General features: G+C 51.2%; 4 protein-coding genes and 2 long non-coding RNA genes across 11 annotated transcripts in view; 2 read left to right on the top strand and 4 right to left on the bottom strand.

Moving 5' to 3' along the window:
• LOC120664944 (beta-arabinofuranosyltransferase RAY1-like) overlaps positions 1–462 on the bottom strand; it is a 3,218-nt gene extending 2,756 nt beyond the window's left edge. Inside the window, exon 1 of the mRNA XM_039944334.1 lies at positions 1–462. This exon is cut by the window's left edge and continues 79 nt beyond it. Coding sequence (XP_039800268.1) covers positions 1–418 — 418 coding nt within the window. The 5' untranslated portion in view covers positions 419–462.
• Positions 463–680: 218 nt separating this feature from the next.
• LOC120664943 lies at positions 681–3,400 on the bottom strand. Of its 2 annotated transcripts, XR_005671061.1 has the most exons (6): positions 3,225–3,400; positions 3,024–3,136; positions 2,506–2,553; positions 2,349–2,388; positions 2,187–2,229; positions 681–996 (listed from the first exon to the last, which is right to left on the bottom strand). It is a non-coding gene; the product is annotated as an uncharacterized LOC120664943 (long non-coding RNA). The 2 variants fall into 2 exon arrangements; XR_005671060.1 differs by having other exon boundaries at positions 2,349–2,553.
• Positions 3,401–8,694: 5,294 nt separating this feature from the next.
• LOC120664942 (rac-like GTP-binding protein 2) lies at positions 8,695–11,470 on the top strand. Its single transcript, XM_039944333.1, has 8 exons — positions 8,695–9,226; positions 9,591–9,678; positions 9,763–9,872; positions 10,236–10,299; positions 10,416–10,480; positions 10,578–10,643; positions 10,748–10,860; positions 11,118–11,470. Exons 1-8 carry the CDS (start codon positions 9,128–9,130, stop codon positions 11,149–11,151), a joined length of 639 nt encoding a protein of 212 aa, XP_039800267.1. The 5' UTR covers positions 8,695–9,127; the 3' UTR covers positions 11,152–11,470.
• Positions 11,471–11,795: 325 nt separating this feature from the next.
• Positions 11,796–15,667, bottom strand: LOC120664941 (proline iminopeptidase-like). Its single transcript, XM_039944332.1, has 11 exons — positions 15,516–15,667; positions 15,165–15,382; positions 14,914–15,012; positions 14,707–14,817; positions 14,565–14,627; positions 14,358–14,451; positions 13,993–14,090; positions 13,741–13,842; positions 13,223–13,336; positions 12,839–12,913; positions 11,796–12,134 (listed from the first exon to the last, which is right to left on the bottom strand). Exons 1-11 carry the CDS (start codon positions 15,601–15,603, stop codon positions 12,039–12,041), a joined length of 1,158 nt encoding a protein of 385 aa, XP_039800266.1. The 5' UTR covers positions 15,604–15,667; the 3' UTR covers positions 11,796–12,038.
• Positions 15,668–28,763: 13,096 nt separating this feature from the next.
• On the bottom strand, positions 28,764–30,461 carry LOC120664940. The gene is made up of 2 exons (XR_005671059.1): positions 29,379–30,461; positions 28,764–29,296 (listed from the first exon to the last, which is right to left on the bottom strand). It is a non-coding gene; the product is annotated as an uncharacterized LOC120664940 (long non-coding RNA).
• A 19,660-nt stretch (positions 30,462–50,121) lies between these two features.
• Positions 50,122–55,284, top strand: LOC120664939 (CBL-interacting protein kinase 19-like). 5 transcript variants are annotated; one of them, XR_005671058.1, is made up of 5 exons: positions 50,122–51,547; positions 51,936–52,261; positions 53,589–53,637; positions 54,154–54,189; positions 54,271–55,283. XR_005671058.1 is itself a non-coding variant. In XM_039944329.1 (3 exons), the coding sequence occupies exons 1-2, from the start codon at positions 50,363–50,365 to the stop codon at positions 52,251–52,253; spliced, it is 1,503 nt and encodes a 500-aa protein (XP_039800263.1). In that variant the 5' UTR covers positions 50,122–50,362; the 3' UTR covers positions 52,254–52,261; positions 54,154–55,284. The 5 variants fall into 5 exon arrangements, 3 of the variants coding, with proteins under 3 accessions (XP_039800263.1, XP_039800265.1, XP_039800262.1); XR_005671057.1 differs by having other exon boundaries at positions 54,154–55,284; XM_039944329.1 differs by lacking the exon at positions 53,589–53,637 and having other exon boundaries at positions 54,154–55,284.
• The last annotated feature ends 14,123 nt before the right edge of the window (positions 55,285–69,407 follow it).

The raw sequence follows: 69,407 nt of genomic DNA, 5'->3' as shown, positions 1-69,407 counted from the left end.
GGAGCACGACGCTGACGTTCCCCGGGAGCGCCAGCCATGAGCGCACCGCCAGCTCCTGCCGCGCCTGCGAGCCCTCCGGCGCCGGGCGCGTCGCTGAGAAGATCGTGACCCTCGGCGTCGCCCCGCTGCCGCTGGGCAGGGTCTCGCGGCTGCCGCCTCCCTCGTGTTGGCGACGGGAGCGCGCGCGGGAGGACGAGGAGGAGAGGCGGAGCACGGCCGCGACGAGGGCGAGGAGGAGGAGGCACCCTACGAGACGCGGGGCGAGCTCCGCGATGCCGCCCCGGGACCTGCGCCCCCCGCGGCGCGGGGGAGCGCGGCGGTGGTGCGAAGGGAGCAGCATCTGGGCGCGCGCCGCGGCGGCCGGGCGGAGGGAGCGTAGAGTAGTTTGTTCGGCTGCTTGGTGGGGCCGACCTGTCATTGAGCGGAGGTCAAAGGACCGAGACACAAACGTTAAGGGCTAGTTTGGAAAAGGAGGGGAGTAGCCCCCGGGAAATCCCTCCCCTGCGGGGGAACCCCGTGCACGATCGTACCCGGGCGTGCTCACCCCACGGGTGGTGTCATCCCGGCAGCATTGCGGTGCTCTCCCACAAGCTAGCAGACCAGGGCGGAGCAGATTGCATTACAGTCAAAAGTTTGTCTCAAATAAGAGATTAGCACTTCAAAAAATCAAAACCTGCAAATACAAAATAATATTCAATTCATTCTCAACCGTTGCATTGCAAGCAAGAGTTTCCATTCATCAAATCCCAACATGTCCCATCCATCCATCACACAGCAGGATAAAATGCTTGAAAAATTCATGAAAAATTCTACTGATTAAAGTACTCAACCATTTGAGCCATGACAAGGATAATAAACCATAACAATATAGGACATAACAAATTTGTCTCTACGATCGATCTCAAGTCTTCAATTAGCAGTTATCAGAGGAACTCAAGGTCGAGGCTGCACTTGCAGGACCCGTAGCAGCAGAAGCAGAAGCACGCAGGGAACAAGCTGCCAAAGGATGAAAAAAAAACAACACTAGGCATAATCAGGAGTAAGAATATGATCAGCATGAATTAAAATTTAACTGTTCACGCAGCACACATGACATACAATGAACTGATGAAGATCATGAAGTTGCATCAGATAGAGCAACATTTTACCATTGACTAGATCAACTACAAATTTCAAGAAAAAAAACTATTGAGATTAAAAGCACTGCTCATAGATATACTTCCTGTTTGCCGGATTGAGTTCTACTACCCATTAACTTGTGTGACAAAGAGTTCTTAGCACGCTACTACAGGCACATCCAACGAGTTTCTAGTGTAGATATAATATTATTTATTAGAAAAATAGTGCTAGCTAGCTTTACTTTAGACCCAATATATTAATTTGGATGAATTAGGAGCTGCCTAATCAATCATATATTGTGCAGAAATTGGTAACTAATTATAAGTAGCAGCAGATCATATATTTTCACAAGGCAATAAGGAGCACCTAGCCAGGTATAGAATAAAACTAGATCATATGGAAATAGCAGCATATAGAATATAGTTGACAGCATATTGGAATAGTAGGTACTAGTTTTTGCTTTTCATCAAACATAACCGCAAATGACAGCCATGGATGCAATTAATACAGCAAAAAATGAATGTTTCAGATGAGATCCTCAATTAAATTTCTTATTTGGAAAAAATAGCATTTCAGGATGAACGATGGTTTCTTAATGAAGCTTACCTGGGCCAACAAAGTTGTACAAAGAGAACAGCAAGTATTAATTAATGAGTACTACTCATGTTAAGCCTTTTCCACGAGCATTACTAAAACTCAAACAATCCAGAGCTATCCCAACAGTCCAACACTATGTAACTACCAGCCAGTAATGTCATGGAAACACAAACAAATAAGTAATATCTGGATTGTCAGTAGCTACTGATCTGTTTGCCTAGTGCTATGAATAGCCTGCAACTACAATTATGCAGTGCAAGGATGACAACCTGCTACTGTGCAAACACTTATGAACTGGATGTGCACAGTACCTGCTAATATGCTTATTCATCCTAGTACTAGAAAATAAAGACTAACAAGCCAATCTCTCCTAGAACATTTAGATTTAGTCCATGCCTGCTCACTGCTCATTCAGTTCTACTCTAAAAAAGCATATTAGCAGTCTAATTTCAAGTGCAAGCCAAACATACCTGATTTTTCTTTAGTTTTTATATCGCACATCCGCTGAGCACTCTGGAAATAATAGCATGTGTAGACGATCAGTAAAGGGTTCATAGCCTACAAGCAGTACTTAAAACTAGTAGCTCATCGATGCAAATATAGTTTATATGGGAACTATAATTATGACTTACTTTCAGAAAAATTGTACCGGGAACTTATAAGAGCCAAAGTCTGCATATGACAGGCAGCAAAAAATTATGATCTTGGTGGCTTCCTTGAGCAGGAGGGTCGTCTGTTATTCCTATTCGGCCTGACTTAGCTTGCTGAATAAGTGTGTAGTGTACTCACATGGATGGATTGGATGGAGACAGACTGCTAACTATCAGACTCTGCTAACTGAAACAAAAAGACTGACATTGAGTACTAAACACAGGGACTACATCCAACAAATACGAATTGTGAACCATCAAAAGCTAAATCAAGCTTTCAGTACCCAAAGCTACTCAATGCATTCTGAACAGTAGTACACAATACATGAGAATTCAATTACTGCAACATAAAAGTTATTAGTACTACTTGCGTAGTATTTCCCCTGGTCACCGAACATGTGCTTTACTATTTGTAAGCTTTTCTTTTTCTCAAAAGCCAATCAAATTCTGCAACAATTGAATGATGGTAACCGAATGAACTAGTATTGGAACCAGCACTCAACCTACCGGTTTCACAAAAAAATTCAGAGACGACTGGCAGCAACGATAGCCTACCGCTGCGGGCAACCACACATCTCACGTCTCAACTAAGGGCTAGTTTGGGAGTACAGACATGGATTCGGAGCCACGGTACATCAGAGTTTGATTGAGATTTACCTGGAACACGAGGTCGACCTAGGAAGGGCCAGGGAAGAGGAAGAGGAGTGCCTGTGTCAGATCTCCCGCTCACTTGTGATCTGCTCCTAATCGCAAGACTTCTTCAGTAGGATCTATAAGAAAAAGATGAGAGGAGAGGAGAGAAGAAACCCTAGCAGGGGCAGAGAGATGAATGGGGATGGGGAGGGGGGAGGGAATCACCTGATACGAAGGATGAAGTGGCTGCAGGGACACCGGCGGAGGAGAACGGCCGTCGCGAGATCGTCGGAGGAGATCGGCAGGCGGTGGCGGCGCTCTGCTGCTCGACCTCGCGACTCCGCGAAGCGAGACGAGGGACGGGGACTTCTCCCCGGTGTGTGTAGGTCGGGCGCGATTCCACGGGGTTATTGGGCTCACCCGGGCCGGAAACCCCCACAGAGCGGGCTTCCAAAGGCGCATGTTGGACTCCGCGGGAAAGAATTCCGCATGGGCTGCCGGCCCGGGGAAACGACGGGGAACCCTGCATGGAACTGGGCTTCCAAACTGGGCCTAACTGAAAGCAAAGCGCTGTAAAGAAAACACAGTAGAGCCTGGAAGCCTTCGGGGGAATACCCGCATAGTCACTTACAGGTGGGGCCATGTGTATATGGGACCACATGTCAGTCGAGTTGTATTTGTCGTCTCAAACGTTTTGAGCAGCTGGAGATTGAGTTCTTCGGCCAAAATCAAGCTTTTTTTTTTGAAGGAAAAATCAAGCTAACTTGCCGCTGCAGAAAAGATGATCGTTAACATGCGGGAACAAATGGGCTGAGTTCGTGGTGCCAGGCCTTCCGACCGGGTGGGCACGGCCCAATCAAGACGGGCTCGTCCCAGTTGGGCCTAATGCGCAGCGATTCATGCATGTACCGGGCAGGAATTTCGAATCACCTTCCAGAAAAAAAAGGAATTTCGAATCACAAGTTTGGACTCGTCCAACGGCCTTCTGCCCCCAAAAGGCCTACGCATTCAATCCCGATCCCCCAGGCCCCTGCAGCCAGCAAGTCAGCAACCCACTGCTCCTCGCCGCGCACCCCACCAGCTGCGTGTGGGTCCAGCGCCCCGCATGCCCGGCCTGTCAGTGACTGGTGGGACGTCAGCTTGCAGTAGATCGGCCATTTAATTCCCACCCGTAGCAGGGCATAGAGCAGGAGCAGGTGGTGGAGGGGAGGGGAGTCCGCGGAGAGGACAGCCCGGCCGACTCCCGCGCGCCTCGGAAACCGTTGTCAAACGGCGTGGCTGGCTTGCTCGGTGCTCGCTGCCGCTGGGCATCAAAAGCTCGTTGAAAAGAAAAGGACTCGATTTTTTTTTTCAAAAAAGAAAAGGACTCGAGCAGGCATGGAGACAGAGGAGCGGAAGGTCGAGGAGCGGAACTGGCACGTGGTCCCCGCACCAATGCGGTCCCACGGGTCAGCCAGCTGCGCGGTGCTGTTACCGGTCGAATAAACCCTGCTTCGTTTTTTTTTTGAACTCAACCCTGCTTCGGTAGCGAAACCTCTTGCTTTGAAGCGAGCGATCGTGGAGACAGGATCCCCGACCCGCTCGGCGTGCCGGGGGTAGCCTCCTCGTGGGCCGGGCCCGTGCGGGGCCCACCGCCCGCCCCTCTCCAGTCTTCTCCCCCGCTCCCCCCTGCCGCTGGCGATCGGTTGAATATGCAAACAGGGCAAGGAAAAGCAGCGTCGGACTCTGTCGTGGTGTGAAAAATCACAGTCGGGTGGTGAAATGCACATGTCTAATCTTAAGTGTAGGATGTGCTTGAGACAGTTAAGGAATGCTCGATCTAGAGGCGTAAGAACACGGAAGCACACAAGGATTTAGAGTGGTTCGGACCGCCGGAGCGTAATACCCTACGTCCACTGTGTGTTGATAGCTTGTGCTCTTAAGAGGTTGAGAACGGGATTGTTCGGAGTGAATCCGAACTTGTGTTGTGTCTGGCTTCACTTGGCTTTGGCTTGGCTTTACGTACTCTTCTCTTTTATATCTCAAGGGGGGAGTGTACATAATCGTTGGGTCCCCGACAGATGGGCCCAGCGATGTAGTATAAAATAACATACTGTACAGACATTATGACGTTGCAGGCGACGGAGACTTTATTCCTGTATTTCCTTGCTTTGCCCGTGAGAATCTTCCGTCCAACATAGTCATGCCCTGTCTTGCCGAAACGGTACCAGGGCGTAGCTTGCGGCGTAGCTTGCCGTGGTCTGCCGCGTAGCTGAACGCCCGTGTAGCTTGCAGCATAAGCGGTATGATGAAAGGGTGTCGTGCCGTCGTATCCATTTAATATGGCAGACGGGCTCTGCGCCGATGTGGTGCATGCGGCTGCACTTTGTACCTCGGTAATATGCGGTCTACAGTGAGGCCTGACAAAAGCTGTCCTGCGTGCCGCGGCGGCAGAGCACGCCTCAACCACCCGCATTTAATGCGGTGGATGGACGAGTCTTCCAGCGGAACACTCGCGCCGCGCCCGCGCCTGTGGGACACGTGGCGGCTCCGGACCCCTCCCGAGCAGCTAGCTGAGTCGAGAGCTCACGGGGTCCGGATAGACACGTGGAGGTCCCGGACCCATCTGCGGGAGTCCGGATGGCACGTGGAGGTCCCGGACCTACCTGCGGGGGTCTGGGTCCGCGGCCCCATGTGCTGAGCATTTCCACCTCTGGGACACGTGGTGACACCGGACCCATCCCCGAGCGGGATGCGGGTCCGGGACCGTTGGTCCGGTGAGATGGAGTCGGACCCCAGGGGTCCGGCTGCTCAGCTCCTTAGGGCGTAGTTACGGATAACTACGCGAGTCTTGGCACAGTAGGAGTGGCTACCCCAGTTTCAGGGTACCGAAAGAGGCCCCCGGGCCCGTCTCGGGAGAGGCAACGAACCCGCAGGTGGGGCCACTACTGTGAGCAACTTGGCTGCTTCTGGCGCCCAGCGGTGCGCGCCACAAGGGTCTTGTCTTGCGCCGTCCATCCTTTGGGTCACCTACTGCATCATCACGTTTGGACCTGCACATGACTCAAAGTAGATGCTTAGTAGCGTGCCCACGGGTCCCAAATCCTGTTGGCTGTGATCCTTTGAGATAGACAGTTAAGCTCAGTGAACGGAGCTCAAGGGGCCGGCCTTTAGATTAAGAGAAAGTCTGGACCTCCAGGTTCCCAGTCCTAGATACTACGTCACTCATTCACAGGAGGTGGTGCGTGCAGGCTTAGGGTACGAAACCAGGCTAAGCGGCTACACGGCTCCGGGCCTCCCCAGAGAATGAGTGCGCTTCTCTGAACCTGCAGGTTCCCAGGGGTCCAAACCCCTCTCTTCCATGAGGGGTCCCGAGCTAAGTCACTAACTAGCCAACTCAATTCGGACCACAATCACCGCGCAAGAGTAAGAAACCACGTGGGGGTTAGCGCAAACAGAATGCGTAGATTGAAATTGGAATGTAACATCCTTAGAGGCGAACTGAGAATAAACTTTTCCTTTATAACTAGATGTACATGAGATGTGCGATGTAAGCCAGAACACGGGTTTATGAGGCCGGAGCTGTCCGGACCTCCAGGCCCCCAGTCTTAGGTACTACGGTACTCGCCATAGGGAGGTAGAGCATGCAGGCTTAGGGTACGGAACCAGACTAAGCGGCTACACGGCTCCGAACCTCCCCGGAGGGTGAGTACGCTTTCCTGAACCTGATTCGCAGAGGTCCGGACCCCTCCACAAGTGAGGCTCACCGGACTGGGCCTCTAAGGGTAGGACTACCTAGTTACAAAGAAAAAAGGTTTTATTCCCTACTGAGCCTCTAAGGGTAGGACTTACAGAGATCTAGAGTCGGGGGTGCGACAGGAGTCGGCTTTACGTCGGAGAGAGCCACCAGAGTCGGCTTAGTGCGACCGGAGTGGGCTTTCCGCCGGAGTCGGCTTTCCGCCAGAGCGGGCTTGGTGCGACCGGAGTCGGCTTTCCGCCAGAGTGGGCTTCCTCACATGAGTGAGGTATGCTGCGAGCTGGGATTTGTTGAATCTGTGCTCCCCCAGACCTGCTTGATGACGAGCTGGGAGAGCATGACCCGCTGTCGCCATCCTGCTGACGCGGGCGCTTGCCGTGCGAGTTCTGGCCCCCGGGCGCTCGCCACCTGAAACATGGTGATGCCGAGCCGATGATCAAGCGAAAGCCAAACAGCCCCTACCTGGCGCGCCAAATATCGTGGTGTGGAAAATCACAGCCAGGTGGCGGAATGCACCCGCCTAATCCTAACTGTAGGATGTGCTTGGGGGCAGTCAAGGAATACTCGATCTAGAGGCGTAAGAACACGGAAGCACACAAAGATTTAGAGTGGTTCGGGCCGCCGGAGCGTAATACCCTACGTCCATTGTGTGTTGTATTGCTTGTGCTCTCAAGAGGTTGAGAACGAGATTGTTCGGAGTGAATCCGAGCTTGTGTTGTGTCTGCCTTCACTTGACTTTGGCTTGGCTTTACATACTCCTCCCTTTTATATCTCAAGGGAGGAGTGTACATAGCCGTTAGGTCCCCGACAGATGGGCACAGCGATGTAGTATAAAATAATATCCTATACAGATATTATGGCGTTGCAGGCGACGAAGACCTTATTCCAGGATTTCCTTGTTTTGCCCGTGGGAATCTTCCGTCCGGCATAGCCATGCCCTGTCTTGTCGAAATGGCGCCAGAGCTTAGCTTGCGGTAGCCTACCGCGTAGCTGAACGTCTGTGTAGCTTGCGGCGTAGACGGTATGATGAAAGGGTGCCGTGCCGTCGTATCCATTTTATGCGGCAGACGGGCTCTGCGCGGATGCGGCGCATGCGGCTGCACTGTGTACCTCGGTAATATACGGTCTACAGTGAGGCCTGACAAAAGCTGTCCCGCGTGCCGCGGCGGCAGAGCACGCCTCAACCACCCGCATTGAATTCGGTGGGTGGGCGAATCTTCCAGCAGAAGACTCGCGCCTGCGCCTGCGGGACACGTGGCAGCTCCGGATCCCTTCCGAGCAGCTAGCTGAGCCGAGAGCTCACTGGGGTCCGGATAGGCACACGGAGGTCCCGGACCTATCTGCGGGAGTCCGGGTGGCACGTGGAGGTCTCGGACCTACATGCGGGGGTCCGGGTCCGCGGCCACAGGTGCTGAGCATTTCCACCTCTGGGACACGTGGTGACACCGGACCTGTCCCCGAGCGAGAAGCGGTTCCGGGCCCGTTGGTCCGGTGAGATGGAGTCGGACCCAAAAAGTCCGGCTGCTCAGCTCCTTTGGACGTAGTTACGAATAACTAGGCGAGTCTTAGTACAGTAGGAGTGGGCACCCAGTTTGCAGGTACCGACAGACTCCTTTTTGACTCTTTCTTTCGGGGAGGAATGAAAACGCTCCCCCAGATTTGAACGTTGAGCTGGAGCTTAACAAATTCGAACGTTTTCCGTGCACACGAGTCCTACCCTTTTCATTTCACAAGACAGTACTAAGGAGACACCTGATTTGTTTTTTTATAACTAGTAGGCTCAAAGCTCGCACGGAGGGTCGGGGGGGGGGGGGGGGGGGGGGGGGCGTACCGTGTCCTCCGATCCGTGATCACGTTACCGCAGCACGGAACATGACGTGTGCGATTTAAGATTCCGTAACACGAGCACGAGGGCAATCTTTGTGAGGAACAGTTGCGGCAGCAGGCCGTCAGAGCGAGAGCTGTCAGCGCAGCTGGCCTCAGGAGAAGGGCGCTTGCGGCAAGGCGAGCAACCTTGACCGGCCGCGGCCTGCCCTCCCCTTGCGCGTCGCATTTACACCGCGCCTCCCGAGGAGGCCAGCGGCAGCGGTAGCAGCGCCCAGCGCGCACCACAGCCAGCGGCGAGCGGCGAGCGGCGAGCGGCGAGTTCTTTAAGGAAGCGGCAGGCCGCCTTTGCCCGGCTTGGCTTGGAGTGGGAGTCGAGTGGCTTGCCTTCTCGGAGAAGACAAGCGAGCATTCTTGTCTTCCTCGCTCTCTCCTGCTTTCCTTCCTGTCCTGTTTCTACTTTCTACTAGTAGTAGCAGCAGCCAGCAGCCAGCAGCCAGCCGCCGCCTCTGCCTGTGCGGGAGGAGGAAGAGGGAGGAGGAAGCAGGGTTGGGAGAGGGAGGGAGAGATGAGCGTGACCAAGTTCATCAAGTGCGTGACGGTGGGCGACGGCGCGGTGGGCAAGACCTGCATGCTCATCTGCTACACCAGCAACAAGTTCCCCACGGTACGCGCGGGCGCCTGCTTCCCTTCCCTCCTCCATTCGCGGCGCCGCCCATCTCCTCCCCCGTGAGATTCACTCTGCTCGATTTGGCGCTCATCTTTTGGGTCGTTTCTTCTCACCTCCCCGTACAGACCTGGCAGTTCAGTGGTAGGAGCGGTACATTTTTCAGTTTGTTTCTGAATCCAAGCTGGTTCGTTTGATGTTTTCCGGAATTAGTAGTGGGCACTTTAAACTCACTCATCATCACCATGTGTATTCTGCTTCATCTGCTCCTGTCCCTTTCCTCTTCGGGAATCATCAGTTTGCGATGCGCATTCAGTTCCCTGGTTGCTGAAACTGACGGCGCTCTGCTCGCGATTTCTGGCAGGACTACACCCCCACGGTGTTCGACAACTTCAGCGCCAACGTCTCCGTGGATGGCAACATCGTCAACTTGGGGCTCTGGGACACTGCTGGTACTGCCTCCTCCCATTTCGCAGCTCAGCCTTTACCACGGTGGCTCAATGTCTGAAATTGCTCTGTCTGTTCTATTCGTTCAGGGCAAGAGGACTACAGCAGGCTGAGGCCACTGAGCTACAGGGGGGCAGACGTGTTCGTGCTGGCCTTCTCCCTGATCAGCAGGGCAAGCTATGAGAATGTTCTTAAGAAGGTATGCAAATATGATCGGCAAGTGCTTTGTTTGGTGGGTATCTGTTTGTAGGGAGACTGGAAGAGAACCCGAGAATTAGAAAGCCTGGTGTTGTAGTGCAGATAAGATCAGCAGTTGCCTATGTAGGGGAGGGGGGGATGATCCAGGAAAACCTGATTTTCCAGTGTAGATTTCAGATATCTCAATCTCTGACACATGATAATGATACTGAACAAAGTAGCTGCAGAAGAGCATTATTTTTTCTTGTGACTGACCACCTTGGGTAGTATTCCTAGAAGTATATTTGCAGTTTCTGATTTTCAGATTATGTGCTTATCATTGCTGGAGCATTATGAACTGATCATTCTATTTCTGACCAAACAGTGGGTGCCAGAGTTGCGCAGATTTGCACCCAATGTTCCAGTTGTTCTTGTTGGGACCAAGTTAGGTGAGGAAAATCTGAATGTGGCCTTGATTCAATGAAGTTTAATGCCCCATATTCGTTGTCATGATTGTTCTTCCAAGTTCCAATAGCTAATCAAGGAATTTGGTTGGATTGTCCAGATCTCCGTGACCACAGAGCCTACCTTGCTGACCATCCCGGAGCTTCAACAATCACAACAGCACAGGTTAGCTCTTTCATCGTCTACTTACTTTTAAGTGCTGAATGCTGTATCATACCAGCTGAATGCTGTTATTCTTATCCCTCTTACTCTTGTTATGCAGGGTGAAGAACTGAGGAAGCAGATTGGTGCTGCAGCTTACATCGAGTGCAGTTCCAAAACGCAACAGGTAGTCATGTCCTACTTTGAATATAGATTATTGTTTGGTTAATTTGAGTTTTGACTTTTGACATATATATACTGACCTTTGTAATGATGTGTTGGCCATACTAGAATGTCAAGGCTGTCTTTGATACTGCCATCAAAGTGGTCCTTCAGCCCCCTCGGAGAAGGGAGGCAATGCCTGCTAGGAGGAAAAGTAGGCGCGGCTCCGGATGCTCCATTATGTAAGCTTCATCTTTCTATCGTTTACTAGTTGGATCATGATGATACTAGACTGTTATAGTGATTTCAAACCAGTGAAATCTTAACATCCATTTTTGAAGACTTGAGATAAATTGAGAATGTACAAGTCTGCAAAAACTGGCATATACTTCTATTACATCGAGAAGCCGCCTGGCTTACTACAGTTCAAACTTCAAAACAAAATTTTGGAGCGAATGATGAAACTGATTTTCTTGTAATGACTCTGCTTGTCCCGCAGGAACCTGATGTGTGGCAGCACGTGTGCTGCTTAGGAGGTCGAGGCCTCGAGGGAGTTGAAAACGTGAATGTGTGTATCTGTTGTGTACTTGTGGGCTTGTGGCAAGTGAATTTGCTATAGACTGGGACAGCATGGATACCTGCTGCTCTTGCTTTTCCTTGGCTCTTCAATATGCTTGGGTTTTTAGGCTTAGTGCGTCAGGACTGACTGACCAGACTTCAGTGTCATGTAAGAAGTTTGTTAGACGAGGATTGCTGTAATGTTTTGCAAGAGGGATGTGGTATAAGTACTTAGTACTAAGATAAAGACCAGTCCTAATGAAAGTTTCCTGGTATTAAATTCTATGCCACGTTATTAATTTTGCTAACATGGTAAGGAGAGAGAAAGAGGAAGTTTTATGGGATGAAAGCCCATAAAACTCAGCCGGCATAGTTACTGGTTCTTATTCTTGGTAACTGCAATGGGATTGGATCAAGTAAGCCAGAGCGTGTTCAAGGATACTTGGCATTACTTTGTTACAAATTCTCTAACTTTACCGGTAAATGTAGCCAGAAAAGGCGTAAGCTAGGCTGCGTTAGATATAGCCCAATTTTGAAATTTCAATTGCTTGAACCAACAATTCTCTAACTTTACCGGCAAATGTAGCCAGAAAAGGTGTAAGCTAGGCTGCGTTAGATATAGCCCAATCTTGAAATTTCAATTGCTTGAACCAACAAACAATTGGCAAAGGGATTTAGCGGTTCTAAAAGATATCATGGAGTCAAGAAGAATGCTCTGATTGGCAAAGGGATATTTGATGGTGACATTTATAAAAAAAACACATTCCAATCAAGCTCTGCTAACCACTACAGCCATGGCTTTATTCCGCGCCTATAAATTTCATCATCAGACGGGTAATGCACATGTATGCCTTTGGCCTGTTCATTTTCGCAACATGTCTCTCAGCTTTTCTGTGGCTGACCTCAGTTCAGCAGCAATACCTACTTCATTGGCCGAGTGGCCTGCATCTGGGACCACCTGCATCCAGTAGAGGAATTATAAGTGTAAGTGGTCAAATTTACCAGGGATTAAGAGCATAAGGTACAAATTGGAAAATTCTAGTCAATATGCCAAGGGTTCTGAATATTGGTTATGCAGATGCCAGGTGTGTCCAACAGTGGTATGCAATACCATATTAGCTCTTGTTAAATCACGCAGAGAATTATTGCTTAGCAAACATGTTGGAAATGATTAGTCATATGGCACATCACAAGTCAAATAAAGATGTCTATAAATATTTAGTATGGCGCTCGTCAAAAGTACAAACACAGCATGTCTTCCAGCTTCAGTTAGTGGCCATATACTATCAAAAAAGTTTAAGACTTAAAAAAAACACAATCAATTGACAGTGCCCTATGTTGATTGAAAAAAAGCAAGACGACACCAACTTTCGCCACTGGTTCATCGTCAAAAGTACAAACACAGCATGTCTTCCAGCTTCAGTTTAGTGGCCATATACTATCAAAAAAGTTTAAGACTTCAAAAAACCACAATCAATTGACAGTGACCTATGTTGATTGAAAAAAAGCAAGACGACACCAACTTTCGCCACTGGTTCATTCAAGACCCAAACTCTTTGGAGAAACTATTTTGTGCTCCAATATTAACATTCCAATTAAAACCAGCTCCATCCATGAATATAGCATATGGTATTTAGAAGAATGTTTGAAGCGTCGTTGTACCTTGAATTCTGCTTCAGGCCAAGCTTTATGAAGATCCCAAGCACACATCATGGGGCAACAAACATCATAACGCCCCTGCAACAAAATAAGTAATCAGGTACGAGCACACTGGCACTTTTTAGCGGTTTCATTTCCATCATGGTTTTGAGGTTCCAACTTATTCAGGCAACAACGCAAGACAACAAAAACTTAAATGATTGTACAGAAGTGTAATGATAATTGAAGGTAAACGAGGATGAAGAGCTACAGGCAATGTGCAGCCTTGATGCGTGAAACATAACATGTACCATTTACCCATGCATTACTGATATGCACAGATATACCCAGCTAGCAGCAGATGCACATGGATATTGTGTAAACAACAAAGTTTAATGACAAGCATACCTGTACAATAAAAGCTTTAATATGTCGAATCTTGTCAACATTGTCTAATAGATATGAGTCCGAGGGTAAAAATCCCTTATTCACAAAATAGTGATTTTCAATCCTTGCAAATGCCTGCAAAAATGAATCGTGTGACAACAAATAAAAGGGAGTATGTCATTCGACCACATAACTCATAGAAACATCAAACCTGCCTTAGAAAGAAATATGTTGCAAATGAATTTTAAATACAAAGTCACTGCAGATTTCTACAGCCATCGGTTGCAACGGTTTATTAGCATTATGGCATATGTTTCAAATTGTAATTATACAATGATTGCTTATTGACTAATATTGAGCGTATAAACAATTTAATTTTGTACAGGTCCCTTGAAGGACATATTATTCTCAATCTCTATACAAAGCTAAAGATCAGAATGAAAGCTGGAAAAAATGAACACATTAAGTTGGTGAAACAAAAGGAATTGGAATAATAATGGTAATGATACTAAAAAAAAGATGCTTGTTAGAAGACTTGCCAGTGAAAACTTGTCATCTTCCCCTCGTTTAATGTTATCATTATTTTGGATAAGATGCGCAGTCATCATCTCCCACATTGTCCATCGCTTCGCAGCTTCAATCTAATTGGGAAAAGGTATGTGTCTCTTTATCAAAAGAATCATGAAAGGCTACCGGTATCTTCTGAGTAATAACATGGAAAAAGAAATTAAGAAACTACAGGAAGGCATACAAGTATGTTAGACATATTTACTTGTTCGGGACCATCATACCTGAACGGTAGGATCAGATGAAGTTAGCCTTTTGCTATATGCAGCTATGAAACAATTCCTTTCCTCCTCAGGAATAAAATCTCTAAATGGTTCCCATGCTGCAGATTTGAAACTAAAGTTATTAATATACTCAAACAAAAGCGGTTACAGCCACATAGGTTGTTTTTTCTTTCATAAAATTAGAAAGTAATAATTTAAGCGAACAACAGAACACATTTTTGTTTGCCATTTAACTTCAAGTATAGTCGTTGAAAAGGATGATGACATGATTAATAAAAGTAGCCAGTATTATTCTGGAACAGTGAAAAATGATTTGGTAATACGAAGCACTTTTTTCTCTACGACACAAAATTGAGAACACAAACCATCTGGGAAAATGGCTGCTGCACCACCCTCATAGAACCAATCAAGCTCCTTTTTCCTAAGCAAGAAAATTCCTCTTAGAACAATGCCAGTGACCTGGTGAGCATGTAAGGAGTGTTAATTAGATCCACAATATAGCTTCTGTGCATACCTGTAAGCTATACAAGTTTCAGGTGCAATAGAAATGGAATGGACGATAAATCACTTGCCTTATCAGGGTGTGTCTGACTGTAAGCAAGAGCCAAGGTGCTTCCCCATGAACCACCAAACACCTACATTATATCAGAACAGTAAGTTCCACTGCAGAAGAGTGAGTAACCAAAGCTGATGGGGGAAAGAAAAGATAATTGCCTGCCATTCAGGGATGTCAAGATGTTCCCTGAGCTTCTCAATGTCAGCTACCAAGTCCCAAGTAGTGTTCTGCTCCAAGCAAGCATGGGGAGTACTTCTGCCTGCGCCCCTCTGAAACCACAGAAAACCCATATTAAACAACTAAATGGAATCCTCTAGCAATAACGACAAACAAGGACGCGAGAGTGAGAGAGTGGACAAGGTGACCTGGTCGAACAGAACGATCCTGTAGAACTCCGGGTCGAAGAACCTCCTGTTGCCAGGCGACGTGCCGGCGCCGGGACCCCCGTGGAGGAACACCACCGGCTGCAAAAATCGACGGGATGAGAAGCTACACGGTCGGTCCTGTGCAATCCGTGGCTAATAACAGGAGGGGCAGCGAATTCGGAAACAAAATGCCCCCCGGCATCTCACAATCCGAAACGGAAGAGGGGAGAAATCAGAAATCAGACGCTCACATGGCCCTGGGGATTCCCGGACTGCTCGTAGTAGATGGTGTGGACGTCGGAGACCTTGAGGAACCCGGTGTCGTATGGCTCGACCTGCGCGTACAGGCCCTTCACCTCGGACGGGTCCATCTCCATCCGCGCGGCGGCCGGGGCGGAGGAGACGCTCGCGCGGCAGCGGCGGCGCGTGCCTTCCGCCTGCAGGTGCAGGCGACCCAAACCCCGTCCCCCTGCAGAGAGCGGCGCCGGAAACCACGTCAGGACTCGGGAACCCGTGTGTGCCGCTCGTCGAGGACGGCGGGGTGGATAAGGCCGGGGATCGCGGTGGCAGGGGGGTTCTCGTGGCGAGGAGGCGGCGGTTACCTGGCGGCGTGCGCGAGAGGCGTGGGGGAGTGGGGCGGTGGGCGCGGAGCGGGGAGGCGAGGGCGTGGGGGAAGCGGCCGATGATCATTTGACTGCGGCCGATCGGAGGGGAGGGGTGGTTGGCACCTGGTATGGTAGAGTGGTAGAGACGTAGAGCCTAGCCGGCCGGTGGTTTATTAAAAGTAAACTGTGGTTTGGATGAATGATTCTCTTGTTAATCGTTAAGTGACCAGTGATTACATATTTATACTCCGGAACAGACGCGCCGGTTCGGAAGGACACCCCCTTCCGAACGGCTTATTCACGTACGGACGCGTCCTGTCATTAGAGGACGCTAATGACGGGATTAACTAAGTCACGTGGTAATCACGTGATTAACTAATTAATCACATGTTAATTATTTCTAACACTCCTCCTAGATTAATTAGCTTCAAGTATGCTTCATGTAATCCTTGTTCTATGTTTTTGAGAATATTCAAAATAATAGGAAAAACTCCTCCAAAAACCTTGAAGGAAAAATATGAGGAGAAACTACCTTATCTATTGATATGCCATGAAAAACTCCTTAAACCTGATAGGAAAATGAGGAGAAAATAATATAGCATATATGTAATCTCTTTCTCCTAAAATCCAGTGGGAAAAAATGTGAGAAAGATTAATATATCTTTGATATCTCCTTAAAAACCCCGGTGGGGAAAATCAGAGATAGATATATATCCTTGTGTTGATATTGTCTCGTTAAAAACCTCTATGAGAAATTGAAAAAACTCATGTAGGAAAAGAGTACAATACAAGGTATATTCAGGTCTAGTATAAGATAATTCTCCCCCTGAACATCACATCTTAACTTTCATCTCAAAGGATTACTTGTTAGATTCATATGTCATAAATGACGATATACAATGAATCATTATAGCAAAACAAATTTTCATAATCATGAAAATATGTCCAGTCAATTGTACCACAATTAATTGACCGATTCAGTCAAGAATTGACTTCAGTAAAACACAATATAAATTTGATTTAGAATACAAAATCCAAGTAGGATTGATTCTATCTTTGATCCAAAAGTTCAATGTCCAAATAGGGACTAGTTATGTTTGAATCTTTTAAATTCATTTGATCCACGAAAATAAGTTAGAACATAATTTCCACAACTATATATTTAGGTTCTGTGTGAAACCTTTATGCTACCAGCTCTTGCTTATTCACCACCTTAAAAAGGAAACAATATGAGAAATCCCTTATCACATGTGGAGCAAGTGCAATTCTACTTTAATTGCTTACACAAAATTTGACCAATTAGATTCAGAATTCAAAGCACCGTATGGGCTGATTATGTCTGAATCTGCTTAGGATTTTTTGATCATTCGTATATGGCAATATAGTAGAGAAAAATTATGTCGACATTTAGTAGCCTTTAAACAATACAATAAATATTGCTTGTGGAAATATTCCTCATTTAACTCCATGTATTTCCCAAAGGTACGGAATTAAGCGTTCTCATTAGCCTAGCACATATTAAGCGCATAGTTGTGCAGGACTTTTGATATATGTACAAGGTATCCATAAGTTGGTAACTCTTGTGGCATACTTCTCCCCCTCATATCTAGATTTGGGGTTTGAGTGGTTTGTTTGGTACCTCCACTCTTTCTGTCACAAAATTATAATCGGATTTACCACCTTGATAGTAAATAAAATTAGTGGATTATTAGCAAGTGCATTGCAAATGGTGCACTGCTTAAAGTTAGTACGTGAATATGAGGGCGAATGTGCATACATTCATTCCTGGCATTTTAGTGGAGGAGGTGCATCACCTATAGGTAATCTATGATGATTCTTAACTAAAAGTTCATCATGTTTTTCAGCCTGAATTAATGTCTGTATGAGTTCAGAATAAACTTGAAAGTTGTGTTGACGAAACTGTTGCTTTAAGAGCCTATCAGCAGCAGGAAGCATAGTTGATAGAGTTTTCTCTATCTTTTCCTCATCTGTAGGTTCTTTATCACAAAATTTCAATTTTGAGCAAATTTTGTGAAGGGCGTTGTCGGTACCCTGTAACAGGGATACCCACTTTTACTGCGGCAAGGCAGGCGCGTAGTTATCCCTAACTGCGCGCAACGGACGGAGTAGCCAGGCCCCACGGGTCAGGCTCTTTCCTCACCAAGCCAATGGCCCCGGACTTGTCCTCCGCCTGGGGATGGGTCCGGAGACGCCACGTGCCCCTAAGGAAGGAAAACTCCGAGCTGACAGCCGAGGCCTCGGACCCCCCATAGGGGTCCGGGACCTCCTGCGTCCATCCGGACCTCCCTTACCGCGTGGGGGTCCGGAGCCGCCACGTGTCCCGGAGGCACGGGCGCGGACTCGTGCGCAAGTCTTCCGCTGGAAGACTCGCGCACCCACCGCATTTAATGCGGATGGTTGAGGCGTGCTCTGTCGTCGCAGAGCGCGGGACAGCCTTTGCCAGGCCTCACTGTGCATCGCGTATTACCAAGGTACACAGTGCAGCCGCCTATGCCGCACCCGCGGAGAGCCGTCTGCTGCATTAATTGGATACGACGGCACGACACTTTTCCATCATGCCTCCTACGCCGCAAGCTATGCGGCCCGTTCAGCTACGTGGCAGGTGACGCCGCTAGCTATGCCTGGCGCCGCTCCGACAAGACAGCGCCTGGACACGCCGGACGGAGGATTCCGGGAGCAGGCAATGGAATCCAGGAGAGGGATATCCTTCGCCTGCGACACCATAATTATGAACAGTACGTTATCTTGTACTGCATCGTTGGGCCCACCTGTCGGGGTCCCAACGACCATGTACGCGCCCCCTTGAGATAAAAAGGGAGGCGCTCGCTGTACACACAGGCTCTCGCGGACTCTCTCGAGGCAAGGCAATACAACACACAGTGGACGTAGGGTATTACGCTCCGGCGGCCCGAACCACTCTAATCCCGCTGTGTTCATCGTGTTCTTGAGCGAGATCGAACTAGGACTAGCTAACCCCCGAGTACACACCCTCTGGGCTTAGGCGGGTGCCTTCCGCCACCCGGCTGTGGTTTGCAGCACCACGACATTTGGCGCGCCAGGTAGGGGCATCTAGCTGGTCGCAGTTCATCTCTTCCTCGTCTCCATGGTTCGTGTGGACGACGTGGAGATGACTAAGGGTGTGGCGTCCTCCACACCACACGCCTCTCGCATTCCTGCTCCAGGGGTAACTGTGCCCGTGGAGCAGCCACCATCGGCGGCAGCGCGCGCTGCTCGCCGGCAAGGGTCAGGGCGGCCGTCACGGGCCCCTCACAGGCTTTGAGCGGTGGAGCGCTGGCGGCGGCTAGGGAGTTGTTTCGCAACCCTCCGGCTGCTGCAGCCTCGCCAGACGCCCTGAGGCAGTGGCGGGACGACGTTGACCGTCTCCTCCATCTGGCTCAGGCCTCCCCCAGTTCTGCAAGGACTGGGCAATGACCTCCGCCCGGCAATGCGGTGGTACCTTACCACCAGCGCCAGGGCGGTGCGTCGGCGTCCGTGCGCTCCCCCACCATGAGGGGTGCACGAACAGAAGACCTGCGGGCGGAGCTCAACCGCCGGCGCGCAGGAGAGGATGCCCGCATCTCCGTCGAGAGGGCGCGAGAGCGCCGTCTCAACATTGAAGGTCGCAACCTCAATGCCGACTTGGACGTGGTGGCACCCAAGCCCCCGGTGAACGCTTGGATACAGTCGGGCGCACCAGTGGCTGGGGTGGGCTGCGCTGCGCTGGCGGAGCACCTCCGTGCCGTGGTATGGCCGTCCAAGTTCCGCCCGCACCTGCCGGAGAAGTACGACGGTACCACTAATCCGTCGGAATTCTTGCAGGTGTACGTTACTGCCATCACAGCAGCTGGTGGTAACGGCGCCGTCATGGCGAGCTACTTTCATGTAGCCTTGTCTGGGCCATCCCAGACTTGGCTCATGAACCTCACACCTGGGACGATCCAGTCCTGGGAGGAGCTCTGTGCGAGGCTCACAGCGAACTTCGCCAGCGCATACCAGCAGCATGGTGTGGAGGCACACCTTCACGCCGTGAGGCAAAAACCCGGAGAAACGCTCCGGGCCTTCATCTCGCGCTTCACCAAGGTACGGGGTACCATTCCTCGTATCTCCGATGCATCTATTATCACTACTTTCCGCTAGGGGGTACGTGACGAGAAGATGCTCGAGAAGCTGGTGACGCACGAGGTGGAAAGCGTTACTACGCTTTTCTCCCTGGCAGACAAGTGTGCCAGGGCCACTGAGGGCCGTGCATGGCACTCGGCCCCCCAAGACGGAGACGCCAAGGCTGGTGGCTCCGGTGCTACCGCTCAGGGCGGTGGCAAGAAGAAGAAGAACAAGAATCGGAGTCGCGGGGAGCCGCATTCTGGCGCACCAGTCATTGCAGCAGCAGCGGCTGGGGGCCAGAATGCACATGGCAAACACCCTCGCCCGCAAGGTGGGAGCGGAGGATCATGCCCAGTGCATCCCACCGCTCACCACAGCGCCGCTGACTGCCGTGAGATCCAGAAGCTCGCGAAGTGGGTCAGTGGGCGGCGTGAGTAGTCCTCCAAGGACGGTTCACCCCCTCCTCGCCAGCGGCCTGGCAAGGAGAAAGCCTCCGACAGCGGAGCCGCTGCTGGGGAGAAGGAGCTGGGGTACCAGTCCCCCGCTCGGGAGCTGAAGGGCGTCTACCACGACGACGACTCCGATTCCGACAACGGCGACCGCCGCAAGAAGCTGTACGTAATGTACGGCGGAAGCTGGGAGCTTGTCTCCCGGCGGGACGTGAAGACCCTTCGCCGAGAAGTCCTTTCGGTGAAGCCGGGGGCCCCGAAAGCGGCGCCGCACCAGAGGTGGATGAACACCAACATCTCTTTCGGGCCATCCGACTGCCCGGAGAATATGGCTGGGGCTGGTGTACTACCTCTAGTCACCGCCCATGTCATATCCAACGTGAGGCTCTATCACGTGCTGATCGACGGTGGGGCTGGCCTCAACATCATCAGCTATGCAGCGTTCAAGCAGCTGCAGATCCCGGAGTCCAAGCTAACTCCCTCTCGCCCATTCTCCGGAGTGGGCCCACATCCGGTGTTCCCTCTGGGGAGCATCACACTGCCGGTCACGTTCGGGACCGAGGAGAACTTCCGCACAGAGAGCATTCTATTCGATGTTGCGGAGGTGAACCTCCCGTTCAACGCCATCATTGGCCGGCCGGCACTCTACCTCTTCATGGCCATTGCTCATTACGGGTATTTGGTCTTGAAGATGCCTTCCCCTGCCGGTGTCCTCACCATGCAGGGCGACCGCACCGCTGCTGTCGCTGCAGTCGAGAGACTGCATGCTCTGGCGGCGGAGGCTGCGCGTTCCGAGGAGGACCCATCCCCCTCGCAACCCAGGGCGCCTACAAAGGCACCCAGGGTTCAGCCGTCCGATCCGGACGATGTCCCCGTGAAGACGGTCCAGATCGGGGCGGACTCCTCCAGGACCACCCGTATCGCGGGGAACCTGGAGGAGAAATAGGAAGACGCGCTCATCGCTTTCCTCTGGGCAAATGTCGACGTGTTCGCATGGGAACCGTCGCAGATGCCCGGGATCCCCAGGGAAGTGATCGAGCACAATTTGAGGATCTACCCTGACGCCACGCTGGTGCGCTAGAAGCCTCGGAAGTAGTCCGTGGAGCGGCAGAACGTCATCCGTGAAGAAGTGCACAAGCTGCTGCACGCTGGCTTCATCGAGGAGGTCCACCACCCCGAGTGGTTGGCCAATCCCGACCTCTGGCATCCATCGCACCGTCGGCTAACACGCGGCTCAGAGCGGTAGAGGTCCGACCTAGTAAACCCGGCCTCTGGCATCCATCGTGCAAAGCCATGTACATCAAGATTGCAAAGGAAAGATTTTCTCCTAGTTCTGTCTTTGTGTCAAAATTTAATTTCGCATTCTGATTCTCGAGATTTTACCTTTCTAACCCCCGCGTGGACCTCTACTCTCATTGCTACAACTAAGATTTGTATTGAGTTGCTGGACTGCCGTACAGATCCGGACCCTCTTGCTGCTGGGAGAGAGGTCCGGACCCCTAAGAACCAGCTCTGGAGAGGGGGTACTTGTTTCCTGGGGTGGTCCGGAGCCCTGTGTAGCCGCTTAGCCGGTTCTGTACCCAAAGCCTACACACTCCACCACCCTGTAACGAGTGCCCTAGTACCCGAGGCTAGGTAATTAGGGGCCTGGACCTCGTTCCAGCTCAAGAATTGGCTTCCTAAGTCCTACACGGCATGTCCACCCCTATATCTCAAAGGGTCGAGTACGACAAAGTGACCTCACCCACTGCTGCGAAGGGTCTGGGACGTTGAAGCTAGGTCTGGAAAGATCGTGCTGTTTCCTGGAGTGGTCCGGAGCCCTGTGTAGCGCCTTGGCCTGGTTCCGTACCCTAAGCCTATGCACTCCACCACTCTGTAACAAGCACTGAGCTACCTGGACCTGTGCATCTAGAGCCCCGGACCTGGTACCAGCCTGGGACCGGTCCAGGATGAGTCCCGCGGGCCTGCTACTAAGCTATAACTTTGTGGTACACAGGTTAAGCCCTGACTGGTGGTAGCCAGCCTCAAACCATTGAGCCTACTTACCAGGGGGTCCTGGCATCCGCTTCAGAGGTTTCATGCAGATCAAGGTCCAGTCTCAATGGTAGACAGACTCAAAACAACTGAGTCTATCTCCCAGGGGGCCCGGAGCATCCGCTTTGTCCCAGACATCATGAATGGATTCTGCATGCGTCAAACAGCTAAGTTGCAGTATCATTACTACCGTATAAGCGAATTTGATTCTTCTCTCTGTAGTTCTGTATGCTACACAGGGAACAAGACGCTCGCTCGCCTTGCAAACTATGCGGCACCTATGCCCAAGGAGGTCCGGAGTATCTTCTACGGCTCAGGTGGCAGACAGGTCCAAACAACTGAACCTATCCGCCAGGGGGCCAGGGCGCCGGGGTGCTGCATACCGCAAATCAGCAACTGACAAACATCTAAGTTGAAGTTTTCTTCTATTTCAAAATTTTCAACTAGTACAATGTTTGTTACATAGCGCAAAAGATACAAAGATACAAAGCCCAGCTCAAGGGTCTGCAGGCTCCCGCTTGAAGTAGGCGGCAACGAAGTCGACGACCTCCCGCACGCTGTCCCGAGCGGCGGTCTCCGTCTCCGCGATAGGACCATCGACCACGGGCATCAGCGAGATGGCCGGGTCGTGGCTCCGGAGGCAGGTCAGGATGTGCTCCGCCACCATCCGGATTAGCTCGCGACCCTCGGCTTCGAGCTGACCAGCAAGGACCGGCTCTAGACGCCGGAGCCTATCCGAAGCAGAACTCAGCACTGGGAGGGCGTCAGCTATCGAAGCTGGCAGCTCCGCCACCTGGATTGGGCTCATTCCAAGTGGCACCAGTGCTAGGCTCGCTTCGGCCGCCCAGTCAGCGATCCGCTGGGCCCCCACGCGCTGGTCCTCCTGGTGCTTCCGGACCGCCTCCTGGACCGCCTCTTGCATCCGGGAGTCCAGAGCCGTGGCCACCTCCACCTCGCGGGATCTCTCCTCGAACTCGGCCTTCCTCTTCTCCGACCACTCCTTCAGCTTCTTGAGGGAGTCCCGCTGGCGCCCAAGTTCCTTCTCTATGCCGGTGGCATGGGACTCCCGCTTGGAGAGGGACTTCCGGTCCTCCTCCAGCTCCGCCTCGGCAACGGCCAGCTTGCTGGCCCTCTCCTCCAACTGTTTCTGCCATCCAGCTAGGGTCCCAGAGAGCTCGTCCAGCTCCTGCTTGTGGATCTCGAGACCCTGGCTGCGGGTCTCAAGCTCGGACTGCTGGGCAGCAAGCCGACTCTCGAGGTCGGACCGCTGAGCCGCGAAGCTAACAACCTCCAGGGCGAAGGTCTCCTCCCGCTGGGCTAGGGCCTTCTCCCGGCTCGATACTGCAACCTCCCGGTTGAACACCTTCAGAAGGTTGGCTCGGTAGGCCTCTTGGTCGGCTTTGAGCTTTGACCGGGCTTCCGCAGCACGGGAGGCTTCCGCCTTCATGTGCGCTTCCAGGCGGGTGTGCCAGTCGGAGAGGCGCTGGCGTTCGCTCTCCAGGGCAGACCACTCCCGCCGGAAGGCCGCCTCGGCGGAGGAGGTTGCCTCCTCTATCGACCGCCGGATCTGGATCAGCACCTGGGGAAGGGGAGTCGCTTCCTCCTCCGGGGGTTGGAGCTGCAGGAGCTGCCTGCCAAAGACCACCTCCAACTCCTCCTCTGCAACAGGACCGGAGCTGGAGGTGGGAGCTTCCGGTACAGACATCGGGGCCTCAGTAGACGTTGTGCCCGCAGCGGCTGTGCCCAGCAACGGTGCCCCCACCACCGCCGTATCAGGTACGGCTGCGCCCAGCTCCTCCGCCGCCGCTGCGTTGGGCGCGGCTGCGCCCAGCACCGGTGCCTCCGCCGCCGCTGCGTCGGGCGTGGCTGCGCCCAGCCGCGGCGTCTCCGCCGCTGCTGCGTCAGACGCAGCTGCGCCTAGCACCGGTGCCTCCGCCGCCGCTGCGTCCGCTGCGCCCGTCGCCACCGCGTCGGGCACCACCGGGCTAGCAGAGGTCGCTGCACCTGAGGTTCCCGCTCCCGCTGACGCTCCCTCTGTCGTCGCAGAGGTCCCGGTCGCCTGGGCACCAGCCGACGAGCCGGCGATGGTAGAAGAACTGCTGGGGCGAGGAGACCTGGCAACAAAGTGGAGAAGCCTTCAGCAAAAAGCAGAGCACCTGGCACAAGGGAAGAGAGCAGGCTAACACTAACCCAGAAGTGCCGGGTACCCAGCGTCCTCGGAGGCCCGACCTCCGCTCCTGCTATTGCTACTGCTCCCGTGGCTGCTGCTGCTGTTGCTGCCGGCGGGAGGTATCTCTCGGTGGCGATGGTGGCGGCGCAGTCGCCCCGGAGGACCCGCGAGGGCCGGCAGCCCGGGAGCTACCCTGGCCCGCGCTCTCAGCGGTCCTCTGACGCTTCGCGGCGGGTTCCGTGACCAGGGTCCCGTCGCCCCTGAGTAACCTGCGCCGGCCTGCGTCTCCTGACGATGTGCCGGAGCTGCCCCGCACCTGGCTGGAATCGGCTGTGGCGTTGCTACTGGCCACGGCCTGCTTCCCCTTCGTAGTAGGCCTGGACCCCACGGTGCTCTGCGTAGCTTGATCCCTGGACGCGCCAGGGATCCGGAGCCCACGGTTCGGATCGCCTCCGGTCTGGCGTGGGGCCAGCCCCCCGTCGTCAAGAGTTGGCAGGGTAGCCAGCACCGCCACCCTCGCGGAGTCCTCGCAGAGGGGGACAATAGCCTGGGGAAGGATCAGGTTCTCCAGGATGAAGGCGTCCCCCGTCACAGCCCACACCAGGACCTCCAAGGCTTCCTGAGTCAGGTCGCTCCCCTCTCCGTGGTGGGTCCTGCTGCAGTCGTTGAGGCCGGTGAAGCTCCAAGCAGGGCGCAGGCGCTGCTTCAGGGGGGCGATCCGGCGCTTCAGAAAATCTCCGAGCACGTGCCACGAGGTGAGGCCGCTCTCCGCCAGCGACCTGATCTTGCCCAGCACAGAGTCGAATTCTGGCTGCAGGGACGGCTTGGCCCTCCAGGATCCACGGTCGGTGGTAGGTCCCTCGGTCGGCAGGGCGAGGCGCTCGTTGGCTTCGGTGGTGGCGCCACTCCTCCCACTTCCCGCTAGTAAGGCCGGGAATATAAGGCGTCAGCAGGTCACTCCTCATCTGGAAGTAGTACCCCCCACTTCATCCTTGCTCCTTCCGGACTTCACCAGGACGAAGAAGTAGCGGAAGAGGATGACGCAGGGCCGCACTCCCACGAACATCTCGCACAAATGCACGAAGATGGACGTCAGGAGGAGGGAGTGGGGCGTGAGGTGCTGAAGTTGGAGGCCGAAGTCTTCCAGCAGCAGCAGCAAGAACGAAGAGATTGGCAGCCCCACGCCGGTGGAGATGTGCGAGGTGAATAGCACAAACTCTCCGGCACGGAGGTTGCCAAGGGGAACCGAGCCTGCTCGGACCCCCAGCCGGTCTCCTGAGCACTCCACCCAAGCAGGCGGCGCACCGTGTTCAACTCCTCCTCGGACTGGAAACGGCGGGGATGAGCAAGGGATGCCATCTCTCTGTGGAGGTGAGGAGCAGCCTGCGTGGGGGAGCAAGGGGCAAGGAAAGCTCGAAGGCAAAGGGGCGCAAAGGTTGGAAGGAAGAAGGCGAATGCGGGAAAGTAACCGCGGTATGCGGTTCGCCCCATTATAAAGCCTGACTCAACCGGCGCGCCCCGGAACCGTCGCTAGAACGCAAGCGACGCCCGCACCTAGTGTTAACCGCCGGCCCATGACAAGGGGGCCCAGGCCCATCTATCAGGGAGGGCAGGTAACCAACAAAGGTGTGAAAAGGCGGAAGCTGAGCTGACGTGCGCGTATTAAGCGCTGGCGTGGCCGAGCTTTTCGGGAACTGCGCCGGTGGTAAATGTACCGTTTACTCCGGCCGCAATAATGCCGAGCGTCGCACGCGTGACGAGGTGAACCACTGTGCGTGGGGGCCATGAGTCAGTAAGCCGTTGCGATGTGATGAGGCAGCAAACAACCCGACAGATGGTCAAAGCCGGTCAAGGCCCCTGCAGTAAGAAGCTTCAAGCTATGCAGAGCCAAATCTCAGTAGTGGCCCCACCAGCGGGTTCGTACCTCCCCTAAGGTGGGCCCGGGGGCCACTGTCGGTACCCTGTAATAGGGATACCCACTCTTACTGCGGCAAGGCAGGACCCGCGTAGTTATCCGTAACTGCGCGCAAAGGACGGAGTAGCCAGGCCCCACGGGTCAAGCTCTTTCCTCACCAAGCCAATGGCCCCGGACCCGTCCTCCGCCTGGGGATGGGTCCGGAGATGCCACGTGCCCCTAAGGAAGGAAAACTCCGAGCTGACAGCCGAGGCCTCGGACCCCCCATAGGGGTCCGGGACCTCCTGCGTCCATCCGGACCTCCCTTACCGCGTGGGGGTCCGGAGCTCTGTCGTCGCAGAGCGCGGGACAGCCTTTGCCAGGCCTCACTGTGCATCGCGTATTACCAAGGTACACAGTGCAGCCGCCTGTGCCGCACCCGCGCAGAGCCGTCTGCCACATTAATTGGATACGACGGCACGTCACTTTTCCATCATGCCTCCTATGCCGCAAGCTACGCGGCCCGTTCAGCTACGTGGCAGGCGACGCCGCTAGCTATGCCTGGCGCCGCTCCGACAAGATAGCGCCTGGACACGCCGGACGGAGGATTCCGGGAGCAGGCAATGGAATCCAGGAGAGGGATCTCCTTCGCCTGTGACGCCATAATTATGAACAGTACGTTATCTTGTACTGCATCGTTGAGCCCACCTGTCGGGGTCCCAACGGCCATGTACGCGCCCCCTTGAGATATAAAAGGGAGGCGCTCGCTGTACACACACAGGCTCTCGCGGACTCTCTCGAGGCAAGGGAATACAACACACAATGGACGTAGGGTATTACGCTCCGGCGGCCCGAACCACTCTAATCCCGCTGTGTTCATCGTGTTCTTGAGCGAGATCGAACTTGGACTAGATAACCCCCGAGTACACACCCTCTGGGCTTAGGCGGGTGCCTTCCGCCACCCGGCTGTGGTTTGCAGCACCACGACAGGCGTGATTGGTATCATCAACAGATTTAAAATCTTGTAGATGTAGGTGCGCCCATTCATAGTTAGCATGTGGCAAAATTACACTCTTTCGCTGTTCGTAGCGCCTTTTAAGGGCTAACCACAATGTGCGTGGGTTTTCTTCCATGAGATACTCAATTTTGAGATCAGAATGGATGTTGTTTCTGAGTAATAATAATGCCGATGCTTTAATATAATCTGGAATTGGTGGTGCATTTTCTGGTTGTTCATTTAGAACCGGCAATAATCCTCGGGATGACAGGCTAAGTTTCATGTCTAATGCCCATGTTGGATAGTTGTGTCCATCAATTGCAAGTTCTTCAGGATCTTTGTTGGCCATAAATACCTACATTTATAAACCATAGATTTGATTAATTTACACAAAGTGCAAATAAAAAAATCATTATGGTTATGTGCAATAAATTGGTAAATGCAGAAATATTTTAAAACAAGTTGATACTTGTATGTTAGTGTGGACCTCATATTTGGAAAATTAATTGTGGTTTGGGTAGTCACTGTTTAGGTGTAGACCCATTATCATTTTCCATACCTTAATATTGGGTACGCACGTTGAAAATAATCTCTATGTATTAGACATAGAGTTGATCTTGCAGCAGCATATATATCATGCTACCTTGTGTATGACCAATATTAATTATGGAATATAGTAATTATATACGTATATTTATCCAAGTAGTGATATTGGGTACGCACGTTGAAAATAATCTCTATGTATATGACATAGAGTAGATCTCGCAGTAGCATATAGTCACGCTACCTTGTGTATGGCCAATATCAAACTCTGGACTTTATCGTATTTATGCTAATTAAACCACAATAAAATTTATCCAAAACATAACTTAAATTTATTCAAATTATAGACAAATATATTCAAATAAAAATGAGGTAATCACTTGAGTTTTGCATTTTTTTTATTCCAACATGTTGTCATATGGTCGATTTAGGAGTTATTTATTTTATTAAGCATATGAATATAAACTATAATATGGTTTAACATATGAAAATAACTCAAAAAATTTGCAAGTAATAGGGAATGTATGAGGACAAACACACTGACATTTGCAATTATTCCATCACTCCAGGGTGCAGTTCACAAATGGTAGAGTTACACAGTGCGGGTTCTGTAAATACATTGAAACCCGAGGGTGACAACGAAAATATGTTGTACACTGGTCTCTGCTAAGGATGAAACTGCGAATATCTAGAGCCCTTGGGACTTATTCTTGAATTAGAATTACTAGTACCCGGACTCAGCCTCAGTACCTTTGCTTCACAAAGGCACGCTGTACCTTTACCTGCCATATCCAGCGTCCATTTCAAATCTAACAGCTCTCAGCACTCCCAAGAGAAGATAGCAGGATACAACGGAAACACCTACACATTCAGACTAAACAGTTTGAGTTTTGTACCAAACATTCAGATTTTTATACTACTATATATTTCTCTAAAAAATAGTTAATTCATAAATAGAGTGTCAAATCCAAGGTGCCTCACATGACAGGAAGCAAAGCATGCATTTCCAAGCATTCTAAGTGACATTTACAGGACATCACAAACACATGGAATTCTGAATCATTCAAACAGAATTTTAGGGAACAAATAGGAAATATTCAGTAGTAAAATAGACACATCTATCATCCCCTGAACTCTTTAAGAACTTGCCCCAATTAACAAGTTCATACTTTATATCTTCAGGACACTAACTGAAATAGATACAAAAGGAAAGGTATTGTCTGTCTTGCAGCTGCGGGCTTATTACAACATATATTGTTCATTCTAGTGCAATAGACCAGCAGCTGAACCTTTCAAAGTAAAGGCCATTTCACTTGTACAATTAGGCCACAAAATGCTATAGTTAGCTAACCAAATACTGTGGTTAGGTATGTCCAAAATCACTAAGTTGGAATCCACATTCTAGAACTGATTTTCATCACCAAGATCACAACTTGGAGATGTTAGGAGTTCGGTAAAAATTCCTAAGCTGCGAATGATACTGCATTTTTGAAGCTCCACAGGTGCTCCTTTGTTGCTGTCACCATTCTCTTCTACTTGGGGATGTACACCATCATCTTTCTTTTGCTCCTAGCAATGCAAGTTAAATTAATTATTTTATGAATGAATGACAATAACATGTAAGAGTGTGCAGGTTCAATGGAACAAATACCTTTGCTGCTTTTTTTGTTTGTTTGGTAGATTTAGCTGGCTTAGGCTTCCTTTTTTGCAACTTGTCAATCCAAGATTTTTTCCTCTTTGAACTTTTCGGCTGGACCTCCTTTTTCTTTAGCTGTGCTGCACTGACCAAGTTATTTCTCTGCTGCACATTGGGCTCAACATTTTCTTGGTCATTACATGAATTTTTCATGGGAGCAATCAATGCAATGAGTTTATCCTCTAGCTGTGCATCAAGGCAATCAAGTCCATTGTCTAACATCAAACAACACTCTGGATAATTCGCTGCTTTGTATGCCAAATTGAGGAACTTATGAGACAAAGATCTGTACCAAAGATGAGCTTCCAACTTAGGATTTGCTACCACGTTCCTTCCTTGACTATCTTGTATATTTCCTTTGCATGCTTCTCTAGTCCATCTCGGTAATATATAATGTGCCGCAATGTCTTTGTGTTAATTAAATCAAGAACTTTCAAACCATGTGCACATAATATTCCAGTTCTACTGAACATTCCACAGCTACAGGACACAATTTGCTTTGAAGGATCACATGTAACTATGCGCTCCTCCTCAAAGCTACCACCATTTAAACTCCCAATAGCAATGCCATATGTATTTCCATCCAATACCTTACTGCATGCAGCCATGGATCTTTCATATTCACTTTGGAAAGCTTCAAAAATAGCTGGAGTATACACTTTGCTTGCTTGCATCAGCATAGGTGTGCTCATTAGTCTTCTTGGTATTTTTTGAACCTCACATCAAAGCCCATACGGCCTCCATATGCCACCCAAAACTGCCAAGCTTCATCTAGATTTTTGAACCTCAATCCAACTTGAGGCGCCCCCTTCTCGGATTCTATCATTTGCCTTCCACAAGCTGCTAGCAAAATGTAGCCCAGCGAGGAAAGAACAGAAGTGCACATAAGAAAAAGCATATATCGTGAACTAAAAGGAATGAATCAAGCAGGAGCATTTGAATATGTAAATCCAACAAACAATATTAATCGAATTGCTAGCAGTGTATCACACAAGCATTGCACATTCAGGCAAAAAAACACAACTAGCTAGGAACTATAGCTATTGGCATCAAGACTATTGCAGATCTCAGAAAAAAAACAGCATATTGTTATTGTGTCATACCTAAAACCCTGAAACCCCTCGCTGTAGATCGAACCTAGAGGAAGCAGCGTCCCTCCCCTTCACGGCGTGGTAATGGCTCCTCTCCTTCAGCTCTAGTACCTCCGAATCGACGCCTCGCAGCCTACTGCTCTCCTCTGGCGCGACGCGGCGCAGATCCCTCCTTCCTCCCGTGCGGCGCGGCGCAGGCCACCTCCCTCCTCCCGCGCGGCGCGGCAAGGCCGCCTCCGTCCTCCGGTGCAGCGCGGCGCAGGCCGGCACGGAGGGCGCGGAGGGCGCGAATCCGACGCGGAGGGCGCGAATCTGCACGCCCACCAGACCTCTCGCGCGCCCAAATGGCCGTGGCCCTCGCTTCGGCCCTGCCCCCGTGCCTTTCTTTTGTTTTTTTTGTTGTTGAATCGGCTTTGCCCTTGGATGACTAGTGGACGCACGCGATGGAGCAAAAGACGCAACGTGCCTTTACAAAGCAAAGGTACTGGAGCTGAGTCCCATTTTTTTAGCCGCTCTGGACGCAGCAAGTTCTTCATCCGCACATGCAGTTTTGGGCGCTAGGCATGTGAGGTCCTGCGGTCAGCAGAGAAGCCAGTAAAGATAAGGTTCAGTGACCCGTGCTTCTACAGCCATCTTCTCCGCTGCCGCTCCCCAATCGCCGCTCCGCCACCACATCGAGCCAGCCTACGCCGGCGAATCCTCCCCCGAGGTGGGTGGAGGAGAACTCCTGCTCCTGGTGGATGCCGTTCGGGAGGCGCCGGGCCGCTTCGCCGTGGAGCACATTCACCCAGGTGCGGATGAGGCCCGGCCTCCGATTTGCCGCCGCCGTCGCAGTTGAAGAAGGGGGCGGCTCCTCGGCGCGCCGCCATGGTGTAGCCGCGCACAGGGCCGCCGGCATCGTTGCCGTATCCGCCGAGGGCCGGGGGTGCCGGAGTCGGTGACCGCACCGCCGCGGGATGGAACCCCGGGATGAAGTCAAGGTTGGAGCGGCGTGGTTCCGGCGTGGAAGACGATGCAGCGGGCGTCGGCAAGGGGAACAGACAGCGTGGCGGCATTGCAGGGGCGGCGACTTGGCGCTGTGGCATCGGGGTCGTGGCCAGACGCAGAGGAGGCGGAGCCGGCATCGCGGCCTGGCGTGGTGGACGCGTCGCGGTTCAGGGGTGAACGACGGCCGCCGACGCACATGGCATGAAGACGGCGATCACCACGGCGAAGTCCTCCGGCGCGCAGAGGTGCGGCGAGGCGGTTTCCGTCATGAGGGTGCCCGTTGCCGCGGCGTGGAGGGCGGATTCCAGCGTTCTGTACTCGAGTGTCGCGGCGGCCATGGTGCACAGGCCGACGCCGACGGTGAGGTTCCAGGATGGGGCGACGCCGCACTTGACGAAGGACGTCGCAGAAGGCACGAACAAGGAAGGTTCACGGGTGTGTTCCTGGGCGCCATTGTACTCACCTTCGGATGGTTGAGGCCACAGGGCCTCCCCCTGTTCGTCGTTCTCGTCGAGATCCAAACCGGCGATAGAGCGGTTCGTGCTGATAACGTATTAAAGGTAAACTGTGGTTTGGATGAATGATTCTCGTTAAGTGAACAGTGATTAGAGCAACTCGAACAGATTGATATTTCTCTTTTTCTTTTTCACTTTTTCTCAATATAGGAGATCGATGTTAAAAAAACTTGCTCTAGCAGATTGATTTTCTATTTTTCTTTCCTCTTTATTTTTTTTCAATTCCTAATAATTTCTCTCCAATCCCCAATAGAAATGGGAGACATCACATCTCCCTTTTCATATAAAAAGGGGGAAATCAATCTGTTAGAGCACTTTTTCTATATATGTTGAAATTGAGAGGGGATTTCTCTGTATGATGAAAAAAAAGAAAAGATCAATGTGTTGGAGTTGCTATTACACGCTTATACTCGGGAACAGACGCGCTAGTTCGGAAGGGGTGTCCCCTTACGAACGGCTCATTCTTGTACGGACGCATCCTGTCATTAGCGGACGCTAATGATGGGATTAACTAACTAAGTCACGTGGTAATCTCGTGATTAACTAATTAATCACACGTTAATTATTTCTAACAGTTTTGCGGGCTCTCACCACGAGGGGGGCGCCGCGGCTGGATGTGCGGGTGCGGCCAAGTGCCAAGCGGCTGAATCTGGACGGGTCTGGCTGTTCGGCTTGGGAGTGCTGAGGATTACTGCTCCTCGCGTGGTGGCGTGCCTCCGCTATGAATGTGCAATATATAGCGGCTGAGTTTATTCTCCGGTGTGTCTCTGACGTCTGATACTGGGAGAGGCAATTTGTGAGGCAAGATTAGCGAGGCGTCATCGGCTTGTGCGTGGTACGGGCGGTGGGGCGGGGGTAAAACTGATAGAAATCTGAGAGGAGGAATATGAATGATCTCTTACCAGTAAGGTCAGAGAACGATTCTATTGATTGCCAATACGAGTGGTCAATGTTTGCAGTCTTAATATTATAGTTTTTTCTATTCAGAAACCGTGGACCAAATTACTTTTTATACTATATAGTACAACTCAGATACTCATAACATACGCATACTCACCTTTATAAAAGCACGAACGCAAATTCTATTTTTATGAACATCCTCGAAGATTAAGCTGGTAAATTTTTGAGATTGATGAAGTTATTATTTTGTTAAATAATGTATTAAGTTGAAATGGCTACAAAAGTAGTGAATAAAGAGATCTCGTGTGCTATATGCTTATGTGCATGTTTACTTTTTTCACACATCTATTTTAGGTTCATGTAATTTGTTCATCAGACACTTATTTATTCGTGCACCAAATTGCATTCGCGCAATGCTAATGAGTTTAGGACGGCTGAAGTTAAAAGGGGTTGCAGAGGTAGAATGTGAGGTTGTCCAACTGGGGTGGTTGTCGTCCAGACCCGGTGGCTTAGCACCAACTAGTAATGATGCTGCGTGTCTCTAATCCTAGATGATTGATGCAAGAGGTAACACAGTAACGCAAGGGTTTATCCTGGTTCCGGCCACGGGGCCGTACGTCCAGCAGGGTGTGCGAGTGCACTGTATTATCTTGCACCGGAGTGCCTATAGTAGGGGAGTACAAGCGAGACGAGAGAGGAAGGGAAGCTCCCAAATCTCTGCTAAAGTTGTCGGTACCCCAGGACTGGGGTACCCCCTCTTGCTGCGTCTAGGCAAGAGTCTCGTAGTTATCCTTAACTACGCTCTGACGGCCGAGCAGCCGGACCCCTGTGGTCCTGAGCCCTACTCTCCCGGCAAACGGCCCCGGACCCGCTCCCCGCTTGGGGAGGGTCCGGTGACGCCACGTGTCCCAAGAGGAGGGGAAGCCCCGAACCGGCGGCCAGGGGTCCGGACCCCCCCTAGGGGTCCGGGACCTCCCCGCGCCTGTCCGGACCTCCCAGGCGCATAGAGCCAACATACCGCCGGGGTGGTCCGGTGGCTACACGTGACCAGCAGGTGCGGGCGCAGGCGCGGGTCTTCCACTGGAAGGCTCGCCCACTCACGCATTCCGTGCGGGTGGTTGTGGCGTGCTCTGCCACCGCGGAGCGCGGGGCAGCCTTTGTCAGGCCACACTATAGACCGCGTGTTACCAGGGCGCACAGTGCAGCCGCTGGCGCCGCCCACGCCGCGTATGTCAGTCTACCATGCCAGTTGGACACGACGGCTCGGTTTCGCCCATTATGACGCCTACACGGTAGCCTCGACAGACTACGCCGCAAGCTACACTACCTCAACGGACGCCTCGCCGATGGGACAAGAGCAGACCCCCTCGGTCAGAGAGTCTACCAGACGATGAAGAGTATCCGGCAAGAGATTCTCTATCACTATACCACCATTAGTATCTATCTAGTATAAATACATCATCGTTGGGCCCACCTGTCGGGGTCCAACGCCTGTGTACGCGTCCTCCTTGCTCTATAAAAGGGAGACGCCCGCTAGAGAAGGACTCAAGCCCGGCTGGGCAGAGGATAGACCCATTCATACTAAAAGCAATACATCACACAGTGGAAGTAGGGTATTACGCTCCGGCGGCCCGAACCACTCTAAACCCGAGTGCTCTTGCGTTCTTGCCCCCAAGCTAGATCGGCCTAATCGCTTAGCGCTTTCCTGAGTATTCTCCCTCGGGGATTAGGCGGGTGCATTCCGCCACCCGGCTGTGGGTACCCTAAAAAGCCCCCGACAAAAGTGATTGGGGCAAGTGCCAATATCGGGGAGAGTGAACGAGTGTGCTCTGCGAGGCGTGTGCGTGTGGATGAGCGTTAAGCGGATCCAGCCCCCTTGGGATGGAGCCCGCCTCCTCCTTTTATAGGCACAAGGAGGGGCGGTGTACATGTACGGAGTGATCTCTGAAGTCGTCGTCTTCTCCCCGAATCGTGGGGGTGTAGTGGATGATCACTGTAGGAAGTACACTGTGGAGCATGGCATTGGGCGTGATGGTCGTCCTGGGAGGCCCCTTTGGCCCTGCGAAGAATTCGCTGGCGCCCCGTGGCGTAAGTAGACGGAGTGGCGTCTTCTGTAGATCGTATTGTCCTCCGCGTCTAACCAGGGGGAGCGCCGAGGGTCCTGCTGACGGTGGTCTTTCGCTGGTCAAGGGCCATACACCGTTCGAGGGTTTTCCCCATGCTTCGCCGAGGGTCATGCAGAGGGAGAAGTACAAGGAGTAGGCAGCACATCGGTGGGAGCAGTGTCAGGCACGTCCGCACAGCGCGTCGCAGTTTCGCACAGGGCCAGAATAGCGCCGGGAATAGTGGCACAGTGACAGGAGTTGGCGGACGGGACACCGGTCACACTCGCTGTGCGGCATGGCGGCCTGACGCCGTCTGACTCCCGCGCTTCGCGGTGGAGTGGTTGGCATTAAATGCTCTTGTCAGTCGGGTGGGTGAGTAGATGGGTTGCTGTTCCGTCTGTCGAGGGGTGGCCTCGAGTGAGGCGGAGTTTCCCCCCGAGCCGAGGCCCCGCGGAGGGCTCGGCTGAGGGGGTCTCGAACGAGGCGGAGACATCTTGCTTTTCCGAGGGTAGGTCTCCTACCCTTGAGCGAGGCGGAGATGGAGCGCGCTGCTGGAGGCCTCGGCGGGGAGGCCTCGAGCGAGGCGGAGATTGTTCTGTGGGTTCGGGGAAGCCTCGGATGGGCCGTACGCGAAGCTGGGCTGTGGGCCAAGTGTGGACAGGGCTTCTTGGGAGCCGGGAGAGGTTTTGGGTGCTGTGGGGGAGCTGGTGGAGCTCCATGATGTCCGGGTGCAGAGTGACGACGGAGGTGTCATCATTGGTGGCTTCGACGACTTCTTCCTCTCCAGGATCGCCGTCGAGTAGTCCTTCTTCTCCTGTTGCTTAATTGCATTTTGCGCTTTTGAGGGCGTTTTAGTCCCGAAGTTAGGGTGCCCCTGATGGTGGTACCCGATAGCAGCCCCCGAGCCTTTGTAGAAATGGGTATCAGTCCTGCAGAGGCTTGATCCCTCGGAGCAGTGACTCGGGTGCTAACCTTCGGGGTTAAGTTCTGAAAGAGCATCTAGGCCCTAGTGGGTTTTGGAGCATTGATTGACAAACACGATTAAAGGACTAACTTGTTTGCATAAGATTATGAACAGGTATTTAATTATGAAATGTGTATTAAAAGAGATAGCTCAAGTATTGCAAGCAAGCGTGTTTATCCCATTGGTATAATGTGTATGTGACAAGCAAAACAAGAAAAGAGAAATAGAGCAAAGTATTCATGATTGATATAAAGGCTCTAATATTTGCGAAGGCTTGTTTTGATCTATGATGGGATTCAAAGTGACAAGTAAAGATTTTGTGAATGAGATGTGATATGCTTATGCATAGTCTCAAATATAGAAGATCTTGTCACATGTGATAAATGGATGTTAACTTGAGATGCAAGCAAGGCAAAAGAGAATGAGACATGAGTTGATACATATATGATGTCTCAAATTGGAAGGCTTGCATACAAGATTAAATTGAGAATTCAAATTGACAATGAAGATTTCATGCATGACACAAATCAATATGAGTTCAAGATGGACGGCTAGGATAAAGGTAGAGGACCGAGAGGCGTGTTTCAAGAGGCTACGCAAGCGATGACTTGGGGGGGGAGTAAAGAAACCGATACGGGTCAAAGGCCAGAGATCCTAGAGTCATGAAGAGCTCTATGTTGAAGAGTGTCATTATTCAAGAAAAGAAGGTGACTTGTGAATCAAGGTGGATTTCATTCCTATGCAATTCAAAGATTCAAAGTCACTAGCTCAAAGCGGGTATGCTCAAAAGAAAGAAGATGTTGATGCCCTCACGATATTGATCGAAGAAAAATCGGCATGATCATGTTATGAAGAAGCTCAAGTAATCGTGGAAATTGTATATTTCATTTATACACTTGAGTATAGGTATGCCGTACTATCAAGAGAGATGTAACATCAGTAGGTTTAGGCAATACCAAAAGTGCTCAAACCAGTTCCTAGAGAGTTTAGCCTAAGGAGACCGGTCAGACCGGTCTGAGCAGGGTGAGCCTCCAACGGCTAGTTTTCAAAACTGACCGGTCTGACCGGTCTAACACTGACAGGGCAACGGCTAGTTTTGTGAGAAGGGGTATTTCTACCCCATGACTTCACCCATTCGTGGGTGCTGATGCTAGAACATTTCAGAACATCTTGAGAGCCTTGTGAGCACTTGGAGAGTCCTCCCCAACCTCTCTTTGTGAGAGTTGCTTGATTCAAGGTGAATCTTTGAGTTGGGTTGAGTGAATCCATTCCTTGAGAGTCATTTGAGCAAGAGAGAAACATCCCAAGCTTTGAGCACTTGAGGTTGCGTCGGCCAACTCGATTGAAGCATTTGTTACTCTTGGAGCATCGGCTCCTAGACTGCTAGGGGTCGCCGGCTAGCTCCCAAGGTTGTGGTGAGCAGCGGCAAGTTTGTTGTGGCTTCGATCGTGTGCCAAGAGGGCGCATGGTCATATAGTGGAGAAGAGGAGATAGCTTGACCTTGGGGTCACTACGAGCTTCCTCAACGGAGAGTAGGATTCACACGTGGGTGCACGTGGTGAATCCGAACTTCGGTCAAACAAATCACCATGTCTTCATTGCATCATCTCTATTTCGGTTTGATTTACTTACCTTGCATTTAGAGTTTTGAGTTTGAATTGTGCTTCCGCTCGATCTACTTGGGTGTGCTCTACTTGTGTGTAGGGACTTGCTTACATTGTTAGAAATACTCTGCAAGACACATATCTCAAGTTTCTTATAGGTTCAAGCTCGAGAGGGGGCTTTTCCTGATGACCGGGCTGTCTGCCTGCATAGACCGGTCTGACCGGTCTAGGCAGTCCCAGCAGGGATTAAGCGCTAATTTTTGAAGAAACGCCTATTCACCCCCCCTCTAGGCTACGACATTGCGTGATCAAGATCCTTTCAAGTTCCTCGAATGTGTGAAGTTTCCTCCGTGGGGGCACGTCAGCGCACCCGCGGGTGTAGCCCCCGAGGCCTTGGAGGAGTGAGAGTACTCATCCAAGGGCTATGAGCGTTGTGTTTGTTTGGTCGATCGGGAGACGCAGCCTACCCAGCGTTTGTTTCAGCCGGCCTCGGCGTTCCTTTCTGCTGGCATCAGCGTTCTTTTCAGCTGGGAGGGGGTCCCTTTCCCTCTGTGGACCAATTCAAACGGCTCATCAAGCGTGCAAGGAGGCTTGTTTGACACGTGGGACTTCACAATCGGTCGGTGGCGGATTTATTCGAGGGTACGGCCTTAGCCGTGACGTGCGAGGAGCCCCCGAGCCCCAGCCCATGTGAGGGCAATCAGGGAGAACCCTTGGCTTAGTGTTACGACCCTCGTCGCCCTTTCGCAGGAAGGAGGGGTGAAGCGGTCCATGCTACCCTTGCCCGGGCCGCGAGCCATGGATGCTTCGGTGAGCTGCTAGTTGATAGTTCAAGTGGACGTCTGTGCCCCGTTCGATAAGGGTCGGCTCGTGGTCTGTAGACACGTCTCTTAAAGCGCTCGCAAAGGTTCGCTAGGCAGGGCTCGGACCCGTTCGATAGGGTCCGAGGGCTCGATGCTCTCCCTCGGAGGGATCCCTAGTTCTAGTCGCCTTTGTCTGGCCTCGAACACAACGTAGGACATCTCGAACTCCGCGTTCGAGGGTAGCTTGTATGGTACGTCCATGCTGTCCCTGACTCTGGTGATCTGGGGCGTCTGTCGAACCCTTGGCGGGCCAGCCTTCGAACCCCTGATCAGTAAGGCCTCGGAATAACGTTCCCTCGCTTGAAAGGAACCCCCGGAGGGAATATTCCGTCACAGTCTGCGCGCGGTGCGAAGTCGTGGGTCGTGCGCGGGTCGTCCGCCGGTTGTGGGTGACATGGCCCGGGGCGTGCAGTGTGGGCGCGCCTTTTCAGGTGGCAGCCTCGGGTAGACGGAACAGCGTGGGCGGTAGCCAGTTGACGTGACGGCACTACAGTGCCCCTGTACCGCGTCGGTTCCCGCACCGTGGTAATTATTGCGTGTGCGCGCAGGTTTTTTCAGTCGTGGGACCCAGCTGTCAGCGATAACAAAATCTACCGCATTTAATGCGGTCGATCTGCAATCGCAGCAGAGAATCCACCCGCTACAGTGATTATAAAGAGAGACAAGGGGGTGCCTGTTCGGCTTACCTGCCTCCTGCATTTGCCTCCTCTGCATCCATTGCCGTCACCCTGCATTGGAGCTCAGAGCGAAAAAGCGAGTGAAAAAAGAAGAAGCGAGCGCACCTTTCCCTTGTTCAAGCCTTCCCCCCATCCCCCTTCGTGGAAGCAATGGTGCAGTTGGCTGATCCAGTGCTGTGGGGCAAGTCCACCGCCGACGAGGCGTTCCTGGAGTCGTTGGTGGCCGACGGGATCCTGCCGCCGAATTCCAACTCAGCGCGCCCGGTGTGTATTGCCCCGACATCGGCGGAGGTTGAGCCAAAGCCCCCAAGCGGCTATGTCATCAGTTTGGCGCGGCTACATGAGCGGGGGTTCGGCGTCCCCGCCGGGCGATTCGTCCGCGCGCTCTGCCACCACTATAAGGTGGAGCTGCACAACTTCTCCCCGAACGCCATCTCGCAGGCGGCGGTTTTCGTCGCCGTCTGTGAGGGCTACTTGGGGGTGGAGGCGAACTGGGACTTGTGGAAACACTTGTTTCGGGGGAAGCTCTACACCGAGCATGTCCAACAAGGGCCGAGGAGGGCCGTCCGTGCTGGTGGCCTCACGCTGCACGTGCGGGAGAACAAAAGGGATTTATACATCCCTAGCAAGGTGACGTCGAACAACTGCGATTGGAGCAAGGCGTGGTTCTATCTGCGCAATGACGACGGGCGGCTCCCAGTGTACACCGGCAAGGTCCTGACGGACAAACCGGACATGTGGGGATACGGGGTGTCACCCCCCGAGTGCCAGGCCAAGCTCGGGGTGTTCACCTAGGCACTGAAGCCCCTGGTGCGTAGGGGGCTGACCGTGGCCGCCGTCGTCGCCAACTTTCACTGGCAGAGGGTGCTCCCCCTCATGGAGAAGAGGCTGGCCGTCTACTATCTGACACCCCAGGCCGCATCCGAGGGTTCGCGGATGTCGTGGGAGCTGCTCTCGCACGGTATCGCTGCCCAGAGGGCGAAGTACACAGTGGCACACTTCCCCTCCGACACCGCAGAGCTCTGGGCGATCAAGATGCGCCCCGAGCCGGGGTACGTCCAGCTGGTAAGGGTTGTTTTGATTATCGCCAGTTCTGCGTTGCCCCCTTTCCCCTCCCTGACCTTAGTCATGTTCGTAGGGATTGACCCGCAACCGGTATGTCTCGAACCCCCCGCTCCCCGAGACCCGCGCCGAGAACCGCCGGTGCGCGGAGGCGGATAAAAAGTGGAAGGACGAGGACAAGGCGACCCACGAGCAGAAGAGGAAGAGGAAGGAGGAGCACGAAAAGAAGAACAGGAAGTGGGAGAAGGAGGGCCTCTCGCCGCTGCCCACGCCTTATTCCACGCCGGAGCCGGACGTCGGCTCTTCGTCCAACGACGAGAACCCCGACATGGGGGGGGGGCGGAGGCCCTCCGCCGATCCAGCAACGGGCTGGTGTCGAGACCTCGGTGTCGATGGCGGGCGAGGAGACGCCCACGTCGGTGGCTGGCGCAAGATCTCTCGCGCCGGCGATGGGAGAGGGGATGCCCGCGCCTGTGACGGCGGAGGGCTAGAGGATGCCCGCGACAGCGGAGAGCGAGGCAACCATCGGGCGGCGGCCGCCGCCGAGGGGGCAAGCTGGTTCGTGGGCGCCGCCCACCGGACGATCGGCAGGAGGCGGTGCGGTGCCGCGAGCCCCAAGGAGCAACTCGCAGAAGCACAAGCAGAGCGCTCTCTCGGTGTAAGTAATTCTTCATTTCGCTCTTCGTGTTTGCTGTTCATTTCTCCCCCCTGGTCCCTGCTAATCTCGGCTCCCTCCTCCGCTTGGTTCAGCCGGAGGGCTACTCCGGCCGCCGCCCCACTAGCGCCAACCAAGGCTCTCAAGTCGGGGGCGAGCGCTTCGCCACGCACAGCGACGCAATCCCCGACCAAAGGGCCCCAGACGGCGGAAACTGTCACGCGGTACCGGGAGGCGATTGCCCGGGGAGCTGCGGCGGTCCGGGCGCAGGCGGACACAGGCGACGACGGTCGCAGCAACGTAGAGGACGCTGCTCGGCCGGGTGCCGAGGGAGAGGCCGACCGGGGCATCACGGAAGGTGCTGCCCGGTCGGATGCCGGGGAAGATGCCGGCCGGGGCGGCACGGAGCATGCCGCCAGGTCGGGTACTGAAGAAGGAGAGACCGGCAGGGCCGCATCAGAGCGGCCAGCCAGCCAGGTGGTGGTGGAGCTCCTCGCCCCGGAGCCCACGGGGGCTGGGGACGAGGAGGCTGCGACGGCGACAGCGGCGCATATGGCGCCGGTAGATGCGGTGCCGGTGGTGGAGTTGCCGGCGGAGGAGACGCCGGAGATGGGGGCGCTGGGCAGTTTGAGGACCTGAGGGAGGTCACCCTGGACGCCGCACCCGGCATCGTCGGCATCGCCTCTGGTTCCGAGGGTGGCCTCGGCGCCGGACCGTCCGAGGGGCCCCCCATGGGGATCAAGTGGGCGATGGTCCAGCCCGGGGTCCCCTCAGATTTTGACCACAACGAGCGGGAGAAGGATGACATCTGGAAGACGCAGTACGAGGTCGTCTCTCAGATCCAGGCCGCCCTCGATCGTGCCTTACAGCTTCATAGGACGACGGACTTCCGCATCAGCAATGTGTGTGTCTCTCCCTAGGACTTGTACATTTCTGATCATGTTTATGTATGTTCCGCTCACGTCCTTCCATTCGCAGCAACTGAAGCAAATCTCGCGCGACAAGAGCGCCGAGCTGGCCCAGCAGGACTCGAAGGTGCATTGGCTCGAGCAGTGCAACGCCAGTCTGGTCACGCGGCTGAACGAGGCCAACACCCTGGTGTCCGACCTGGGGGCGTGGAACCGTGCACGGGAGGTGGAGCTGGCCCGAGCCATCGACGAGCGCGACGCCCGGAGAGCCGCGACGGAGCAGAAGGCCCAGGAGGTCGAGCTGCAAACCGCCGCGCTGCGGTAGAAGGATGAGGCGCTCGAGGCGAGAATGGCCGAGCTCTAGCAGAAAGACGTGGCGCTCGAGGCGAGGGTGGCCGAGCTCCGGGTCAAGGAGACGGCCATCACGACACTCACCGAGGCCCTGGTGCAGAAGGATGTCGCGCTCGAGACGCAAGGGGTGGCCCTCCGGAACGCAGAGACCGCCCTCGAAGAGAGGGGGGTCGCTCTGAAGGAGAAGGAAGCCTCTCTGTCGGTGCTCCAGCAGCAGGTCAGGCGTAGCTGGAGAAGGAGAAAGAGCGCACCGAGGGTAAGTATCTGAATTCGCTAAAGTTAATTTCGATTTGCTGGAGCTTATCTTCATTTTCTGCTCAGTGTTGCGGAAGGCAGTGGAGGACGAGACCGCGGCGAAAGACGTCCTCCAGGTTGGATTCACTTCAACGCAAGAGGAGTATGAAGGCCTGGAGAGAGCCGCCGTGGCCGCGTGCCAGGAACTCGAGGGGGAGGGCGGCCCGTCTGGCAGTTCGGTGGCCAGTCGCCTGATGTCCTTTGGCGGTCGGGTGGTCGAACTCCTCAAGGGTGACCTCCGCCTCAGCATCCAGAAGGCCCTCGGCGTGGTGTCAACGCATTACATCATCGACCTGGAGGAGGTGGCCACGGGCTATGTTGTCGTGCCCGGCGCCGACGAAGGCGCTGCGGTTGCTGCAAGGGAGCATGCCGATGCTGCTGTCAAGGGTGCCGCCTCCGCCTTGTCCGTGCTCTTCGAGGGTGATCTCCTCCCCAACGCGGAAGATGACGCCGTCAAAGGTCCGCGTGACGGGGGAGGTGACCTGTCGACAATCTGGGCCGCGGAGCCCGTGTAAACGAATTAGTGTTTTGTTTCACTTGTCTTTCTTTGTGAGAAAACAGAGTGATATAAATTTGACAGTGTGGCCGCTCGAGGCCTTGTGAATTCGTGCCATCATTTTCTTTACTCCATTTTCGTGTTTTCGTATGTGACTTAGCTAAACTTCTGCGAGAAATTTCGCGTTCATAAGCGGCTTCGGCGTAGGGAGGTGAGTGGGGATGCCGTATCCCGGAGGCGTAGGCGGTCCCGCGGCTCGGCCAATCCCGTTCCATAGTTGCTTATGCCTCGCGTCCATTGTTCTAAGTATACGACAAACTTAGACACGAAATTTTTTCGAAAAAATGGTGGCGTTTTTGGGGACATTTGGGGGGGGGGGTGTTCCCCCGTTATAGCCCCCGAGGGAGGCTTGGCTTTACCGAGGGCAAAGCCGAGTCTACCTCAGTGTTACGTGCGTATCCGAGCCCCCGAGGGTTCGGGTAGTTCTCGAAAAATAAGCAAGTAAAGCATACTCTTTATTATTTCGGGAAATGAAAAATACAAGTACAAACTGTGTACAAAGAGCTTGGAATTTCAAGGATAGAAGCGACGTAGCTGCTGAATGTTCCAAGCGTTGGTGAAGACTTCACTCTTCTTGTTTGCTAGCTTGTACGTGCCGGGTTTGAGGACTTCTGCGATGATGAATGGGCCTTCCCATGGCGGGGTGAGCTTGTGGCACCCTCGGTTGTCTTGCCGAAGCCTCAGCACCAGATCCCTCTTGTTGAGGTCTCGGCGTCGAACCCTCCGCGCTTGGTATCGCCGTAGGGACTGCTGGTATCGTGCTGAGTGTAGAAGTGTCATGTCTCGAGCCTCATCCACCTGGTCCAGGGAGTCTTCACGGGCTTGCTGGTTCTGCTGCTCTTGGTAAGCCTTGAGCTTCGAAGACCCATACTCCAAGTCCGTGGGGAGGATGGCCTCGGCACTGTAGACGAGGAAGAATGGGGTGAAGCCCGTGGCACTGCTCGGGGTCGTCCTTAGGCTCCAGATGACCGAGGGTAGCTCCGTGAGCCACCTCCAGCCAAACTTGTTTAGCTTGTTGAAGATTCTTGGCTTGAGGTCTTGTAGGATCATGCCGTTGGCACGCTCCACTTGGCCATTCGTTTGTGGATGCGCCACAGCCGACCAGTCCACGCGTATGTGGTAGTCGTCGCAGAATGCCAGGAACTTCTTGTCTGTGAACTGGGTGCCATTGTTGGTGATGATTGAGTTCGGGACCCCGAACCTGTAGACTATGTCGGTGAAGAACAATATGGCTTGCTCGGATTTGATCTTGCCGATGGGTCAAGCCTCGATCCACGTGGAGAATTTGTCGATCGCTACCAACAAGTGGGTGAAGCCTCCGGGCGCTTTCTGCAGTGGCTCGACGAGGTCCAATCCCCATACAGCAAAAGGCAATGTGATGGGAATTGTCTGCAGAGCGTGAGCCGGGAGATGCGTCTTCTGTGCGTAGAACTGGCAGCCCTCGAAGGTCCGCATGACTTCGGTGGCGTCGACGAGGGTGCGTGGCGCCGTGTGGTGGCCACAAATCCCGGCGTGGATGTCTCGGATCGACTCCTTCCCCTCGGGAATGAGGATGCAACGTTGCAGGATTAGCGAGGGGCTGCGCTTGTATAGCTCGTCGTCGATCAAGACGAAAGACTTGGCTCGCCTGGCGATGCGTCGTGCCTGAGCGCGGTTCGATGGTAAGACCCCTCGGATCATCCAGTCGAGGTACTGGATACACCAATCTTGCGAAGGCGGAGCCTCGTCAATCTCCATCGCTTCAGCCTCGTCTGCCAAGGAGATCTCGGTCCCTGTCTCCATGGCCTCGGACTCCTGTGCCGAGGGCTCGGCGAACGCAGCCCCTGAGAGTTCGGCGGTCGTGGCGCTAGCTCCTGCTGGGTCCTCGAAGTCGACGGATGGTTTGGCGAGGTCGCGGGCGAAGACGTTCGGGGGGACGGTGGTCTGCCCAGACGCGATCTTGGCCAGTTCGTCCGCGTCCTCGTTGTACTTGCACGCAATGTGGTTGAGCTCGAGCTCGTCGAACTTGTCCTCGAGGCGACGCATTGCGTTGCAGTACGCGTCCATTTTTGCATCGTGGCAGCTGGACTCCTTCATCACCTGGTCGATGACGAGTTGAGAGTCTCCCTGGACGTCAAGGCGCTTGACGCCTAGCTCGATGGCGATGCGGATGCCGCTGAGGAGGGCCTCGTACTCCGCCATGTTGTTGGACGCCGGGAAATGCAGACGCACCACGTAACACATGTGTATTCCGAGGGGCGAGACGAAGAGGAGGCCCACGTCTGCACCTGTCTTCATCACCGACCCATCGAAGTACATGATCCAGCAATCTGTTTGGATCTGGGGTGGGGGCAGCTGAGTGTCGGTCCACTCAGCAATGAAATCCGCCAAGACTTGGGATTTGATCGCCTTGCGAGGTGCATAGGTGAGAGCCTCTCCCATCAGTTCCACCGACCACTTGGCTATCCTACTCGGACTTCCCGATTGTGGACTATCTCTCCCAGTGGGAATGACGAGACCACGGTGACGGGATGAGCCTCGAAGTAGTGGCGCAGCTTGCGCTGAGCCAGTACCACTGCATAAAGCAGCTTCTGGATCTATGGGTACCGCGTCTTGGTTTCAAACAGCACTTCACTGATGAAGTACACCGGCCTCTGGACAGGCAAAGCGTGTCCCTCCTCTTGTCTTTCCACGATGATGGCTGCGCTGACCATTTGGGTCGTTACCGCCACGTATAGGTAGAGGGGCTCGCTGTCCATTGGTGGTGTTAGAATTGGAGCATGAGTGAGCGACGCCTTGAGCTTGTCAAGGGCCTCCCAAGCCTCAGGGGTCCACGAAAAGTGCTCGGTCTTCCTCAGGAGCTGGTACAGAGGCAAGCCTTTCTCCCCGAGTCGCGAGATGAAGTGGCTAAGGGCTGCCAGGCAACCCATGACCCTCTGCACCCCCTTTAGGGCTCGGATCGGTCCCATCTGAGTGATGGCCGAGTCTTTCTCAGGGTTGGGTTCGATGCCTCGCTGGGAGACGATGAAGCCTAAGAGCATGCCACGAGGCACCCCGAACACGCTCTTCTCCGGATTAAGCTTTACTCCCTTGGCCCTGAGACAATCGAACGCGATCCTGAGATCGGCTACCAGGTCGTCCGCATTCCTGCATTTTACAACGATGTCATCGACATATGCTTCTACGTTTCGCCTGATATGGTCTCCAAACACGTGGAGCATACATCATTGATATGTAGCTCCGGCGTTTCTGAGGCCAAAAGGCATTGTGACGTAGCAGTACATGCAGAAAGGAGTGATGAAAGAAGTCGCGAGCTGGTCGGACTCCTTCATCTTTATTTGATGGTAACCGGAATAAGCATAAAAAAGGATAAAAGTTCGCATCCCGCAGTTGAGTCAACTATTTGATCAATACGTGGCAAAGGAAAGGGAACTTTCGGACATGCTTTATTTTAACCAATATAATCTACACACATCCTCCATTTCCCATTCTTTTTCTTAACTAATACAGGATTAGCTAGCCATTCGGGATGAAATACCTCCTTGATGAATCCGGCCGCCAAAAGCTTGTGCACCTCCTCGCCGATCGCCCGGCACTTGAGCTCGTCGAAGCGTCGCAGGCGCTGCTTCACCGGCTTGGAGTTGGGCTGGATGTCAAGGGAGTGCCCGGCGACCTCCCTCGGTATGCCAGGCATGTCTGAGGGGCTTCACGCGAAGATGTCTGCGTTTGCGCGGAGGAAGTCGACGAGCACCACTTCCTATTTGCTGTTGAGGGTAGTGCTAATCTTCAGCGCCTTGCCGTCGGGGGTGTTCTGGTCGAGGGGTACGTCCTTGGCACCCTTGGCAGGCTCGAAGCTGCCCGCGTGTCGCTGCGTGGAGTCCATGGCCTCATTCGCCATCTTCTCCAAGTCGGCGGCGAGGGCCTCGTCCTCCTCCAGAGCCTCGGCGTGCTCGACGCACTCGACGTTGCACTCGTAGGCTTGCTTGAACGAAGACCCAACAGTGATGATGCCCTTCGGACCCGGCATCTTCATCTTGAGGTAGGTGTAGTTGGGGATCGCCATGAACTTGGCGTAGCACGGCCGCCCCAGAATGGCGTGGTATCCTCCCTTGAATCCCACCACCTCAAAGGTGAGGACCTCCTTGCGGAAGTTAGCCGGCGTGCCGAAGCAGACGGGCAGGTCGATCTGTCCGAGGGGTTGGACTCGCTTCCCCGACGCAACACCGTGGAACGGCGACGGGCTGGGGCGTAGCTTGTCCAAGCCAATCCCCATGAGCTCCAAGGTGTGCGCATACATGATGTTGAGGCTGCTGCCTCCGTCCATGAGCACCTTGGAGAAGCGGGTGTTGCCGATGATGGGATCCACGACGAGTGGATACTGTCCCGGATTTGGGATGTAGTCGGGATGGTCCTCGCGGCTGAAGGAGATTGTATCCTCCGACCAGTCGAGGTAGGATGGCGTGGTCTTGCGGACGGTGAAGACCTCTCGGCGCTCACGCTTGCGCTGGCGAGCGGTCATGTTCACCGCCGGCCCTCCGAAGATGAAGAAGTCATTCTCCACCGAGGGAACTTGTCGCCACCCTTGTCGTCCGCATCTTTCTTTGGGTCCTCATCCCTGCGTGCGACGCGGTTGTAGTACTTGCGATAAGGGCATGACATCTTGAGCATGTCGTCGAAAAGGCCGCCGCCGCCCCGAGGGGGGCCTCGGAGACCTTTGCGATCGGGTGTGACGGCGAGGGCCTCGTCGGAGTCCTCTTCCTGCCCTGACCGCGCTGGTTCTGTGGGCCTTTCTTCTTTCCTTTCTTGCCCCGTTTCTGCTTCTTTGCGGGGGGTCTTGGTTTTGCTGCTGCTCTCCGCGGGCGCATCCTCCTTGCGCTTGGTCGTCTTGCCGTCGAAGATGGCACCAACTGCTTCCTCGCCGGAGGCGAAGTTGGTGGCGACATCAAACATGCCATTTGCGCTGGTGGGAGGGCTCCGTCCAAGCTCGCGCACTAGGTCCCTGCACGTTGTGCCCTGAAGGAAGGCACTGATGATCTCGGAGTCGGCGACGCTGGGAAGCTCGGTGCACTGCTTGGAGAAGCGTCGGATGTAGTCACGCAAGGATTCGTTGGGTTGCTGTTGACACCCTCGGAGATCCCAAGAGTTCCCAGGGCCCTGGAACTCGTATGTGCCCTGGAAGTTGCCCGCGAAGGTCCTGACCAAATTGTGTTGGACTCCAAATGAGTAGGGGTACACAGTGAACATATAATATGGTATGTTTCAGTATATTTTTTTACAGCTATGAAGAAAAACATAGATATAAGCTACATAAAAAAATATTAAAGCATATCATATTATATGTTCACTGTGTAGATCTACTCATTTGGAGTCTAACAAAATTGAATTTTTTATTTTATGATTTTTTTAATTTACTATGATTTCTTCAAAACCGATTTGGGGGGTAATTTGATCGGTTTTGAAAAGTTCAGAAGGTGGTATAAACTATTTTATAGGTTAGAAGATTATGTAGTCCATCCCCATAGTTGAGGGAGGGATATAGACTTTTTCCTAATAGTATTGAAGAGCTTTGGCCCACTAGAGGGGGCATTGACGAGAGCTGGCAGCAACAAAAACCGTCAGCTTGGGCCTAGCTGCCGTGCTCGAGGCGCTCAGATGCCAGATGTTTTTTCGGAGAGAACCAGGTGACAATGTGCTGATTTGATTTGGTGGTTGTTCTTCCTGATTGATTTTTTTTTTCTTCCACCAGATCGTACGTCGGCAGCAGCCGAGCTGAGCCCGTCCGCAGCTCTAGGGCTGGGCAAAATATAACCGAAACCGATTAACCGAACCGAACCGCTTTAATCGCAAAAGTCGGTTAATTCGGTTAACGGTTAATTTTGCGGTTAAAATTTTTGAGATATTCTTTAACCGCATATTATTTCGGTTTTGATGTGCCACTAACCGATTTAACCGAATTAACCAATTTAGCAAGTTGAGTGTAATATGTATTTATCTTATGTCTTAAATATATGTATAATCATGTGAGATATCAAGAATTCTTGGTTTTCATAATTAAGATATCTAAGTGAGGCTACATTAATTGTTTTTCTAGCTTTCTAAGCTTATTTTAGTGGCCAATAGCTTGTAGTTGATGTCATAATTTCATTCTAATTTACTTGTTATTTATGTATTGTATACATTACGGTTAACCGCAAAACCGAACCGATTTAACCGCAACCGAATTTACGCGGTTAAAAGATTTCTAGCTACAATTTCGGTTAAAAGTTTGTCATAACCGAAATATTTCAAAACCAAATTAACCGAACCGATTTAACCACAATAACCGAATGCCCAGCCCTACGCAGCCCGCCGCGCGGGAGGTGAGGTGCCCGATGGTTGGCCGACGACCACGGCCTCTCCCTCTGGCGCCTGGGCTTGTCAGCTCGGTTTCGACTTCCGAAGATGTCCCCCTCCGCGGCGGTCGCCGGTCGGTGCCAGTTCGCGACTCCGAGCCCCGCGGAAATTTTCCGCGCGACGCCGACGTGCACCGGCCTCGCTCCCGGTTGCGCCGCCCGGAATGCTCCACGTATTCCGGCTCCACCGGCCACCGCCTAGCGCCAGCTCTGGCCTCTGGGGTCTGGACGCGCAGCACGTTGCGGTCGTTGACTGTACCAGTGTGCAGTGTCCATCTCCTGCAGAAACCTCCCTAGCGTGTGGCGTGTTTGCATTCAACACCCCAGAAAAACGGTAGCACATCAAATTACCATCCTCGTGCACAAATCGGAGAACATGCAGCGCATTTTACGTTTATGGAAACAGGCTCATCTATTTCCCAATTGTGTTGTATCATTTGTGAATTGTGATGAAAATCCACTCGTGTCACACTCTGTTCTAAATTATTAGTCGGTTTAACATTTCAAATTCATAAAATTTATTATACATCTAAACATAATACATATATAGATATATAATAAAATTTATAAATCTAGAAAAATTAAAATAACTATCGAACGAATGAAGTAGTACTGCATTTCTTGCAATGTAATTATATCTATATTGATTTTTAAAGTATATATCCAATAATTATAGCAATTTTATTATTTATCCGTAGCAACGAACATATTTATAAAATATTAACTTCTTTATTTATATGCAAAATTTGATTGCATATACTTGCAACTAAACCTCTGCAGTTGTTCGTTCCAAGTTCGTTCGACTCCAGCAGGAAAGCAGGTCGCGTCCAGCGCATCGCCGCGCACAAGGGCGGAGAAAAGAGGCAACTATTCGGGAGCCGTTGGGCGTTGGCTGTTCCCCCTCCATTGCCGGCCGCCCATCACCTTCCCCTCCCGCCCGCGCCCTCGTCCCCGCGTCCTCGCCACCACCTAATCGGCTGACCCGCCCGCCTTCCCCTCCGCTCCCCCGCGCGCCCGGCCACCCTCCGCCACCCCGATGGCCGGCACCCCGCCGTCGTCGCGGGACCCGTCGCCGCAGCCCCGGCGGCCGGCCTCATCCGCGGGGCGCCCCAAGCGCGGGGGCCTCCTGCTCGGCCGCTACGAGCTGGGCCGGCTCCTCGGCCACGGCACCTTCGCCAAGGTCTACCACGCCCGCCACGCCGACACCGGCGAGGCCGTCGCCATCAAGGTGCTCGACAAGGAGAAGGCCCTCCGCAACGGCCTCGTCCCGCACATCAAGCGCGAGATCGCCATTCTCCGCCGCGTGCGCCACCCCAACATCGTCCGGCTCTACGAGGTCATGGCCACCAAGTCCAAGATCTACTTCGTCATGGAGTACGTCCGCGGCGGGGAGCTCTTCGCGCGCGTCGCCAAGGGCCGCCTCAAGGAGGACATCGCGCGCAGGTACTTCCAGCAGCTCATCTCCGCCGTCGGCTTCTGCCACGCCCGGGGCGTCTTCCACCGCGACCTCAAGCCCGAGAACCTCCTCGTCGACGAGAGCGGCGACCTCAAGGTCTCTGATTTCGGACTCTCGGCCGTCGCCGACCAGTTCCACACTGACGGGCTTCTCCACACCTTCTGCGGCACGCCCTCCTACGTCGCGCCGGAGGTGCTCGCGCGCCGCGGCTACGACGGCGCCAAGGCGGACATATGGTCTTGCGGTGTCATCCTGTTCGTGCTCATGGCAGGCTACCTTCCTTTCCACGACCAGAACCTCATGGCGATGTATCGTAAGATTTACAGGGGGGAATTCCGGTGCCCGAGGTGGTTCTCCAGGGATCTTACCAGTCTCTTGAATCGTGTGCTTGATACGAACCCAGAGACGAGGATCACCGTGGCTCAGATCATGGAGAGCAGATGGTTTCTGAAGGGGTTCCGACCGGTCAGGTTCTATGTCGAGGATGACCAGGTGCACAGTTTGGCAGACGATGAGAATGAGGTGCCGGACCAGGGGCCTAGTCAGCCTCCTCAGCCACCGCCACCACAGCAAGAGGACGACGGTGATGACTCTGGGTGGGAATCAGATTCGTCCGTAGCATCCTGCCCAGCCACATTGTCATCGGAGGAGAGAAGACGGCCCCTTGGATCCCTCACACGGCCAGTAAGTCTAAATGCGTTTGATATTATATCATTCTCAAGAGGATTCAATTTGTCGGGGTTATTTGAGGAGCGTGGTAAAGAAGTGGGCAACGTATGCTATGGAAACCAGCCTGCTGTGAAAACCCGTGCAAACCACGATAAAAAAGTCATCTAAATTTACCAAAATAATTACACATGCAGATGATATGATGACACACGATCTTGTAAAATATCTTGTCCAAACTCGACTTCGTTTGTGAGATATAAAAATAACAAATTTCTAACAAATCATCTGACAGCTTTCTGGGTTGAAATTTGTTATTTTTATATCTTACAAACGAAGTCGAGTTTGGACAAAATATTTTACAAGGTTGTGTATCATCATATCATCTGCATGTGTGATTTTTTTGATGAATTTAGACGACCTTTTTGCCGTGGTTTGCACGAGTTTTCACAGTAGGCTGGTTTCCATAGCATACGTTGCCAAAGAAGTGAGGTTTGTCTCAGCACAACCCATGCAAACGATTGTAACAAAACTGGAGGAGATTGCAAAGGTAAAGAGCTTTGCAGTTCGGCGGAAGGACTGGCGGGTGAGCCTGGAAGGCACGAGGGAAAGTGAGAAGGGTCCATTGACAATTGCGGCCGAGGTATTTGAGCTCACACCGAGTCTTGTGGTGGTGGAGGTGAAGATGAAGGTAGGGGACAGGGAAGAGTATGAGGACTTCTGTGAGAGGGAGTTGAAACCTGGGATGCAGAACCTTGTGCACCATACGGCCTCCATTCCAGATATACTTTCTGATACTGAGTAGCTTGTAAGGTAGAGCTCTTGCTTAGAAGGAATATATATATAAAAGAAGAAATTTGGATTGAAAGGATGCACCTTTCTGTTTCAGCATAAGCATCTGTGCAGAAAAATGTTATTCATTGATTTCCTTAGTAACTTCTTTTTAGTAATATTCTTTCCGCAATCCAAAATGGTTTGCAATAGTGGTTGTGTGCAAATATCAATTATCAAATGTTTCTTCTAGTTACAGTTTAATAGGAGTGCCTGTTTCACTATAGCCTTGTGAAAGCAATAACTCTAATGTTGTTCTTCATGTAATTGGTGCTGCAAATATGTAAATTCATCATGTACAAATGTCATCTGTAAATTTGTTCAAGAAGGAACATTAGCCTTGGTGTGTACAAAAGAGACTAAACAGTGTAATTTTTGTATATTCAGTTTTTCCCCATGAAAACTGGAACCACAGTAGAATTGAAAACACCATTGGTTCTCTGCTGTCCAGCTTCACCAATTTATTAATTGAAAGCAGTCTTTTAGATCAAACTGAAATGGAATAGTAATTTGGTAATATTTTGTAAAATCTGAATTTTGGTGTTTTGTTGAATTCTTGTTCACTCACCTACTCACACTTTAGCCATGGTGTGTGCAGAAGACAAAATATTGTAGCTTTTATATTCAGGAATCTTTTTTGGGATCAAAATGTACATTGGTCTGTAGCCTGTTGAGCTTCACCAATTTAGTTACCGAGAACTCTCTCTGATCCAAATTAAATAGGAGATGGCTAATAGTACAATCAAGTCACACCATTAGGATGGGTAATTGATGGCAGAAAAATTGTGTGGAGACTGCAGACAGATGCATGTATTGTATTCCTAATCAACTTTGTTACCCTTTTTTTTATGAATTTAAATGTGTTTTTCTTTGCTGTAAAAAAAGTGATGTTTCTTGCATTTCATGTAAGTTTATGTTTCTTCCATCAAAGTTCAATTGCAAAACAAGGTTTCCAAAGGGTTTAGTTCCTTTCCTTGCATGGGTATAAACCTTAGACCCCCTTACTGCATTTGTGATTTGCTTCGCCCGAGGAAAATTTCATCGAAACGATGGTGCCAGAATTCAGCCACAATGTGGAAATTTGTTTTCTGTTCTCTAGACATGATGACATCATTGGAAAGAAACATCAAAGTTAAGTGCTCTAGCAAAACTTTTCAGTTTGGCAAAAGAATTGTCATGCTAAACATCTAATTGTTGGTTGTAATGTACCTATTTGCACTGTGCACCCTGTCGTGAGCTGTAGGAATGCTCACTTCATACTTTTGATAAATAGAATTGTGACATATGTTTTGTTAATCTAACTAAATAGGCTTGCTGGATGGGTGCCTCGGCTTTACTTTGGTGTGGAAGGAAAATTGGTAAACATAAAGATGTATTTTGTATTGCGTGTCTTTAGAATTCTTCTTTGCTACTTAACTACATACATCAGTCACATAAATAGTTGCCAAGGATGAATATTCTGGCTGCTCATGTGATGTCATGAAATAGTTGGTATGCTTGATTGTATTCATTCTGTGTCGACCATGTTTCAGTGCATGCTTATCCTCTTTTAAGATGTATACCCATGGAATTTCATAATTTTATAGCACTAAAGTACCAATTTTTACTAAAATGATTTCATCGAGAGAGAAAAAAAAAACTAAGTACATTGCGTGCAATTAAAGGCCAATTTTAGTAAATTACTTCAGGAAAAAGTGAAGTGTATTGAGTGGTACCCATTAATTTGACAGGGAAATATACCTAGTAAAATCATGACTTGGAAATTATTAACATTTAAGACAAAATGAACATGTGGAGGAAATATAATGTTTGCACTGTCTGTCATAAACTGTCTTGTTTAAAATACACAAAAATTTAATCACTTACTCTTTCAGGACAGCTACAGGTCAAAGATGCATATAGACACAAAAGTAAGTTTCCCAAATGCTGTAAGATTTTCATTTCGTTTTTTGTATGTTATATTTCGTTTCTCTATCTAAGGCTTTTTGCAGGTTAGTTTTCCCATGAAGCTCCATGTGCCAGATCGAACCAGCTCAGTGGGAGGCTTCATTCTTTTCCCTCATTGATTCATTACATTTTTTTGTAATGCACCGCCAAAAGTCAAGCCATCTGTCACTTTAGGTACTCGCTAAGGACTCGGAGCCTGCTGTCACAGAGTACAAGTACGGGCAAATGCATAAAACACAAGCATGAACTAGTCAAGCGCATATGCCAGTACAACATCGAAGCTTGCAGCCTGCTTTTATGCTGATTTGAATCAGACTAATGTGTCGTGTGGTATTATTTGTGTTCTCCATGCTTGTATTGGTTAAACAAACATCATCTCAGCTTGAAACTCACAGCGCCCGCAGGCTCAACTTGTCGTTAAATATACTGAACTAAGTTTGTTTCCTCCAGAAATCTGCTGACAGAAACATTCAGCTGCAGGTGAACTCCATGGTATCTGGAGATTTATTTTCTTCCACTTGTTTTGTGATAATGAGTTGACTTGTTTTGTGATAATGAGTTGAGGCTACCATCTGCTGTGAATTCTTCACCTACTTGGTGCATATTGACTAGAATTTGTACTTTGATAGTGAATGAGGTGTGGAAACTACTAGAATTGTTTGGTAGACACTACCAGATTCAACTATATATTAAAATCTGAAATGTCTGGAAGCAGTTGATCTGTCCAATATGGACCAGCTTAATTGACTCGTTCTCGCTGTTTGCAGGTTTCTGAACGATTTCAAGGTTCATAGGTCAGTTTTCTCGAGCAGTTGAGTCCACCCAAAGGTGCTGTCGCAGTTTTCTTCCTGTTTGCTATCTGTGTAGAACTTTCAGTCCCTTGAACGGTACCAGCAGTGCTGCTGGCTGCTGCTGATTGCTGCAGGGACTAGTGTTCTTCCTGAGAAGGGCCTTGCAACCCAGCGGTCAAGCAAGGTCGCAGCTGATGATCGAGAATGGAGAAAAGCGTTATACTGTTGCTGTATACTCCATCCCAAAAAATAAGTCACTTTAGGAATTTTAGGACAAATTAAGAAAGAGGTAAAATGACCTTACTTACCCCTATTTATTAGTCATATTTGACAGTAATTGATTCTTGCATGTGCATGCGCATACTAAATAGGGTATTGTTGACGCAAAAATCAACACACTGGAATCCAAGGGCAAGTGTTCGCCAAGTCACGGAAAGTCAACCAAGCGTGTCAGTCAATTTGACCTGAAATTGACAAGAGAGAAAACAAAGTCAAATTCGAGAGCGTATCAGCTGGGATTCCGAATATCTCTCAGATAGGCGTATCGGCAATCTTTGCCGATACTGTAGACGATAAAAAAATATTAAATGCAAGCGCGTAGTAAACAAGCGCATCGGCAGGATCAGCCGATACACTAGACGACAAAACCGACTTTTGGACAGCCGATCGTGTGTGTATGACAAGATCTAAGCTACGAATGTGTAACTTAGATGATGTAAGACTAAAAACAGATCTAAACCGGCTTTTGAGATAACAAAAGTGTTACTCCAAAACTTAAAGTTGATCTAATATGTTTTTAGATGTGATAATGGCCAAAAATCATAAGAAAACCTACAAATCTAGCCGATATCGATAATTAGTGAATAAATCTAGACGAGACGACAGCGATGCACCCGGAAGTCAAAGACTAGATGAACTCGATAACTTTTGAATAGATTTGAACGAAGCCACAGCGATGCGCCCGGTAGCTAAAGCTCAAATATACTCGGTAAAACAAAAACTCATCAGCAAATCAAGTCGCTCGAATGTGAGACGTCCTTGATCAACTTGAAAGAACTCGTCGAAAAAAGAAGAGAAAAGGCGAAGTCGCCGAAAAAGTGCAAATGAATTGTAAAGTTTGTTGTATTGGATATGTATCGAGTTTTTTTGTCCCTTACAACTGGTATATATAGCCTAGCGCTATCACGTACGAGCCGATTACGGCAAACATTACTTGACCCTAAAGAAAAGACTATCTAAAAGATAAACTACTTTAAATATTACAACCGAATCATCAAGATTCTCACAGAGTCCGGATGCTCTCCTCCTTCCTTGACTTCATCGGCAACTATCCATCGGCCGGTTACCAGAACTAGCGGATCAGCATCTTCAAAGCATATTCTTCTGGCCCATGGGACAAACTCCATCGGCCGATTCCAACCCTGTGCATCTTTTGGTTTCTTCCAAATCGGCCACCTTCCCTTCACAAAAATCACCTTCTTTGACACGTGTCAAAAAACGGTGTCAACACATGCCCCCCAGTTTCGGAATAAATTATTTTGTTCCGAAACTACTCCAACCAGCATTTAAAGCCATTCCTCGTACCCCATGCATACGGCTTACCCCATACGATCGGGTAAAAACTCTTCTTTGCCCCTGGCTTTTCACCTTCCGACTGCACAAACCCAACGCACCGATTCACCTTTCGTCTTTTCACTTACCCAGACTGGGCCATAAACATCACCTTCCGTCCTTGTATCGGCAACAAGTCTCCCTTAGCTACAGAGCCTCCTTTCTTCTTTTTCCAGCAAAAAACCCTAGGTCTTTCTGTAGCAATGGCGGGCTCCAAGCGCCCCAATGAGGGTCCTTCCAATGCACCGCCGGCGATCCGTCGCCATGTGGAGTAAGACCTCCTTTCTTCCATCTTCGGATTGCCATACTTTTGTTCAACTTTGATCTTTAATTTTTCTGCCTCTTTTCTGCAAAGTGACAATGCTTCTTCCGGTTCCTCCAACTCGGAGGGACCCTCTTTCCCTGGTGTTCCTGAGAGCACCAAGTAGTTCATTCTCCAGCTCCTTCGCGAGAAGGATGAAGCTCGGCAGAATTACTCCCAAGAGACCATCTGGTCTCAGTTCCTTGCCGCCGAACTGGAGGCGGCGCAATCCGATCGGGCACTCCTCCAGGCCCAACTCACCGCCGCTGACTCCAGGGTTGCTTGTAAGTCGCCCCTTCCGAAGCATTGCTTTCTCCTGTTTTTCTGACATCTTGCTTCAGTCTTGGAGTCGCAGGTTCAGACCCTCCACGCCGCAGCAGCCACCGCCACCGAGTCGGTGAACACGCGCGGCGACACCGTCGCCGCCCGTCTGCAGGACATCCCCAACTGCATTTGGGAGGTCGCCGGACATGGGGTTCGCCGTGGCGCCGCCGTAGCCCTCGCCACGGCCCAGTCGAGACTGGTCACGATCTCCTACAGGTCGAACCGTTCCGCTTCCCGCTGGGCAGCGAAGACTGGTGGGCCTTTGAAGAGCTCGCCGACGACATGGAGATGGAAGCCGCCGCCATCTCCGAAGATGTCAGCATAGAGGCGGTCATCGGCAACGTCTTTGCCGATGATTATATTTCTAGGAGTAGCATCTTCCTAAAAACAATCTTTCGATGTGTCGGCCAGATCCTTAGATCGGCCCCTTTGTAAACAATATTATTAATGAAGTATTTCCTTTTTCTTGTCAATTTCCATTGCAATTTCCCAATTGATGTGGCAAAAAACCAACTCTGACCCGAATTCAAATAATCTGGATTGTGTAGATTTTTTGCACTAAGGGCGGCACATATCGTGTCGGCCATAACAATTCAACCGATAATTCAATTAATCGGCTATCCATCCACCCAAATGCTAGGGTAAAACTTCTTCAAATATTTTCCGTTAAGAGCTCTAGGGTACTCTTCCCCTTCGAGTGTCTCTAAAATATAAGCATTGCCAGGAACGCATCTGTTTACTCTGAATGGTCCTTCCCACGTTGGTGACCATTTGCCGAATTTTGAACTCTTTGTTCCTATCGGCAGTATTAACTTCCAAACCAATTCCCCTTGCTCAAAAATCTTGGCTTTTACTTTTTTATCATACCATCGGCTAACTCTGGTTTTATTTGCCTCAACATTTATAAGAGCCTTCAGCTGATGGCTAACTAAATCCTCTAATTCATCTTTCATCAGAGCAGAATACTCATCGGCCGTCAATTGATTCTGAAACGTGACACGCCGTGAATCAAGTTTCAACTCCCATAGAAGAACAGCTTCATGTCTGTATACCAAATGATATGGAGACACCTTTGTAACACTATGATGCTGTATGCCCATAAAGCTTCATGAAGTACAATATGCCACTTTCTAGGATATTCATCAATTTTTCTCTTGATCAATTTGATGACTCCTTTATTGGATGCTTCTGCCTGACTGTTAGCTTGGGCATAATATGGAAAAGAATTCAGCAATTTAATCCCCATTCCAGTAGCAAATTCCTCAAATTCATCTGACGTAAACATAGTACCCTGATCGGTCGTAATGGTCTGTGGAATACCAAACCGATAGATAATGTGTTCTCTAATGAATTCAATCATCTCATTTGACGTAACATTCTTCAGAGGAATTGTTTCAACCCACTTGGTGAAATAATCAGTGGCCACCAAGATAAACTTATGATTTTTACTGGATGGAGGATATATATCTGGCCGATCAAATCAATTCCCCATCCTCTAAACGGCCACGACTTGATTATGGGATTCATGGCTGATGCAGGAACTCTTTGCACGCTTCCAAACTTCTGACATTCTTGGCAACCTCTGTAATATGTGAAGCAATCTTCCAGTATCGTCGGCCAAAAATATTCATTCCTTCTAATCACCCATTTCATCTTATAGGCCGATTGATGGGATCCACAGACCCCTTCATGAATTTCACACATTAATAACTTAGCTTCTTCTTTATCGATGCATTTGAGCAAAACTCCATCAATCGTCCGATAATATAAATCTTCCTCCAACAATACATACTTGATTGCCTGGAATCTGATTTTTCTGTTCACTTTTTTGGATGGATCTTTCAAATAATCAATAATTTCTTTCCTCCAATCATCGTCTGTTAACTCCGATGCCATTATTCTTTCCATCGGCCGATATCCTGAAGCATGCTGAGCCAGCCGATTTGTATCACTGTTATGAAATTTGGGAACATGCTCGATGGTTACCTTCTTGAATTCTTTCAGCAGCTGGAGACACTCTTCATGATATAATTATAAAATATCATCTTTGCATTCATACTCCCGAACTAATTGATTAATCACCAGCATAGAATCTCCAAAAATCTCAACAGCATCGGCTTTGATCTCTCGAAGTAATTGAATTCCCTTGAGAATAGCACAATACTCAGCTTGATTATTGGTTGCAGAGGCTTCAATCGGAAATGAGAACTCAAAATTTGCCCCCGAGGAGAAATCAACACCACACCAATTCCAGAACCATTCCCACAGAAGATCCATCAAAGAATAAAGTCCAAGGAACAAGATCTACCATGTTTAGCTCTGGTCCACAATGTTGCACAACAAAATCGGCTACGGCTTGACCCTTAACTGCTTTAGCCGATTCATATCTCAAATCAAATACTGACAATGCCAAAAATCCATTTCCCTATTCTCCCTTTTAAAATCGGCAATGAGAGCATATATCTAATAACGTCATCTTTGCTCACAACAACACATTTAGCCGATAATAAATAATGTCTAAGCTTGGTACAGGAGAAGTATAAGCAAAGACACAATCTCTCGACAGAAGAATACCTGGTTTCAGCATCCAGCAACCTTCTGCTCACAAAATAAATAGCTCTTTCTTTTCTTTCAAATTCTTGAATAAGGGCCGATCCGATAGCATGCTCATCAGCCGATAAATACAATTTAAACGGCTTGTGCTTTTGGGGAGGAACCAACACCGGAGGATTTACCAGATAATGTTTGATTTCATCCAATGCCTTCTGATGTTCCTCTCTCCATACAAATTCCTGATCGGCCTTCAACTTCAGTAAAGAACTGAACGACTGAATTTTTCCCGACAGATTAGATATAAATCTTCGAGTAAAATTAATCTTGCCGATCAATGACTAAAGTTGAACCTTCGTTGTAGGGGCTTCAACTTTGTCGATAGCTGATATAGTCTTCTGACTAATTTCAATTCCTCGTTCATGTACCATAAAACCCAAGAATTGGCCAGCTGATACACCAAAAGCGCACTTGTTTGGATTCATCTTTAAACCATGTCTTCTGGTGCATTCCAAAGCATTATGCAGATCGGCCAAATGTTCTTGGTGCCCCTTTGACTCCACAACCACGTCATCAATGTATATCTCCACAATTTTGTCGATGAGTTCATGAAAGATATAATTCATGGCTCTCTGGTATGTAGCACCGGCATTTTTTAGTCCGAAGGTCATGACTACCCACTCGAATAAACCGAGATGTCCTGGACATCTGAACGCATTCTTGTGGATGTCTTCTTCTGCCATAAAAATCTGATTGTATCCAGCATTGTCATCCATAAAACAGATCACTTTGTGCCCAGCAGCAGCATCTACCAACATATCAGCTATTGGCATAGGGTAACCATCCATCGGTGTAGCTTTGTTGAGATCCCTGAAATCAATGCACACTCGTAGTTTGCCATTCTTCTTGTAAACAGGAACCACGTTAGAAATCCATTCGGCATAACGACACTGCCAAATAAAATTAGCTTTAATTAATCGTGTAATCTCGGCCTTTATATCTGGCAAAATCTTAGGATTACATCGCCTCGCTCCTTGTTGATATGGCCGATATCCCGGTTTTATAGGCAAACGATGTTCCACAATAGATCTATCTAAGCCAGGCATCTCATAATATTCCCAAGCAAAGTAATCTTTGTACTCTCTTAATAAACTTTTCAGTTCCTGCTTGTATTTGGGATCCAAGTTGGCGCTAATAAACGTCGGCCTCGGTCTATCACCATCTCCGATGTCAATCTCCTCTAGTAAATCGGCCGACGTGAACCCATGCCCCAACTTCCCTTCTTCCTCTAGGAACTCATCCATCAGGAACTTTCTGAAGAACCGACTGCTTGGATCGGTGTGGAACTGTTACTGGCCGATTCACCATCGGCCTTGGCCTTGACACGCCAGACTTGTGATTTGACTCCTTTCTTATTCAGTGTCTATTCTTGTTCTTCCTCAATGATCTCCAGCTGGCGTAACCTCTGAACACGTCGCTTCTGAGACCTAGTCAAACCTCCTGGGCACCATTGAGATTGATCCATGCGATCAGGCTCATGTTCCGGATCTCTTCGCATCAGATGATCATCTTGCACTCTGTCGTCGGCCATCTGTTCTAGCCGATCGTGTATAGGCATTCATCTCCCAGCAGGATCACGTAGCATTGTCCTGCTCCCCAGTCGATCATGCACCGATATTCTTTTTCCTAGCCGATCATGCACAGAAGTGCGCTCACGCCGATAGGGCTCATGACGTGACCTTTCATATGATCGGCTGCCTTGACCATTGCATTAGGGACAATCATATGCCGATGGCAACGTCAACCCTTCTTCCCAACAGTAGACAAAGAAAGGACACCTCCAATGATCTTGCTCGCGTCGCTCCTCTTCTTCTCTACGTTGTCACCTTTCACGATCACGCTGAAATTTATTCAGCACCATTTGAGATGTTACACATCTATGTGGTGCCGATGAACGTTTAGCATCCCTCATCGGACCCTTTCCTTTGACCTCATCGGCCGCTATCTGCGCTTTAGGATCAACAGCTCCAGATTTCTTGGCCGATGATGACGTTAGAATCTTAGCTTGAGAAGAACCTTCATCTCTGGCCACATCAACCATGTTCGTGGCGAAAGGATGTCCATCGATCTTCATCGTCTTCTTGGGAGCCTCAAACTTCAATCTCTCTTGTTCGAAAGCCATCTGAATCTGTTGTCGGAAGACCTTGCACTCATTTGTGTCATGTGACGTGGCATTGTGCCACTTGCAGTACTTTATATTCTTGAGTTCGTCCTCCGATGGAATCTTGTGATATGGCTTCAACTTTATCAACCCTTCCGACAATAACAAGTCAAAGATCTTGTCGGCTTTGGTGATGTCGAATCCATACAACTCAGGCTCTTTCTTTCCAAACGGACACGTCACCGGCTTTTTACTGTTTTGTATCCACTCAGCCGATGCGACCGTTTCCTGCTCCTCTTCAGACTCATCATTAGCAGTATATTCCACATAGTTGATCTTCTTCTGAAAAGGCTTCTTGGACTCGTAGGATCGAGTCTCTCCTGTCATCCGACTTGCAATCTGGCTAATACTTTCAAACTCCTGCGATGCATATTTATCTTTAATGTGCGGCAAGAGTCCATTAAATGCTACGTCGGCCAACTGCTGATCGGACAGAATCAAACTGTAACATCGGTTCTTGACATCTCTGAACCTTTGGATAAACGCAGCAACCGATTAATCATTTCTTTGTCTCAAGCCGGTCAAATCGGTCAACTTTAACTCAGCAATCCCAGAGAAGAAGAACTGATGAAATTGTCTCTCTAGATCGGCCCAATATAATATGGAGTTTGCTGGTAAAGTGGTGAACCAAGCAAAGGCCAATCCAGATAAAGACAAGGAGAACAAATGGACTCTGAGTGCATCCTGGTTGCCCGCTTCTCCCAACTGTAGAAGGAACCTATTAACATGTTCCATCATAGAAACTTCTCCCTGCCCTGAGAACTTTGTGAAGTCAGGCATCTTGTACTTGTGTGGGAGAGGAATCTGATCATAAGCCGGAGGATAGGGAGTCTTGTACATGACAGATTGTTGCTTTGGCCTCAAACCAAACTGCTCCCTCATCACTTCATCTATCTTTGTGCTCCAATCAACTTGCGGCTCAACTATTGGCACTTGCTGAGGGGAAACCGTGTTCGCTGCATTGGCCATCATCGCAAGTTGCTGAGCTACATGGTTCATCGGCTGTCCAGCCGATTACATCTGTTGGGCTTGCTGTACTACCCGATTGGGTGTTTGCTGAGTCATTGTCGGCTGTGTAGCTGATGGGTTAGCCATTTGTTGATCGGTAATATCCATGTACGGCACATTGACAAACTGTATCTGTCCAGTTGCTTGATTGTGGAATACCCAGTTGATTCCCTTCTGATGCGGAGATTGCGACAACAACACTTCTGAAGGAGACTGGGGTTGGAGCAGGATAGCAAGACGCTGCTGTGGGGTCATCGGCGGTGGCGCCGATACATTAGCTTGTGCCATCTATTGTGGACTCCATGCGCCTTGTGCATTCAGCTGTGTTGCCAATGCATCCTGCTGTGCACCCATCGGCTGAACGGCCGATGGATCAGGCTGAGAGGCTATCGGCTGAGAAGCCGATGCATTAAACTGCATCTTGGGTGGCGTAGAAAAGAAATCTGGATGCATACCATACCTAGTAGCAGGATCCCATCCTTTAGGAAATACGGACGTAGATCCACCTTGCACGGTTGTAGCAATCGGCGGTGTGGTTGAGTAGATAGGATTTGCCGTACCCGCCGATGCTGCAGTAGTCATCTGAGGTGGAGTTTGACTGTTGCTTTCTGAGGTGGAGTTTGACTGTTGCTTGTTCCTATCTGGCTATTTTGAGCCGACAGGGCTGCTGCCATAGACACCTCCAAGGGAGTATATTGCATCTGATATGGTTGTACATAGCAAGGACCCATGCACCCTGGTAACGTACCTTCAGCAAAAGTCTTGACCACTGCATTGTGCACCGTGTTGCCCATCACTGTTGCACTCTTGATGAAGGCTTGTGCCACAGCTTGGCCAACTGCGTCTATCATCTTGCTTTCACGTTGAGCCTCTATCAATGGCTGAAAAGATGGAAGATTAAACTTCTTAATCACCTCACCAGATCTGTTAACGCTGTACGACTTGAGGTATTCACGTTTGAATTTCTCTACCAGCTCTTCATATTCCTTCTTTTGTTCTTCTTTGAGCTTATCTTCAGGAACAAGAATCTGATTTTCTTCACTAATTGCAGATTTATCTGTGAGTTCCACCATGTTGAAGCTTTCGTGTCCCACTGGGCATGCCAAAAAAATGTGTTGACGCAAAAATCAACACACTGAAATCCGAGGGCAAGTGTTCGCCAAGTCTCAGAAAGTCAACCAAGCGTGCCAGTCAATTTGACCTGAAATTGACAAGGGAGAAAACAAAGTCAAATTCGAGAGCGTATCGGCTGGGATTCCAAATATCTCTCAGATGGGGGTATCGGCAAGCTTTGCCGATACTATAGACGACAAAAAGATATTAAATACAAGCGCGTAGTAAACAAGCGCATCGGCAGGATCAGCCGATACACTAGACGACAAAACCGGCTTTTGGACAGCCGATCGTGTGTGTATGACAAGATCTAAGCTACGAATGTGTAACTTAGATGATGTAAGGCTAAAAACAGATCTAAACCGACTCTTGAGATAACAAAAGTGCTACTCCAAAACCTAAAACCGATCTAATATTTTTTTAGATGTGATAATGGCCAAAAAGCATAGGAAAACCTACAAATTTAGCCAATATAGATAATTGGTGAATAAATTTAGACGAAACGACAGCGATGCGCCCGGAAGTCAAAGCCTAGATGAACTCGATAACTTTTGAATAGATTTGAACGAAGCCACAGCGATGCGCCCGGTAGCTAAAGCTCAAATATACTCGGTAAAACGAAAACTTATCAGCAAATCAAGTCGCTCGAATGTGAGACGTCCTTGATCAACTTGAAAGAACTCGTCGAAAAAAGAAGAGAAAAGACGAAGTCACCGAAAAAGTGCAAATGAATTATAAAGTTTGTTGTATTGGATGTGTATCAAGTTTTTCCGGTCCCTTACAACTGGTATATATAGCCTAGCGCTATCAAGTCCTAGCCGATTACGGCAAACATTACTTGACCCTAAAGAAAAGTCTATCTAAAAAATAAACTACTTTAAATATTACAACCGAATCATCAAAATTCTCGCAGAGTCCGGATCCTATCCTCCTTACTTGACTTCATCGGCAACTATCCATCGGCCGGATACCAGAACTAGCGGATCAGCATCTTCAAAGCATATTCTTCTGGCCCATCGGACAAACTCCATCGGCCGATTCCAACCGTGTGCATCTTTTGGTTTCTTCCAAATCGGCCACCTTCCCTTCATAAAAATTACCTTCTTTGACACGTGTCAAAAAACGGTGTCAACAGATATATAGTGACTTGTTTTTTGGGACAAAATTTGAATATTAGGATGACTTGTTTTTTTGACAGAGGGAGTATAGGTTTCTTACAAAATGCTCAACATCTCTGCTTCGAGAGTTCAGCAATTACTTATTTTGGTAGTCTTGAAATTTAGATCAGCGCGAACATGGGTCCATTTGTTATGCAAGGAAGGCCGTGTTTAGTTCGTGAGGCCTGTAAAGGCAAAAAATTTTTGCGTCGGAATCTTCCCAATTTGAAGTAGTAAATGAAGTTTATTTAAAAAACTTTTTGCATGGATGGTTTGTAAATCGCGAGACGAATCTAATGATGCTAATTAATCCATAATTAATTAATAATTAACGGTTGGTTACTGTATCATCACTGTTGCAAATCATGGATTAAATAGGCTCATTAGATTCGTCTCGCGATTTACAACCCAACCATACAAAAAATTTTGTAAATAGACTTCATTTAGTACTTCAAATTAGTAAGATTTCTTTTCACTTTAATGCGTTTACGGCTTTTTTCTGTTTACGGGGTAGTAACTAAACAGACTCGAAATACCTTGTGTTGATCATCCAGTCCTCTTGGCTGCTATCTCCTCGTAGTACAATTTTTTCTGGTATATCCTCTTTCTCGGTCCATTGTACTTTTCACAGATTCCAGTCTCGACATGCAGCCCAAACAGGCGAACAGCTTGGGGATTGCGGGCCCCCTGGTCATGGTGGCGAGGAGGTAGTAAGGCTTCAGTCAGTCCAGTTGGATCAAACTCAGCAGCACAGCTGTTTGCAGGGGGCCTCGCCACAGTTCATCAACTGGGCCTAGAAAAGAAACTAAGACCTTCAACCACACACTGACAGATGCCATCAGCGTCGTGGGGCCAACGTCGACAGGCCGTCGAACACCTCGCTAATGGCGATCTCATATCTAAGCTGTTTCTTATATTATATAATTTATAAAAAAGATCACCTAGGGGCGACGAGGCGATCAATCATTCACGCCGCCGCACAGGCGCTAAAGATATCAGGAGTAGATATCTCTAGATCACCCGGATCCTGAGCTCGTCAAGACGTTTTCCAAGCGTGCGGCCGCGGCGCCCGACGCCAGCACGAAGGGCCCCGGCGGCCCCTGCCTGCTGGACCACGACAGCGAGCGGCGCGCATCGCCGGGCCCCAGGTCAGCAAGTCACCGCGCCAGGAGCACGAGCACCCGTCACCGCCCCCGGCACGCAGGCCCGCGCGCGCACGCCCAAAGCGAGCGCGGTCAGCAGCAGTGGAAAACCCGCGCCCCGCCCCGTCTGCCCGGCCGTCGCTGCGCGCTCGGGGAAGGAAGGAAGGAAGGCTCGCGTCGTGTCGCGTCGTGCGACGCCGCGCGCGCTGGTGGACCGCGACGTGGCGCCCGCGCCGGGCCTGGGTGCGCGCGCGGGGGCGTCGCGGTCGGGGCGGTGGTTAGTTTGCCGGGCGTGGGGCGATGAGGTGGGGGAGGTAAAGAGGGCCCTGGCGGGCGCGGCGGACGAGCGGCTGCGTCTTTTCCATCGAGCGCCTGTTCTTCGGCCCCGCACTTGCAGGGCGCTAGTATTGTTGGGTGATGATGGCCGGTGGGGGAGTTTGACGCGGAAGCAGAGCGAATCGCGTCGTCGCGGTCGCTGTCAGGTGGTTGGACCGTGACGTCACCGCACCGCGGGGGCACGGTGATGCAAGTTTGTAAGAGCAAGTTTAATAACCGGCTGAGAGCCGGCTGGTATCCAATGTCACGGAGGGAGAAACCTGAAGCGGGTGCCTGCCAAACCGCTCGCTTGAAGCCGGCGAAATGACTCCATCATATGTGGGGTCCGCCACCATCCGCGGCGCTCCCAGCCGGCAGTGGGAGAGGACTATTACCCTTGCTCTAACACGGTTCACCTACCATTCGGTTTCTGATGTTTTTTTAATGGACATTGTCAGTACCCTATAGCAGGGATACCCACTTCTACAGCAGCAAGGCAGGACTCGCATAGTTATCCGCGACTGAGCCATAAGGGGCGGAGCAGCCGGGCCCCACAGGTCAGGCTCTTTCCTCACCATGCCAACGGCCCCGGACCTGCTCCCCGCTCTGGGAAGGGTCCGGTGACGCCACGTGTCCCCGAGGAAAGGAAGCTCCAAGCCAACAACCGAGGGCGCGGACCCCCCCTAAAGGGGTCCGGGGCCTCCTCGCGCCCGTCCGGACCTCCCGCGCGCGTGGAACCAACATACCGCCGGGGGGTCCGGAGCCGCCACGTGTCCCGCAGGCGCGGGCGTGGGCCTTCCGCCGGAAGACTCACCCACCCACCGCATTCAATGCGGGTGGTTGAGGCGTGCTCTGCCGCCGCGGCATGCGGGGCAGCCTTTGCCAGGTCTCACTGTAGTCCGCGTATTACCGAGGTACACAGTGTAGCCGCCTGCGCCGCAACCATGCAGAGCCCGTCTGACGTATTAAATGGATACGACGACACGACACTTTTCCATCATGCCGCCTATGCCGCAAGCTACACGGCCCGTTCAGCTACATTACAGGCGACGCCGCACGCTATACTCTGACACCGTTTCGACAAGACAGGGCAAAGCACGCCGGTCGGAAGATTCCCACAGACGAACCAGGAAAATCCAAGAATGAGATCTTCTCCGCCTGAAACGCCATAATGTATGAACAATACGCTATACTACATCGTTGGGCCCACCTGTCGGGGACCCAACGGCCATGTACACGCCTCCCTTGAGATATAAAAGGGAGGCGCTTGTTGTACATAGGGGGCTCTCAAGCACACTCAGACGCACGCTGGACTCAGCTCCAAGCTCTTCCAGACTCAAGCAATACAACACACAGTGGACATAGGGTATTACGCTCCGGCGGCCCGAACCACTCTAACCTGCTGTGTTCATCGTGTTCCTGAGCAAGATCGAACTAGTCCTAGCTAACCCCCGAGTACTCACCCTCTGGGCTTAGGCGGGTGCATTCCGCCACCCGGCTGTGGTTTGCCACACCACGACATTTGGCGCGCCAGGTAGGGGGTTTTAGCTGGTCACAGTTCATCTCTTACTCGTCTCCATAGTTCGGGTGGACGACGTGGAGATGACGGAGGGTGTGGCGTCCTCCACGCCACACACCTCTCGCGTTCCTACTCCAGGGCAACCGTGCCTATGAAGCAGCCACCGTCGGTGGCGGCGCGCGCTGCACGTCGGCAAGAGTCAGGGCGCCCGTCAAGGGCCCCCTCACAAGCTGCGAGTGGCGGGGCGCTGGCGTCGGCTAGGGAGTTGCTTTGAAACCCTCCGGCAGCTGCAGCCTCGCCAGACGCCCTGAGGCAGTGGCGGGATGACGTTGACCGTCTCCTCCATCTGGCTCAGGCCTCCCCCAGTTTTGCAAAGAATGGGCTACGACCTCCGCCTGGCAATGCAGTGGTACCCTACCACCGGTGCCAGGGCGGTGCGTCGGCATCCGTGCGCTCCCCCACAGTGAGGGGTGCACGAACAGAAGACCTGCGGGCGGAGCTCAACCGCAGGCGCGCGGGTGAGGACGCCCGCATCTCTGTGGAGAGGGCACGAGAGCGCCACCTCAACATTGAAGGCCGCAACCTCAACGCCGACTTGGACGTGGCAACACCCAAGCCTCCGGTGAACGCCCGGATTCAGGCGGGCACCCCGGTGGCTGGGGTGGGCTGCGCCGCGCTGGCAGAGCACCTCCGCGCGGTGGCATGGCCATCCAAGTTCCGCCCGCACCTGCTGGAGAAGTGTGACGGTACCACTAACCCGATGGAATTCCTGCAGGTGTATGTTACTGCCATCACAGCAGCTGGTGGTAACGACGCCGTCATGGCGAGCTACTTTCATGTAGCCTTGTCCGGGCCAGCCCGGACTTGGCTCATGAACCTCACTCCGGGGATGATTCAGTCTTGGGAAGAGCTCTGTGCGAGGTTCACAGCGAACTTCGCCAGTGCATACCAGCAGCATGGTGTGGAGGCTCACCTCCACGCCGTGAGTCAGAAACCCATAGAAACGCTTCGGGCATTCATCTCGCGCTTCACCAAGGTACGGGGTACCATTCCTCGTATCTCTGACGCATCTATTATCACTGCTTTCTGTTAGGGGTACGTGATGAGAAGATACTCGAGAAGCTGGCGA

This window comes from Panicum virgatum, chromosome 3N (assembly GCF_016808335.1).
Source record: "Panicum virgatum strain AP13 chromosome 3N, P.virgatum_v5, whole genome shotgun sequence".
Lineage (NCBI taxonomy): Eukaryota > Viridiplantae > Streptophyta > Magnoliopsida > Poales > Poaceae > Panicum > Panicum virgatum.
Note: the sequence above shows the minus strand (reverse complement) of the source record. Positions and strands in the feature narration are given on the sequence as shown.

Coding starts and splice junctions, on each gene's coding strand:
- LOC120664942 (XM_039944333.1), top strand. CDS start 9,128: ATGAGCGTGACCAAGTTCATCAAGTGCGTGACGGTGGGCGACGGCGCG. Junction 9,679..9,762: donor GGGGCTCTGGGACACTGCTG/GTACTGCCTCCT, acceptor CTATTCGTTCAG/GGCAAGAGGACTACAGCAGG. Junction 10,861..11,117: donor GGCTCCGGATGCTCCATTAT/GTAAGCTTCATC, acceptor CTTGTCCCGCAG/GAACCTGATGTGTGGCAGCA.
- LOC120664941 (XM_039944332.1), bottom strand. CDS start 15,603: ATGATCATCGGCCGCTTCCCCCACGCCCTCGCCTCCCCGCTCCGCGCC. Junction 14,628..14,706: donor TTGACATCCCTGAATGGCAG/GCAATTATCTTT, acceptor GATATAATGTAG/GTGTTTGGTGGTTCATGGGG. Junction 12,135..12,838: donor GGCCTGAAGCAGAATTCAAG/GTACAACGACGC, acceptor TACTGGATGCAG/GTGGTCCCAGATGCAGGCCA.
- LOC120664939 (XM_039944329.1), top strand. CDS start 50,363: ATGGCCGGCACCCCGCCGTCGTCGCGGGACCCGTCGCCGCAGCCCCGG. Junction 51,548..51,935: donor TTGAGGAGCGTGGTAAAGAA/GTGGGCAACGTA, acceptor GTTGCCAAAGAA/GTGAGGTTTGTCTCAGCACA.